At 38.9% G+C, this 56,683-nt stretch overlaps 2 protein-coding genes across 3 annotated transcripts; one reads left to right on the top strand and one right to left on the bottom strand.

The window, feature by feature from the left end:
* Positions 1–4,728: 4,728 nt before the first annotated feature.
* On the top strand, positions 4,729–30,092 carry LOC116300368 (epithelial splicing regulatory protein 1). The gene is made up of 12 exons (XM_031709228.2): positions 4,729–5,062; positions 5,255–5,362; positions 11,555–11,774; positions 13,189–13,278; positions 15,013–15,067; positions 15,957–16,061; positions 20,643–20,775; positions 24,043–24,085; positions 24,303–24,406; positions 24,697–25,176; positions 25,859–26,350; positions 26,682–30,092. Exons 1-12 carry the CDS (start codon positions 4,934–4,936, stop codon positions 26,712–26,714), a joined length of 1,992 nt encoding a protein of 663 aa, XP_031565088.1. The 5' UTR covers positions 4,729–4,933; the 3' UTR covers positions 26,715–30,092.
* LOC116300369 (NAD-dependent protein deacylase sirtuin-5, mitochondrial) lies at positions 10,213–33,815 on the bottom strand. 2 transcript variants are annotated; one of them, XM_031709229.2, is made up of 7 exons: positions 33,278–33,815; positions 32,559–32,646; positions 31,706–31,759; positions 31,335–31,458; positions 30,759–30,874; positions 30,098–30,188; positions 10,213–11,807 (listed from the first exon to the last, which is right to left on the bottom strand). In XM_031709229.2, exons 1-6 carry the CDS (start codon positions 33,744–33,746, stop codon positions 30,119–30,121), a joined length of 921 nt encoding a protein of 306 aa, XP_031565089.1. In that variant the 5' UTR covers positions 33,747–33,815; the 3' UTR covers positions 10,213–11,807; positions 30,098–30,118. The 2 variants fall into 2 exon arrangements, with proteins under 2 accessions (XP_031565089.1, XP_031565090.1); XM_031709230.1 differs by lacking the exon at positions 10,213–11,807 and adding an exon at positions 27,603–27,731.
* Positions 33,816–56,683: the final 22,868 nt, after the last annotated feature.

The following is a 56,683-nucleotide window of genomic DNA, read 5'->3' as shown; positions in this document are numbered from 1 at the left end:
AATTTTGGTAGTAAAGCGATTTAAAGTTAAAATAACGTCAATATCTAGAGGCAAAGAGGAACCAAAAGCAAAGATTCTTCCGTTACAGAGTATAAAAAAGAAAATTGCCAAAGGGACTGAAAAGTCAGGTTCAGTTGTTTTCCACTGAATAACAATTGAACTGCCAAGAAACAATCTCTAGATTACTAGCTTTGTGTTGGTAAAGAACACTGTTGTGCGAGTAATAAGAACGAACACCATTTTAAAATGAAAACATTACCCATAATTAGTACCGTTTTGGTGTTTATCAACTAAAAGCACTTTGAGTTCAAAAAGATAAAAATAGGAAATCCTTCGGCAATGGTTTCAAATTGGTTGTGCAAAAGTTTTCTTAATACAACGAAGGCAGAGAAGTTTGACATTCCAAGAGAAGAAGAAGAAGAAGAAGAAGAAAAATTATTGAAAACAAGAAAAAAAGTGACAAGAAGAAACATAAACAACGAACAATTTAAAAAAAATTGAAATTAATTCTCAGCCACGTAGCAACTTAGTTTTACTTATATGAACAAGTTGTTAATGTTTACATAAACAATCAATAGAATGTAAATGTTATAAGAAAAGTACTGTATTTGCATTTAGATGGAAAATATAAGCCAATTTTTTTTGAGGAAACTCAGAACTTACAGTCTTTGAAAAGTTGCTGAGGGAAGCCATTCAAAGACAGGGAATCCTTTTAGAGCCACAAGAAAACCATTTAGATGTCACACGAAACAATTTAAGCTTTAATTGTCCCGGAAAAACTGCGAAAAAAGTCAAGTCTGCTTGCGGGATTTTGTTAAACGTGTTTCTTTTTTTCATTCTCCGCCAACATTAAAAAGCTCGTACTTTAACCAAGAACTAATTTAGAGCTTTAACTTACGTGGCTTCTTGGTTTTTATGTCATTAGATAAAATAAATCCATACACATTTGATTTAAAAACCATTTGAGTGAGAGTAACATCGCACTTGCACTTGGCTATATAAGTGCATGCATTATTCAGTGTTCTGTATATTACTATTACTTAAAGTTTCGACAGCCATTCTAGTCCCAATTAAAGCTACCTTCAGTGATAATTGAAAAATATATCACTAGACTAGTTATACGTAACCATCCAAAACTTATCAAAAACACCTGAATAATTCATATTTTTGAGCTAGATATCTTGAAGGTAGTAAAATTAAACCCTAATTTCCAGCATTGATCGTTACAGTCATGACCGATATTGAGTCGAATAGTATAGGAAAAGATCTCCTAAACTTGAAAATGCAATTAAAAAAGTAATTTAGAAAGATTACACGAGGATATAGACAATTTATTATCTCGTAAATAACGACTGACTTTTTAAATTCATTTTTTATGACGTACATTAAAAAGGTTTTTGTTAAAATTTTGAATTGGGTACAAACTTAATTGACGAAGTACACAACGAGGTTTCAATACAATGGTTTTGAAACAATCAGTTGTATGTGGGGTTATTTCGTACGGAGCAAAATAAGATTGAATTAATCTAACGAGACGTCTGTTTTGTCCGGTAAAAAATGAATAATTTGTAGGGTTAAATATTGATTACCAGATCTTGCAACGAAAGATGATGGTATTATATTTTCATGGAGACCCTTTGGCCTTGGAAACGATTTCCTTTGAAAGAAGACATCATAATGCAGTCGTTAACTTGGATATGATTTGTTATTGTAGACGAAAACAATGAATGCAGAAACACCTCCGCATTAGAAGCTAATTTCAAACGCGCTAAGACGAAAGTAATTTCCCATTTTTCTCTCTCTCAAAAGTCTTTTCGCGCTTTAATTGAAAAAACAGGGACAAAACAGTTCATTAAATCTCAAAGTTTGGGGCCTAGCTTGGCCTTACCATTCAGAATATCCTAAACTGTCAAACTGTAAGTCAAATTCTAAGCTCCTAACAAAAGCGAAGTCAAATTGTCCAAGAAAATCTATAAAAAAATCAAAAGCTATAAACCGCATTTAAATGCACTAGCATTTATTAATTTACTTTGCCATTGTCAAATCTGTTTTCCGATTTCTGTTTTTGTCTTCACACCAACAACATTTTCTAACAAGAACGTCACAATTGTTTTGTTTACTACGGAGAATTTATCCAGAATTGATGTATAATTCCCAGTTAAGAGAGGGCACTAGCATTTCATTTGAATTACTTTTTTAGATGGTTTAAACAAGCTTAATTGACGCGTCGTGACGAGATTCCACCAAGATTGCTCTCAACTGAATTGTTTCCTGAAAAAGTGACATCAAACTGGCCAAGTCGAACCTAGAAACATCGCATAATATTGATTTAGCTTGGCTTTGAGAAATCTTTTTTGTAAACAGTTACTCGAGGTTACGGAACTGCCTGAGAAATATCTAACATTAGGCACTGGGACTTTGCTTCTATTATAATGTTTTTCTATGAATGAACGCTTTTGTTCTCATAAGGTAAACACTATCAAAACCTGTACCTCGCCTAATTCAAATCTCGTTAAATCAAACCTTACCGAAAAAGAGAAAATACTCTCCATAGGTCTGCGTGATGGGTATAAAGCTGACATCTCTAAGATATCACAAAATTTTTCTAGCATTTTTCGAATGGAAATGAGAGAATGTAGTCGTTAAAAAAAGCTTATCTTTCTTGCCTACGAAAATCAGCATTTACCTTCCCCAATATCAGACCAACTGAATTCCAACGATATTTATATACAATAACAAACTCGCCAAGATAAAAAAACAATATGCCTTGCTAGATTAATAGGACTAAGAACTATATTTCCGTTTTCAAAATGCCAGCAAGTGAAGCCATATATTTTCCTGATCAAAAATATCATTAACCAGTTCATTATTGATCATTGTTCAGGATTCTCTTGAAGACAATGCGAAAGAGAATTTTTTTGTTTTTTTTCTTGTGTTCCGAAAAGTGGAAAACTCAAGAGATTTTAAATGTTCATTTTCCTCCCACTTCGTCAATGGGCTTTTGGGTTTTTGAACGCGTTTTGGGGGGTTGAGAAAAGCCAAGTAATTTCTCTTATAGCTTCAAAATAACATTTTGGTCAATTGGCCTGTGAATTTTCATTACTAGCTGATTAATTCCTAAATCTGTTGTGTTCGGAACTTCGTTGCTTCCTTTTTAGTTATTCGGCCTTTATTTTCCAGAATGGATGTAATTGAAATCAAGGAATGAAAGAAAATTATTTTGGTTGGAAATGAAAATTGAATCAAATTTGAAAGAATGTATATGTTTAAAGAGTGGGCGTCTGAAAGACATTCGAGGGAAAAGTAAATAACAAAACTTCTAGCTCTATATTGTAAGCAAGGAATATCAAAATAAAAGGACAAAAAAGAAGAGTTCTTAAGCAATTGACAAGCTAGAAGATTTATGTTTTTTTCCCTCAAAAGACTTCAATATTTTTATCGCTTATCAACTTAGAACTGACCTACTGTATGCAGTAAAAACAATTTTACGTCTGCGAGTTGAAATTGATGGGAATTTTATCCAATGAGAATGCAAATATATACACACCACTGACTTGCTGAACGTGAGATAGATAAACTTCACTTCAGTGCCTACTAAAAAAATGTACAAATTCAAAACGACTTCTTTTTTTTTTCCCCCACGCATATTTACTTCAGTCAGCAAAGAATTCCGAGTTGTGTAAAATCCGCACAATGTGTAAGGGAATTTCCCGTTTACAATCGAGTTTTCCTTTTCCGTGATTTTGAAAGCTGTAAATAAAGATGTTTATGTCGAAGCTGTCGGTTAAAGAGATCTCCCACATGACTATTGAAGTCAAATTTTGAAAATCCTTACTCCGTTTTATTTTTAAGGTCAACAACGAGGCCTTGACCCAGCAAGTACTAGTGTTGGTGGTTGGAAGTCTTGTACTCCTCGTGACGGTCGCATTTTTGTTCTGCGAGAAATTCAAGATTCAACGGAAAGGAGGTCAAGCCGTTTTTATATTACTCGTACATTATACTAGATTTTCGCTCTCCTCCTACACTTAGTTTTTCTTTATTATTATTCAAAAGAAAAGTGCTTTTGGGGAATTATATTATATTCAAGCGGCGACTCTGCGGTTCATTTTCCGTTTAACTGGTGGATTTCTATTCCAAGTCACCGTACCATTCACCATGGGAGTTTATTTGAAATTCAGAATCTGTCAAGTCAAGTCACTGTATAACACGGTATACACAATTCGGGGCGGAAGTTTGTGTTCAATCACAGTAAAGAAAAGCCAAAAATACAAACCTAATGTAATGTTTTGATGGCTGTTCTCTGTAATGACTGGCAGTTTCTGAATTCTCGACGCTCGAGTTTTCAAAGTGATTCGCGGCTGCTTTAAGAGGTCTGAGAAACCTTAAAAATAACTGCTAGATCGAGAGCGGAAGTAGCCTTAAGTCCCTCACAACACAACCAGTTCTATAACGAATTCTAATTTGGCAAGAAACCAGTTAAATAGCCAGGACTTGCCCTCTGGATGTCGGTGATGTGATCCCAAATGGACAGCATTCTCATATGAACTGTCAACATTTGCTAAGATCATTGCTAAAGAAACGAAAATTAAATTTTAAACGCGTCGTCGAAGGGCACAACACTCCTCGATCCTGTCTTTGCCGTGTCGTGTACTCGCTAGAGCGTGTACCAAAATATTGAATTGCACAACAAGCTATACCGTTGCCTTGGCAGAGTCATTCCTTGGAAAGTTGTACAGGGAAACCGAAGTGCCAGTGATCCGTGGTAATTGGTTTTGATCCACGTGGCGTAGGGTACAACCCCCGCTATTGTCTCCAGCCAATCAGAGGCAAGATTCTACCGGTTTCTCATGTGACATGTAAGAAGTCCGGCTGGTTTTCTGCTCCCACACATCAGAACAACATCTCATTGATTCGCCTCTCTCCGAGCCAAAATATGGGTTCGCTGGATAATTTTGTATGTCTTCAATGCATCACGGAACCGTCTCAAGAGCGTGAACCAGATAGCGAGGACGAAAATGTCACAGCTCTCTCTTGGTTGCTTGTGAACGCTAAATCGAACGAGGTTTGTTGATATTGCTAGAAAAATTGGTCCTAGAATTTATATTTAGCCATTAGAAAGTTTTGTTATGTATCGCGGTGTAGATAACAAATTTTCGTCCTCTTGTTGACATTTTTATGGGGTTAGGTGGTTTGAACCATTTTATTCTAGTTATGCTCATCATCGTCTATTTTCCTCAATCTATGCCGAGTTTAGCTTGGAAGTGTCCAGCACAGTGTTGTGAAATCTTCAGAAGATATTTCGGATAGTACGACCACCAGTGAACTCAGTGAAGCCGAACAACTGGAACTAGCGTTGCGGCAGGTAATAACTCTGATCTATATTTCCTTCCAATACATATTCCAATCCGTTCATTCACGATACGACACATACATACATACACACGCTCTGCGCTCGACTAAATTTCGCGCTTTTCCCCAGTAACAAACGTGTTGAAAACCTCCGGATAAAATATATTATGATTCAAGGCTGTCTAAATTAAAGGGGATCCCGAAGCGAGGAAATATTTTTAGAGTAAAACTCGATCCGATGTATTATTCTTCTCGCTCTTCGGAATTTTAAAACCCTTGGATTAAGACTCATTGTCAAGGAAAGTATTATCGCTTGTCGTGTACGATGTAGAAGGAGGAATGAACGGACGCTAGAGAAGTGCGTTACTTAAAATCATTCAGTATTATTGATGTTGATCTTTTGAAAGGAGAAAAATACAAGACAATATGGATAGAACATAAAATATTTAGTCCAGCCATTAAGTTTTCTTAAAGCACTACTATTATACAAAAATAGAAGAGCTATAATGTATTCCAGCGCGCTTCGGCATTAAATATATACACTGAAACTGTGGGGAAATTTTTTTGAAGTAAATTATCTCATAAAGGACTATGTAAACTTTTATTTTCTATAGTAAAGGAAATTGTAGCTCGGTAGATCCGTTGGGACGTAGATTATTTCGCTATTATTATAATCAGTCTCTAATTTTATTAAGAAAGCTTTGGTTTGACTAGGAAAATATCGAGATTTTTAAAGCCTACCAAGTTCTCTAATAAAACCCCCCGTAGAAAAACATAATTTTTGAATTTACGTCGATATGCAATATTAATGTCACTCTTTTAAGTGTTAATCACAGTCGAGTTGGACCAATAGAATAAAGAAGTCGAATACTAACGACTGTACCGGTTTCTAAGGAAATGGAGAAGGCAAAGAGAATATTCACTTTGAAATTTATTCTTCAAAAATCTTCATAAACGTGACTCAATATTGCTGAGATCAAATCAACAGGGGTCTGGGGGTAATCCTGTACGGCCTAAAATAAATTTCCCGTTTTGGCACGTCTTTAGGGCTAGCGAGATACCCCCTGCACAATATTTTTTGATCTTAACGAATTTATTTATGCTCGTCGTTTCAGTAATATGAAGGCTCGTATTTAAATAAGGCTGTAATTAACAGGAAATCTGTGTCAAATACACAATTTTTTTTTCTTTGAAATTACTATGGAATACGTTCGACCCCAATTTGAAGAAATTTAAATCTCGTTTCATTTGGAATTAAGAAAAATGCATTTTTGAACGTCGCCGGAATTTTTTTGACGGTCAGTCATCTAGTTAAGCGAATATTACATGTCATTTCAGTAAGATTTAGTACTTCTTGGTTTAATACGTTTTACAAAGGCACAAAAGTATCATACGCTTTTATATTAGTTGAGTTTGACTTGGAATTGGTATTCGGTTTATAGATTTATCTCTCTCGATACACGGTCCTGAAAACGATGTATTTAGGATTTTTTGTGTACGTTTCGGAAAACCCCTCGAGTGTTGACCCGTCAAACGCTGATTGATTGACAGATAGCAGAAAGAAAATATAGAATGATTTTCATCTGCGAGTTTAGTTGATTGTTTGGACGTCATTTTTTACTGTAATGACAATATTCTGCGTGTCTGATTAAGATTGACAGCGAGTGATTTTATCGCGATCATTTTCCTGGATGTGGACTTGAAGTTCCTCGTGAACAACATGATGTTCTCCTGACCCCAATCGAAAGGAAATCCATCCTTCAGTCACGGTAATCTCCTGGCTTCTTGTTTTGAAATTGGCTTTTGACTTTATACATAATTCATGCTTTAAATACTACATTGTTGTCAAAGGAGAGCGAAAATTTGAACCAGAATCGATACAACAAGCAAAACTAACAGATTTTACGTTTCAAAACTTTATAATTTTTTTAACGCGTTTGCTGACACATCGTTGTCGCGCGCGCTCCTTTACACATATATACCCCAACAAAATCTCGTTTTTCTCCTCGCGATTTGATGAGTAAATATCTCATTCAAATCTATGTAAAATAGGTTCCTATATTTCCATATTGTTCAGACCCTTTTATGTATTTTATGGTAGAAAGGGTCAACCGCAGAAAGATTTCCCAACCAATATGTACACTCTTCACACTTAGGCACGTGTGAAAAAGCTTCCAAAACCGCCATTTTGTTTTTTCTTTCTCATCTTTACACTTGACTGCTCTAATATTTCCAAAAGCGTTTGTCATTCCTGTTAAAACTTACAGGGATTCAAATTAGAATCGTGATTTCCTCTAACGGCGCCGATGTCTGCTCTGAAAATATCCCACAATCAATACATAGACAGCTTATATTAATAACATTGTACGATTTTTTAAAAATACGAAATTGAGGTCACAGAATCAAATTATCTATTCAAGAATCTGAAATCATGCTCTCGTTAGGAATTATTGATATCTTTTAAATCCCGGCCTATTTATTATCAACAGAGGCTCGGTGTTTATTCATCGCAGACACAGATCTTAAACATGTTTTGCCTATTGTGAGATCGCGGTGTCAACGCTCTTTTCAAATTACGCTTGCTGTATTCAAAACAGAGCGTATTGGAATCTAGAACTGTCTGTAAAATCAAAAAACAATTAGGAAGGAGCAAAAGCTCTATAGGCGAGATAATTAGCCAGGGAATGTAACCCGGTTAGATAAAAACATCTGAAAAAAAACCACCAAAAATACGCACCAATTTGAAAGATTGCTATACACACAATAAGATAGGTGTCCCCTTTCTTTCATTGGAAAATTAAAATTTTAAAAGCATATTGGTCAAATTTCAGTGATTGTGTCCAAGAATACCCCAACACTTTATTAAATGATGAACAGGAATTGCTTAACAAAACTTTCAATCTATGATCGTTTGACGAAAAAGAAATTTTTTGAAAAAACGATAGAAAAATGTTTGAGGTTGCCTAGGGGAGATCGTCCTGATCAAAAATAAATGGAAAAATCTATTCTAAATTTCTTGTAACAAGAACTTTCTAAATTCATAAACTATTTATAGTTTTTTAAGAGCCTTGTCTGCCCTTCCTCTCGTAATCCTCTTTCTGTGGTTGTGTTATTTATGATACCGATTGCTGAAAATATTCAATGATGGTTCTAAAAATTTTGTGTTTCGATCCGCAGTGGAGATCTCCTTTTCCTCTTTTGTATTGACAGCTGCGAGCCATATGTACAAGGTGCAAGGCATGTTTTCATAAATCGAATGTAATCGAACTTCATCTGAATACACAGTGGGAAAACAGCGGAAAAACAATGTATCAATTAAATACAATAGAAAAAGAGAAAGACGAAAAAACAAATAATCCATGCCTATGAGTATAACATCTTAGAGAGGGACCATGCTTTGGCCAAAATCTATATGAAATAACAACAAAAACTCTTTTTCTTCCGAACTTTTTGTAAACAAAAAAACAGTCTCTTGGTGTGTTATTTTTTCCCCTCCTTCGTAAAAAGTTTTTAAAATTTAATAATGGAATTATCTTTTGGCACGGCATGAAAAATTATTTACTTATTATTTCCTATGCTGTTGCGTCTTGTGTCCACAAGACTCTAACGCGCTCAATTAATAGCACGGCTTGGAAATTTTTACTGTGAATGACTTTTTATACTAACGAAGAATTCCAAGAAAAAAATCTTTAAACCTAAAGATCTTGGTTTCAAGCGAGAAGATTTTCAAGAAAAAGTTTCTAAGAAAAAAAAGAGTCTGCTGGCAATATTATGTAATTTCAATTTTATGTTAAAGCGTGACGCGCGCTTTATACAAACTTTAAGAAAAAGCATCCGCGCGTTAAAGCTTTTTTAGGAGAACGTTTTGATGTTTAATCTTGGTCTTATTTGCTGTATTTTTTGTGTTGATCTTATTTATCGCCAGAGTACAAGGTGCTAATGAAATCTAAATCTAAAATGCCCATCAATTTGAGCACTAAATAAATAAATGCCTCGTTTCGAGCTCAAGCTTTACAAACAACATCGACCAGAAACGTATGTTTCATCAAGACGAAACTGAATCCACTAGAAAGCTTAAATTTAACTCCTTATGGTCCAACATCGCTTTTTTCTCAAGTTTCCACACTGTAATTTGTAGCTATCGAACCACTTAATCAAGAGAGAGCTGTTTTTGAATTACGTTGTCACTCACTCAACTCTTATCAGAGGGAATATATTGATCAACTCTTCTTGTGTAAAGTCTTCAAACGGTGTTCCATAAAGTTGATTACATTTTAGTTGCTGGAAATATTTTAGGAGTGACAGGTTCGTTCGCTAGTCTAGTAGAAGCGGTAAGTGGATAATTGCGAGGAATGATTTACAGGAGATAGAATTTATCTTTTTTGACAAGGTATAACCGTTTGAAACGCCGTGGAAAATCGATAGCGATTTGTAATGAAGATGAATCAGCTGAAAATAAAAAGTATAACTTCGAAAGAGACGCTCACTTTTACCATTTCCTCAAAGGACTTTCATTTTCTTTTTCAAAAAGATTATATCTTTATTGAAGTCGTACATCAATCCAATTAATGATTTATTGCATCTTTATCTATATTGCACACAAAAAAAAAATTGAAAAAAACCTTTTTTCGTATACAACTTTATTTTCATTGGTGTTGATGGTAACCTAGCAACCACAGGCTGATAAGAAAGTTGATGTTAGTGATAATGATGATGAGCCTATTATGCTTCATCTATTCTACATTACTTAGAATATTGTCGCTACAAATTCCTCCATTATCAGATGTGATAAAATCTCAGTCTATTTTTGTACGATGTTTAGTGATATTCTGTAAAGTCTAGCCTTCAAATTTGAAAGAAGCCTTGAATTTAGTATTTATTCTTATTCACTTAAGTTCTTGTACCCAGAGCGTTGTCTAAAAAATACATTCATTACGTACATTTTTAGTGATATTCTGTGTAGCCTGACCTTCGCATTTGAAGAGAAGTCTTGAGATCTATAGCTCATTCTCTTATAGAGCCCTTTCTCAAAGAAAATACATTTAACCAAGCTAATAATAGTATTATACAATGCAATTGCCTTTGTGTAACATGGTGATATAGGATTCACAAGTGAGACAAATTCACCTGGCACACCTCGGAAGCTATCAAGATTTTCTCTTATGTGAATAATATAACATGATATGATCCATAATTCATCGTATAAAACTTATTCATTAGGAATACACTCATTTTTCGTTTTAAGAAAGACACGTATTTACTTTTCTGCACTACTAAGAGACTTTTATATGAAAAGACCTCTACAGATTATGCGTAATGTTTTCTCATTCTAGATCAAATCTGATTCCCTTGAGTGTTATTTCTTTCCTTTTTCAGTAACGCTTGAGAAGAAAGTAATTTAGTTGTTACCTCAATGATGATATTTATCTTATTAATTATGATTATTATATTATTAATGATTATTATCTGGCAAGGTCTCACTGATGTTGTTGTTGTTGATGATGATGTTGTCATGGTTATTTTGTTGTTTGTGGTGGCGTTGGTGTTGATTGTGTTGTGTTTTATGGAATTTTTCTAACATCATTACATATAATACGAACAAGGCTTCGCTTGTCGCAATAAATCATTATCTAACTTTTTCCTTATTTAACTCGGACCTCGTCCCTTGCGCACTCATGCACTGCATTTGTTCCCAAGCTAACCCTATATTAAACTAATAAACCTCTTTGGTTTGGATGTAATGTTATCCCGTTTCAAACCACGTCTCATTCCCTAGAGTATCATTTCTTTGTCTAACGGTTGTGCATGAGAAGGCACAAGAATATGGATACAACTCAAACAACATCTTATTCTCAAGAGAATGACACGTAGTTTGAAATGAAAAATACATCAAGCCCAAGCTGAAGAAGGCGGATTTATGTAAGGAATACAAAACGTGCGCGCGTATCCCTGTACTGTGATATAACACGCTGTAAAAGTAACAAAAGAGAAGCAAGCTTAGGAATACGAGTCGGGTGCTCTACAGCTCTCAGAGTGTTAGTTATATTACAGTACAGAGACATAAGCAGCTGTTTTATATTGCTTTTATAAAATATGTTTGCACGAGTTCGCGCAAGCGTGTCTCTGTCCTCAGTATAAACACTGTAAGCAGCCAATCAGAGGGCGCGTTATATCTCAGATATATTATAACTAATTCTACTTACAGTTTGAGGATTTCTTGGAGGAGAACTTAGCGAATCAAGGTGAAAAATGGTGTGTGGTAACAGACGGAGACCTAACACTAAGACATTATTTACACTGCGAAGCCATTAAGAAGAAACTCAAGCTTTCACACAACTTCTACACGTATTATGACCTCAGGAGAGAGTTTCGGAAAATCGCCAAGAATGGGACAGAATTTAACAGTCTTGAAGATATTATCTCCTGTATCCTTTTGTTGTCTTTGGGTTTTGATGAACCTGTTAAATATAAGACGAAAACCTAATAAATTATTTAGTTCCTTTGACGAAACGTTATGGAAAATGAGACAGCATTTAAATGAATTGCAATAAACCTCTTTAGGTTGGGCGTAATGTTTCCCCACTTCAAACAACGTGTCATTACCTAGATTATTATTTCTTTGTTTAATGGTTGCGCATGAGAAGACACATGGATATGGATACAACTCAAACAAAGAATCGCATTCTCATGGGAATGACACGTGGTCTAAAATGGGAAAAATACATCAAGCTAGAAAAATATATTGCAGTTGTTGCAATTCCTAAAGACGTTATTCATAAATTTTTGGTCAAAAATTATTTAGAATAAAGAAACGCTGAAACAGAAATGGCATATCCGTTATAGACCATTAATTTGGTAAATATTCTATGAAGAACAAAGACTAAAAACAGTGGCAATTTTTAGTTCACTTTCTTCCAACATGGCGGATATTACGTCACATTACGTCATATATAGCTTTCAGTTCCCCAAATGCTGTCTCATTTGCTATACTTTGCTATTAAAATCTTTTTTCTAAATGTTTTCATTAAATTAATATCAATGGACCCTTCAAAAGACATCACATTTTTTCTCTATGGAATTGTTGGCATTTCTTCTGTATTTTCATGTTAGCCTCGCGCTAGAATCAATCTTAAGAAGAGTCCATTTGTCTTGGTATCCAAGATAAATGACTATGATTTCTAAAATGGGGCAACATGGCGTCAAAAGTAGCGAGTCTTTAAATGATTGTATTTTTGTTTGCTACTGTAAATGTATTACGCTCTAGTTTAAATATTACATACATATATATATATATATACACTCGATTGCAGAAACGTTGTAGTGTACATTTATACAAATATATAATTTATTCAGTATATTTAATGATATGCAAAACAGAAAAATCGCTTTATTTATTGTTTGTTTCATTCAATGACTGTCAAAATATTTTTTTCTTGTCCATTAGATCGTAAAGAATATGAATCAGTTGGTTTTAAGAGTTGAAAATGGTTATTTTTTATTATGCATCTCATAAGATATTTGTACAAATGTATAAATGTACACTACAAGTTGTCACGTGACGTCACCGCGGCCATGTTGGTGTACCAAAACAATACATTTTCTATCCTAGGGGAATTGAGCTCTATTTTATGCAAAAACTGTGCATAAAGTTTCTATTGTTTGATACACCAATATAGCTGCCTTTGTCACGTGAGTGAAAACGCTCTATACCCAAAGTAAAAGAATCTCTTAATCGAACCCAACGCCAGAGCCCAAAGTCTAGCAGCTCTTGAATATAGGCAGACGTTTGTCACACGACCTGTTGTTTTATGTTTACATTATTCTTTAACATGTATTCAGATTGTAATATCGATACAAATAACAATAATCCAGCTGGTCTGGACTATTGCAGGCTCATGGGAAATGCTATGCAGTACTTAATTAGTAAAGGTAAGAAAAGTCGTGTGGGAACCCTATGGTATTAACAAGTAAGAAAAGTCGTGTGGAATCCCTGTGGCATTAACAGGAGTGTTTGATCCTCTCTGCTGAAGCCCTACCTTAGGGAATTGCTTTAAACTATTCTAAAAATGCATGTAATTACCAAACATCTTTTAAATAATATTGACTCTTACTGGGCTTGTCGATCGTGAATTTGGGTCGCGCCCATGGGTGGGGAACATAGAGAATCAATAACTTAATCTTTGGGACGATAGTGAATTCCTAAGAAAAATGTTTTTTAAAGAGATGTACAGGAAATGCTATTTTTTCCTTTGTTTTTGATGAATGCTTTTGCTGTTTTCCTAGCTGAATCTTTGGGAGGCCTAGTGAACTCCTAAGAAAAAATATATATTGAGAGAAATACGGGAAATTGCGTTTTTTTCATATGTTTTTGCTGGCACGTTAGTATGTCTCCCTTTTTCTTGTTTCCTTTTATCACGGTTTTTCTTTTCCTCTTTCGGAGACTCAGTGTCACAAAAGATCCATCTTAGATTTTCAAGCTCCATTAAAATAATGCATCCTGCTCGAGGGCACACCATTACCAACCATCACTGTCATTCTAGTCTATAGTCAAGCCCTAGATCGTGACAAAATACCAAACTAAAATGAGTCCTAAAATGAATTTACAGCGAGGACCAAGTCGTATGAAAAGAATCGATTATCAAGTCAATCTTTCTTCGCTGTTTAAACATCAAGGCGTTTATCCACAACATAGAGTGGATAAAAAGGAGTTCAAGATAAGAAGTGTTAATTCAAATTTCTGTCATTCTCTTATTAAGAGAGACGAAGTGTACAAGGTTAAGTAGGAAGTTTTTGTCTAGACAAGGAGTGACATGGGTCAGCAATATGACTGTGCGAGTTAGATGTGTTGTTGACTCGTATATATATAACACGCTGTTAAAAACAAATATAGATGTCAAGGTCAGAATTCAATCAATATCAATCGCAATTTATTGGTGCTAAAACTAACATTATTAACTTATAATCCTAAAAAAATGTCGGAAGGTGTTTATTCACCGGGAATGCGAGAACTAATTGCTTTATGATGTTGTGCAATCTCGTACCCAGAGCCTTCATTTCTTATTCTATTATTTCCTCGAGCATGCGCAACGCGTTCTTCGTAAACCGGTAAACAGACGCATGCGCACTGAGATAGCAATTGTATTTCGGAATTTATAGGCAGTGACATTGATGCTAAAATAACTTTTTTCAAATACTCAAAAGCATACCGAGTTGTGTTTGTTTATAAACGAGAGTGAAAAAACGCATCTAGTGAGCTTTGAGGTGCTGCTGTAAACGGATGAAGTGCGCATGCGCCATGACTTAAAGTCGAGTAGTAGAGTTGAATTCTTTTGTCATCGACATGGTTTCCTTAATTCCACTCAAGGGCGTGTTAATGTACTGTAATTTTGATTCCAATTGCACACTACGGTAGATTATTTAAAAACACCAAAACCTGTACGCCAAACCATCAAATGCACAAAAAAACCTTATCAAAACCACAACACTATTATTACAATATAAATAACACCTATAACTATCACCACCTTCACCACTAAACCACAACAACCACATGCACAACCACAAAGAACCTCCACAAAGATAACAGACAGCACAAACAAAACTAGGAATTTCCATCTAGAAATTTCGCTTGATAATTAATCTGATAACTGTTTTCTCTCGTAGGTCATGTATTTAAGGAACCCGAGAAGATTAGCGCGAAATATGAGCCTGGACCGTGGTACGTAAACCTTTCCCTGTTAAGACATATAAAAGAGTTCAATGCCCCGTACGGAAAGCGCTGTATGTACATTATATTGTTATATTTATACCTTAGCAAGGTCATGTCCTTGCGCATTGCTTAAAAGCCGCACGACATATGGAAACTGTTATGTAAACATTAGATCAACTTGACTTTTCCAGGCCAAAACGTCAGCGAAGGCTTCTTGAATCTAAATATGTCAGGCAAACGGCACGCGCGCGCTCTGTCGCTGAAGCATATACACTAAGATGTATGAGATGGCTTTATAAAATTTAGAAATAAAGTGACACCGTTATTGCGCATGATTTCACAAGTATGCCAGCTATAATTAATGGAAGAAAATTTAAGTGAAACTTGACCAAGAATTCTTTCTTAGCGCAAGTACTTTAGAGCGAAGGTTCAGCACATAATCCCAACAGCCATTGACAGCAATAGCGTGATAATCTTTTAAATAAAGGGCACACGACTTAAGGCGGCACTGAGTAAAAATGATCTGCATCCAATCATCATGTTACACGCAAGCGTCGTTGTACTCAAACCCTACTTGCTCTTAGTGGATAATTTAACCAAGGACAATTATCTAATGGTTGCATTAATGAATACGATTTGTCTGCCAAGTTCACCGAGAAAACCTGAGCCACCTTTCTCGTGCGCTGTAATCGGATTTCCTTAATTAAAACAGTGGTCTCTTTTGTTAGGCGAACCCTTGTAATCCCAGATAAATTGCTTTAACACGAGACTCCAGCAGCGTCAGCCCTTGCTTCCTTTTTACCAAATCTTTCCGCGGTCATTCTGGGTTTTTAACCGTTTTAGGACCATTCCGACCTCTTAGTTTACATTATTTATGATCGTCTGGGTTTATTTTTAGCATCGGTCCAGTTTTAGACGAGACGGTGTTACGAGCGAGAGGACTCCCCTGGCAAGCATCGGATCAAGATGTGGCGAATTTTTTTCGTGGGCTCAATATTATGAGGTGAGTTAGAAAAAATATATGCCATTGAAATTCTGAAAAGCGAACATATTCCATACTTTGGGTCATATACTATTAAAGGTGCGCTAGAAATAGAGAAGAAATTATGTTGTGAAAAAGAAATTGAGAGCTTTGAAAACCTTTTTAGTTGGTCGTGTTTTAGTTTTCTCTCTCTCGAGTGCGCTCCCTTTTCTTCCAAACGTTTCTTTCAGAAAAGTCCCTAAGTCTTGCCATTCTTTCCTTTATCCTTTCTTCTGGTTTTGCCCAGTTCTTCAAACCACATTCTGACCTACTTTTAACTCCTACCACCTCAGTCTTTCTTTTTTACTTCGACGAAGGACTAGTGCCCGAAACGACGTCAGTAAGTTTTTTCATCTTTTCACGGTGTATAATTTACCTTTTTATCATTACTGTTGTTTCATTAGAAACACCGACGCAGCTCACACTAGTTTTTAGCTAGTTATCTCTTCTAGTTTTAACTCAGTTTGGAATAAATAAATACATAAATATATATACAGATAAAAATACACTCGATTGCAGAAACGTTGTAGTATACATTTATACAAATATCTAATTTATTCAGTATATTTAATGATATGCAAAACAGAAAAAACGCCTTATTTATTGTGCGTTTCATTCAATGACTGTCAAAAAATATTTTTCTTGTCTATTAGATCGTACAGATTATAAATCAGTTGGTTTTAAGCGTTGAAAATGGTTATTTTGTATTATGCATCTCATTAGATATTTGTATAAATGTATAAATGTACCCTACAACGTTTCTGCAATCGAGTGTATATAAATATATACAGATATAAGCATATATTGCTCCCTCCCCCCCCCCCCCTAGTCGTTAGACTCGTCATTTCCTAGAAGTTTAAGAGACAGATTGATGAATGAAATATTTTCCCACACATGCCTTGTCAACAAGTGAGCAGTGAGCGACTGAAGTGTTTTGAAGTTGGGTTAAGTTAAGCAGCCAATCGATGACCATATACTTTGATAAGATTAAACGATAAGCTGTCTAAATCCCAAGTACAATCTCTTACACACTAAACAGGAAAAACATTTTAACGAAAAATCTCGACCAAAATTCGGAAAAATTGGGTGAGAAATTTAGATTGAGTGAAAATCAATTCAGTGTTTGATGGTTTCAATAGTTTTGTTTTTGACATGAATTCAATAGGATGACGATCATTAGGTAAGCACCACTTGACCCAAAGCACCCCGCTCTCGAGTTGATTCCGCATTCAATTACAAAAGGAAGCCTCGTGTTGGGCTTTTGTATTTTAAGAAAACTACAGGCAGCCCATAACAATAACTTTGCCAAAACATCTTTCTTTGCTTAAAAAATGCTATTCTTGAGATCCGTTACCTAAAGTATCTAAAACGAGATTCCAGCTTTTTATCAATAATAAATATTTTCAAATTGAGCTTGCCAACAATTTACCGTAACGTTTAGTGACCACCTCTGGTCGATTCGACTTTTTAACGATCGTATACGAGAGGTTCAATTATTAACACTTTTTGAACTCGTTTTTCGGAAGCGACAGTCTATGACCGACTATCTAAATGTATTTTAACTGAGAAGCAGTTTCTGCGGTCGATTATATATAACTATACTATGTCTCTGAGTTTCAACGACCGGTCGACAACGAAAGGTTCATTTCATACATTTATTTACAATGTGTCTAAATTACAATCGGCTTCAAACAGGTCAACTATACTATGTCTCTGAGCAACGACCATTCATTTCAACAGACGACCGGTCGACAACGAAAGGTTCATTCCCTATATTTATTTCCAACGCTACGTCTCTGACTTACTATCAGCTTCAAAGAGGGTTTGAAATCTAATTGACAGTATTCGTTACTAGTTGAATATCTGATACCTACTGGAGTTCCGATTCCTCTTCCGCATCCCACTCCATTCTAATATAAACACCCCTAAGGAAAGTTTTGCCAAAAACAGGAATTATCATGATCATTAGGACTGAAAAACAAGACTATTTATCTTGCTCTCTTATCACAAAGTCCTTGATTTATTTTTGAAACAGGAAAAACCGCATCTTCGGAAACCTTCGCTTGTTTCTCGCTCCCAGAAAATTCTTTTTTTCTGGGAGCGAGAAAGGAGCGACAGAATTTTACTCGTGGGTTCCCGAGGATAGAGAAACCGTCATCAAGACAACAAGGGAGCTGAGTGTAAGAGAAATATGACGAATAATTGAACTGTATAAACTAGTATAAAACTGCTTTGAAATTAATCAAGAACATGATATCAAAACCGTATATATCAATAGAATAATACTCAATGAGATTTAGGATAAACTCAACTAGAAATTATTTTTCCTAGTCTAAACAACTAAGATAAGAAAATAAGATTATGAAAAAACGTCTTATAGATGTTTTCGTATACTTTTCTTATGACTATTAATAATATATGACATATTTTTATCGTTTTTGTCATTCAAGTCAAAATTATTGTTTTATAATATTTGATAGAAGAATTTTTAAGGTTCTTTGAGGGTGACAGATTGAGATCTCACAAGTATTTATAATAGACAGATTTTCTCCAGGCAATATTTTGAGAAAACAAGAAGCAGTAATTTTTCAGACAAAGAGAGGAAGCGTTTGTTTTGAAGGCATACTGGGAGGCTCTTTCAGATACAACATCGGCGTGGGTATTGGACATTTGTCAGAGCTGAGCATGAGGTCTTATTTTGCTATCGACAGAACACAATATACATAAAACTTTACTCTTTGGATTTTGTAAACAATAGGTTTTGCAGCTCGAAAACAATGATTGTGAAGGATGTCACGAACGTGCCTCTTCTGGAAAAGATGGGGCATTAGTTTAATATGAATTCACGCGCCGTATATAGCCGAAGGATTCCTTATTCCCGTGCTAATCTATTGAGACTCTTCACATCAATGACTTCCATGTCGTACGACATCGCATGCATGCATAGCGCGTTTTCATAAAGGCGTGGGAGATCTAGTCTCAAAGCAGGTTTCTTCATAAATAAAGAAAAGATTTGATTACTCTATTCATCAGTATTTGCCCTCCTAGTAGGTAGACTATACGTCAAAATGAACTAAGCCTTTCTTGACTAGCGTTAAAATAATCAGCTTCTTGTCCAAAAAAAATAACGCCTCCGCATTTTCGACCCACTCACAACTGAAATGATTGGCTTACAAATACACTTAGTAAAGAAATCGTCTGCCCATGGAATATTCGTTTTTTAAAAGAGTTGGAGAATCTCTCTGCTTTATTTAGTAGCTAGTTTTTTTCTGCGTATGTCGGGCTAGAAGAGTTTGATTTAATTAATATTGACCTAACCACTCTCGGGTTCAAAGATTTCTATTGTATGATGGGAAGCCGAGAATAGCAGACTGTTTGACACGTAAGGTTTGCAAAGCACTCACTTGAGAACGAATTGAAAACACTACCAACAGACGCTCTAGGTCCGCGAAAAACAGGTATAATCATTGAAATAGCTTATGCCAGAACTTAGAAGTAATGTTAACAGGTTATCTTGAAATTCAAGTGGTCGTAATTGATAATAGCATTACGGTGGGCTTTGAAGGCATTCTCAACAACCACCTTTTACAACCCACTTTACTATATCCTCGTTTGGATACTTCTTTAGGATTTCATTTAAACTTATAAATTACTTAGTCTGATATTTCTATAGTTCTCTGATAGCCCTAAGAAGGTAGGGTAAATAGATTTTCTACTACACATTAAGCAAATCCATATTCCTTATAGATCTTATATATATATATATATATATATATGTATAAATGTATATATATTATACGTTCGTCTGTGCATAATTTGATGGACCGTGACTCGAATCACTTAGACACATAAGTTTTTAATCCTAAACAAATACTACATAAGGTTTTTCTAAACATTTGCATGCCAAAGATTATATTTTTCTAATAGAGTAAGAAATATCATATTATTTTTATTATTTATTATCATTATAATTTTGAAAGTTAAAAGAGCATAATTAAGGGAACTCGTTGAGATAAAACAATAGTTGTAGAATGGATTGTAGTGATGCATTATGCGGTTCTTGATAAGTTTTCCTGTTTGCGTCGTAATTACATTAATTTTATATTTTTAATGGAATTAATCCCCAGAAAAGGAAAAAGTAAAAATAAGTATCAGAGCAGAATGTTTCTCCCACTGATTTCGAGTCACAATCCCCCACCCCTCCCCTCCCCTCCCAAAACTGGATACGACCAAGATGTATCTTAAGGAATCTAGGTGCTCCTTCTCTATACATCTTAAACTGTATTTATCGAACCACGCTCGATAATTAAATGTAGATTCAAGTTTTATTATTCACGAATGGGCGGTACTATGGGCTGCTAGAGTATCAATGACAATAGATCGACTCATAACACCCTAGACCATGTCGAGTACCCAAAACACATAAGAATCGCTACTAATATATATACATGTGAACATGCAAGATGTAAAAGTGATAATAATTATACTTCGTTGAACGAATTGATCGTTACGCTGTTGTGATAAAGTTGTTTTGAACATTTTCTTTATTCATCGTTTCGCCAGAGGAGGGATAGCCTTCTGTTTGAATATGCAAGGGAGAAGAAACGGTGAAGCCTTCATACGGTTTGAGAGCGGAGAACACAAAGATTTGGCCCTTAAAAGACACAAGATGCATCTAGGAACGAGATATATTGAGGTGAGTTTGAAATGAGTCTAAGAGAGAGAGAACTGAGAGAGAAGGTGGGCAACGACGGTATTGAAACCTAAGAATTGACCCGTGAAAATTATTCAAAGTGTTGTATATGGGAGACGCACTGACGTTAATGCGCGGGAAAACGCGCATATGCAACATGGAGCCGGTTTGAAAGGAGTCTAGAGAAAATCGAGAGCGAAGGTGGGCAACAAGGCTATTGAAACCTAAGAATTGATCCGTGAAAATTATTTAATGTGTTGTCTATGGGGACACATTATGAAGTCTAACGTATATACAGGACGCACTTACGTAAATGCATGCAAAAACGCGCAAATAGAACACAAGAAAACGCGCAAATGATTCGAGTTGCTAGTGATTGCCACAAAGCTCACAGCAAGACACGATTACACCTACACTTGGGGAAACATCAAAACAACTTCCTCAAAACAAGAAAAATGTTTAAAAAAATACAAGAATATGGATACTACGTTATGAAATGAGAGGAAGGTCTTAGGAGAATTGAAAAGCAAGGTTTTTGTTGCAATCAAATATATGTTTTTTCCCCAAGTTTTTTTTTTTTACCAAGTTTTTTTTTTCCTTTTCTGGATTGTCGCGCGCTGAGTTCCTCATTTTCTTTGAAAGATAACGAAAAAATCTAGACATTTTTATCGCCAAAAACTATAGTCACTGACGATCTAATCCTTACTGTAAAAAATGCATTTTTAAAAAACTAGGTGTATCAGTATCAGAGAAACGAAAAAAAGTAAGACGAAAAATATGGCAAATTTTCAAAGCGACAGATTCTTAAATATACTGCAGCAGTGTTCAAAATAACACTGAGAACAATACAGTTTTAAATAATAAATGCCTTGTATCTAAGATAGAAATCTAGAAGAATTCCATTATTAATAGCAAGCCATGGAGGTTTCCGTTTACTCGGTTTTGATCCGTGAGAATTCTGACTCGCGGCTTGTCGCGGTAGAAACTAAAACTCCTTGATAAGGTAAGCGTTTGATTTCCTAAGATATCCCTCGTGCAAACTTCATCATTTCCATACTGTCTGATCATATCTAAGCTGCCTGTGTAGTACAATTAGTTTTGTCAATTTAAAAATAGAAGATCACAGCTCTCCTTGGGAAATACTAAAAATCATTAAGGAAGTGTTATGAGATCTTTCGCGGTGGTCTAAGTATCTGAGGATTTTTTCCAACTACGTTTATCGCAGGAACTCTTTTGAAAAAGTGGTGTAAATCTGTGAACAAGTCTCAAGTGTCAGTCAAGACACCTCAGAGATAGTAATGTCGGAATTTCTTGATGTTGAACTAAGTATAAGTTTTCCTTAGGACTTATGGGGGATAAGAGAAAAAAAGTGACCCGTTTATCATTTTTTAGTTGAAATTTTATGAAATCGTGAGCAATGAAGAAGAATTATCTATGTTGCATCATCATTTCCCCCACGAGGCAAAATTTAGCCCCCAATCTCTAAAGCAAATGACGAACTCCAAGCAAGATGAGATAGATCTTCAAAAGTAATAAGAGTCGAAAGGAAGAGGAAAAATCAATACATAACTAGAGGCAGTTTTTAAGATTTTATCAAGGAAAACTTCCAATTTTCAGTGGAGATCAATTTATATGAACAAATTAAGAGCATATCCGTTGAATATTTAGTTTCTTAGTGAAAACGGAGACAGAAGAACTCGGGTTTCTTCATTATATGTCATTAAGTAAAACAACTGACAAGACTACTAAAATTCTCATTTTTCTGTTCATATTTTCACTATTTAAATTCGTTACAAAACAGCTTAATTTCTCGTTTCAATTTTCGTCGATTTTTTCCCTCATAAATTCCTGAAATTATTTGTTCTCTTATGACTTAAAATACTCTTATCCAGAATGTGGGACAAATTCTCGTTTTGAAATAATGGAAAAAGAATAAGAAATTTCAATTTTCGATTTTCAATTTTCTTCTATTGTTTTTTTCGTAAAAAACTTTTAAAATTTTTTGTTCGCTGATTAAACTCCTTTTTCTCCAGAAACTGGGATAAATTTTTAAATGGAAAAAGCGGGAAAAGAATAATTGAGAATTTTATATTGAATTTAGTTTTATACGAGCGTGACTGTGAAGGAAATTTGTGAGCCTTATTTTGCTCAAAACAAGTTAAATAGATTTAATAATGGAATCAGCTGGATAGCAAATTTTAGATGTCTCAAAAGATAGAGTAAAATTTAAAACAAAATAAAATATATTCATGATCATAATGAATATATCAGTTAATTTTACTGAAGGTGACTCAAAGATATCATTGAAATGGCTTCCATATTCAAGCACTATGATTGGATAGTGTCTTTTTCCTCTCTATTTGATTGGTTGAAATAAAAACCGTATGGGCGTCAAAGTAGGACAACAGATTCCAGTGTGAAATTTTCAGTACTATGACTCTCGAATGGCTTCAAGCACTTTGATTGGACAGTGTCTTTCCCCTCTCTATTTGATTGGTTGAAATAAAAACCGTATAGGCGTCAAAGTAGGACAACTGATTCCAGTCTGAAACTTTCAGTACTATGACTCTCGAATGGCTTTCATATTCAAGCACTATGATTGGACGGTGTACGTAGATTCTAGTGTGAAACTTTCACTACTATGACTCTCGAATGGCTTTCATATTAAAGCACTATGATTGGACGGTGTATGTAGATTCTAGTGTGAAACTTTCAGTGCTATGACTCTCGAATGGCTTTCATATTCAAACACTATGATTGGATAGTGTATATCTCCTTGCTATTTGATTGGTTCAAATGAAAACCGTGCCTTCCATATTCAAGTACCATGATGGTGTATATTCCCTCAGTATGTTTTAGTTCGAATGGAAGCCATTTAAGTGTCAGGCCAATTTCCAATGGTTTCCTAATTCAAGCACTTCGATTTAATTTTGTTGGTTGAAATGGAAGCCATTTGAGTGTCACAGTAAAACGAAAGATTCCAATGAACTCTCTGGCAGTACCATGACTCTCGAATAGCTTTTAAATTTAAGCGGTATGATAAGATGGTGTGTGTTCCCTCGCTATTTCATTGGGTCGAATGGAATAGATGGAAGCCATTTGAGTGTAAGGGAAAAATAAGACTTGAAATTCCTATGATCTACAAATTCAAGCACAACGATTGGAAAGCACGTGTCCCTTTGCTATTTCATTGGTTGAGGAGGAAAGCCATTTGAGCGCAACGTTTTCGACTCCTGAAATATCCGCGCTAATGTTTCTGTCGTTCTACAGGTGTACAAAGCAACAGCCCAAGATTTTTTACGAATTGTCAGAGGTAAGCCTTCATATCGATATGTATCCTATATATATCCCATCTCGGATGCGTTATTTTATCCAATTAGCTTCTGATCCATTAGGTCCGTTTTTTTTTAATCTCAAGCAAGCGTGGTCACAAAGACAAATTCTAGCCGCGCCTCTTTCAAAAAGAGTGGCAGATAACTATGAAAATTTGCATTTGCAGTTAAACCAAAACGATTTCTGTTTTCTTGCAGGACCTATAGACGTAACACAGATCGCAGCAAACTTTGTATCGACAAAAGCTGAAGTCATAGTGCGCATGCGTGGTCTTCCGTTCAGCACAAAGCCAACAGAAGTCGTGAGTTATACCATTTGCATCGCAGGGTAGATCTCTTTGATTTTACCCTTCTTTATCAACACCAACCAACATGGACCTTAAAAAATGAACCAATGAGGACGTAAAGTCCCCTTGCACTGAGTCCCGAGAGTAATTGTCCTGGGGGACAAAACAATGGATTTTTTTTGCATGAGAAAAGACGGCCTGTTGTTTTGTCTCACACAACAATTCCTCTAGGAAAGCAATGCAAGGAGTCTATAGGAACTCTGGCATTGATCATCCTCATCCTAAACTATCATCTTTCTCTACAGGTAAAATTCTTCGGAGAAGACGCTCCAGTATATCGGGGGGAGACAGGGATTTTAATGGTTAGAGGTCGCAACGGTAAAGCCACAGGAGACGCGTTTGTACTTTTCGAAACAGAAGAACACGGCCGCGCCGCCTTAAAAAAACACCGGGAAGTCCTCGGCTCCCGATACGTGGAACTTTTCCGCAGCTCACAGAGTGAAGTTCAACAGGTTCTTAGCACGTCTAGTAATCTTATGGCGGGAATGCCTCACTTAGCTATGCTTCCATCACCGCTACATCAACACCCGCCGTTCCATCCACCGGTGTTTTTACCTCCTCCTCCCCCTACACCGTACACGGCTAATGCCGGGGGGAATGCCAAGGACTGTTTAAGGTTACGAGGACTTCCGTTCTCGGCTTCTGTGCAGGATGTGCTGGATTTCATGAAGGAGCATGCGGCGTACGTCGCGCCTGGTGGAGTACATATGGTTTATAATACACAGGTTAGTAGGTCAGTTGATAACCATTTGATTCCATGTATGTATCAACCCATTAACGAGGGTCATGACAACAGATGAGATAATGTAACAAATTAATAGGAAGTTTTGTCTGCGCACCATGTTACATTTGATATAACCCTGGTATTCGACATAATGACGTCTCAGTCACGCAATGTGTTCAACAAAACGTCCTCCTAAAAATTGAGTCAACAAGAGAATTAGAGCTGTTTCGAGAGGTATTTAAACAGCAGACATCAGAAACTAAGCGTCATGACTGACACACCGACATTTGTCGGCTAAACTCTGGGTAATTTGCCTGCCTTTGATAGGCAAAACACTGATCATTGTGCGGTTAGCTGACCGGCAGCAACTGTCAGTATAAGTATTCTAATCGTCATCGTCATCATCGTCATCACCCTCACCATCCAGAATCGTATAATCATGATCATTATCATCATCATCAAGCATTGAAGCATTGCCATCTTCATTATCATCATCATCTTCATACCGTGCAACATGCCCTTTCTTTGTTTATTGTATGTATAACCCATTTTCCTATTAAACACAGCAGGATGTCGAAAATAATCGAAACACTTATGAGAAAGTAATCTCTTAGTACAGCCTGCGAGCTATTAGTAATCGAACTCTTTGACCTAACGACCGTGCCTCTTTCTACTTTAAACAGGGCCGACCATCTGGCGACGCTTACGTCCAGCTTATCTCCCAAGAGGTCGCCCAGGCTGCGGCCAGCGACTTACACAAGAACCACATGGGCGAACGATACATCGAAGTATTTCCATGCTCGAATTCTGAAATCGCTGCTGTTATCGCCAGCAGCACATTGAACCAAACAAAAATCCCACCAATGGGAAACATGTCTTACACCCCTACATGTACGTATCCCGTCACCTCAGGGATCATGGGCTATGCTAACTCAAGTCACATGAATGGCCACACGGTGGATTCGCCAATGGTACCCTCACCCTCTCGAAGCCCACCTACTATGTTTGTACATCAACAGACACCTTATTACAACTGCGTGTTGCCTTCCAATGGACTGGGGTGTAGCCCACTCAATTATTACCCTAATAACTCGACAGGAGCCATGAGGGTTAGAATGGCCCCGTACGTTACACCTGCCTATGAGATGGTACCAGTCTTTCACCATGGATATCAGGTCAGTAGTTGACTCTTTGTTGTAAAGTATTATAAGTGGCGTCACGCAATACGTGACCACGTTTTTTAAGCAGGTCACACAGGATAACTTGTACCTGACTAAACAAATTTAATAATAGCAATCGCGCAAGTATCCGCGCATTTCAGCCATGTGTTCGGACCAGTCACGCAATAGTTCGCTCGAACTTTGAGTCACGCAATCGTTAAAGCCTTTAAGAGTCACACAATACGTCCAGAAAGTGATTTCCATCATTGCGATATAGGGCGTAAAACAAGCATGAAGGGGAGAGAAATTGATACTTGAAATTGAAAATATTTCTATTCTATTACAGGTGGGAGAATACGGTGTAGGTCACTGCAGATAATTTATTCAACACTTCTTCAACTACAATCTTCAAAGACATCCAGTATCCATGACAACAAAGACGATTCTCTTCAAAAAACAACAATACAACCTTCAGCAGTAGGTGACTTAATTCGAGACATGTCTTCAAAAAATATTATTTAATATAGGACGGAAAAATGAATTCAAAAGTTGAGACTTAAAGACTGACCAAGATTAACTGGTGTCAGTGAATTATTCTGATCAAATCAAAGGTTCAAAAACCTATTAAGTTAAAAGAAATGATAATGTGAACAAAACACAAAGAAAACAAAAAACGCATGCAATATTGCACATGTGAAAATTTTAGACTGATTTTACCAGGAAAAGGAATAGTTTCCTTCATACAAGGTGATGATGGTACAATTAATTCTTATAAAGACGCAAAGATAAGATGATTGCAATCAAAAGTTAGAAGTACATTGCTGGCAAGCACATATTGACTGGTTTCAATCAGCTGAATGAAACCATTTAAACTTTATTATGACAGGAAACTCTTCTCAAATACAGCCAAGTAGTTTGATATTGAAAAAGTTGTCCTACAACTTATAAAAAATATACTCAACTCCTGCAAAAATGATATCTATAAACACCAATATTTTAGGAGTATAAGAAATCCCTGGATTTTTTGAAGAATTTTTTTGACTGCTGTAATTCTACATCTATCGTCAAATTATGTGTTCAGACTTTTTATGTTTGCATCAGTTTAAGATTCACTATGCAAATGTTAAAAGATTCAAAATTCTAAAAGCATGCATATATATTTGCACGTCGACTGACTCTTTCTCTCTGATTATAGACTGAAAAATACAATATAAAAAACATAGAATATACTTTTAATTAGGAGATATAATTATCTTAAATTCATATCAATACACTCAGACAGGTGCACAAAACAGGTGCAATGATGAAGTGGAATATTATTTTGAGTCAAGAGAAAAACAATTCAGAGATATTATTTCAAACCAAGAAGATCCATACAAAAATTGATCATTTTTTTCTGAAAAAAAGGAAGGAAAAAAAATGTAAAAGGAAAAGTTTCCAAATCAAGAGAATCTAATTCAAATAAGCTAGTACGAGTCAAAAACATTTTTCATTTAGATAATCACTGACTAAATATTTGATTTTTCTCATCAATTCTATCAGCTGCCATCTCAATATCAATAAGCACTAATGATGAAGAAGATTAAAAAATCAAAATATCAACTTGAATTCACAAATATGGCACTTGACGTGCTGTCACGTAATCACTGAGAAGATTTTTTTAGAACATTCAAAATACTGTATTATATTATACCTACTTTAACGAAACTATGAAAACCATTCTTATCAAAAATATTTTAAATTATGTTGGTAAATATTTCTGTTAAATCATTCATCTAAAATCAAAAAAGAAATTGATAAACTAATGATAAAAATTAAATTGAAAAGTTACCTTACATTTATTATTTTGTGCAAAAAATGGTCTAAGATATGAGGATGTTTATTGGCTATTATCAAAATCATATCCCAGTATAGTTTTGTGCTAATTTATGTATTTATTTCATCAAGAAATAGTTTTATAATTTGAAAGCATGTTTCCATCAAGTTCATTAATCAAACTCAGTTTCTTGAAAATTAAAAACCATTTTGGGGAACATCCACATCAGTTGCAATTAACAGTAGAAAGATGAGTCTTTCTTAAATGTTGCCATTGAAACATGTATGCATTATACCCCAAAAGGTATTGAATTCCTTGTACGATAATTATTCTGCCTAGTATTCCTTCAGCTAGTATACCCTTGTATGAATATTAGACTAGTATTTTTCTACCATCAATCATTTGTCATTCACAATATAATTTAGCAATAACACTTTGAATATTACCTTGCATCACTTCTTAGAGTACATATGCAAGTACCAATAAAAAAATTGGCACTATTTTTAATGAGAGATAAAAGATTATGTACCTGTGTATCATTGATCAGATTTTATTTGAGTGTGGAAAATGATAGCAGTAGGTAGCTGTGTTGACACAAGCACAGCTGGTATAGAATTTGTTAAAATAACAGCAGCAAACCTAGATGTCTGCAATGTGGTCTCTCATATTAGAAAATGTTCATTCCAAAAGGTTCAACAACGAGGGCAATTTTAAAATATCAAACTCAAAAAGGGGTCCCAAAACCCTTTGAAATCTTTCTAGGGTACAACCCTTAAGTTGCAACATGCTGTATGACACAGATCTAGAACAGCATAGCATGAAGGCATGTATATTTTTCACCGTCAATTATGAAAACTGCTCTATTGTTACGTAATAGCCAACTCAATTGCATGGATGAAAAATGGACATTTTAAAATTTGTCTCAAGACCTTCTGTGGTAACATGTGCATAACACAGTTGGTATAGATCCATTGCAGACTGTCAGAATGCAGCTCAATTTGAAGGGCAAAACAATAGGTTTTCAATTCTCAGGAGATTGAAATTCTTTGGTTTTGTCCTCCAACTTGAGCTGCTTTGACTTCACATGCAGAGGCTTTATTAGATGTAAGAACCTTTGCGTCAGACTCATATATATACATAATGTAATTACCATTCATTCATTTAATTACGACCAAACACTGTTAAGTTTATAGTTCTCAAAACATAAAAGTTGGTCAGAAAATTAATGCCATAGATGGCCAACTTTCCAGACAAGAAAGATCAACTAATATAATTGTTATGTCGTGCAGGGACTGAATACTTAATGCTTTAGATTTCATGTTGCCGAATGGAAAGCATGACCCAATAGATTCCCGATAATTATTATAGTATTACAACAACTTAGTGTTCATCATTGTGCTTTAAATACATGAAAAAATAAAATATCTATAAAATGACTTAAATTAGGCACCAAAATTTGCATGCAGTTTTAAAATTAAAAAATAATTCTGTAACTTAGTTAGAAATACTTCATGTTCTAAATTAACAGACCTTATTCCTTTGGGTGTGTAAATGTCCTCCCACTTTTCAGACCATTACACATTCTCTTGAGAATATAAGATTCTTTGCTTGAGTTTTATTCATATTCATGGTTCTTCTCATGCACAGCCACTAAACAAAGAAATAATACTCTAGGGAATCGACCTGTGGTCTGAAATGGGCAGAACATTACACCAAGATCAAAGAATAAGGTCCATCAATCCTGCAAGACATGACAGTTGAGAATCTTTCTTCATACAACCTAAGCCATGTAAAAAGAATACCAAATACTAAAGAAACCATGTAACATAGTAAATACCAGTCATAAAATAATATTATACAAATTACTAGGCCTGCCTCTAATGGGCCGTCAAGATGAAAATATGATTAAACGTACAGAAAAAATGATCATTTTCAGACAAACTCACCTTGTTTTTAATATGTGGTAACTAGGAATCTTGGGTTTCAAGTTTCAGAAGGGGTGGTAAGGTTTCACCAGCTTTGCCTTGAAAATGGAAGCTAGGGTGTGATAGAAAAGAATTTGTTTTGGTATTTTATCAGGTTAAAACTCATTACCCTCCATCCTCCCCCTGGACCAACTTGTTCACTCTTTTTGGATCCATTGGTACTGATCTATCTTAGCCTACTCTTCCTCTGGATTTGAACACCAACTCTTGCCTGAATGCCAAATCTACTTAGATTTAGACTACCTGGATCCATTAGGTATTGATCCATCTATGCCTACCCTCCCTCTTTATTCACCTATGCAGGGGCTGCTTTCCCATTTTCCCATACTAGTCTCTAATAATTTCCAATATTAGTCCTCCCCCATTTTTTCCCATACTAGTTTCAATCATAGCCGCCTCCCCCCCCCCCCCCCTCCCAAGTTTTTAGGGTGCTCCATGACCCTGCTATGCCTACTCTTGCCTGAATGCCAACTCTACAGGGGGAGGGGTGGGTTACGTATACTGTACCCCCATTTATTCTGGAAGTGAAAAGGAGGTCTGGAGTGGATGTTTATTTATCAATGCCTGTAACATAAATCAATAACATTTATTGTAATTGCACCACTGTTTTGACCAAACTTACCTGAAAACCCCAGTACATGGAGTAGATTCCATGTTGAATTCTGCCACAGGGACCCCACGTCCTGCTAATTGGGGTGCAAATCCTGCAGCTGGATAAACCACAGATGAGGTGCCAACCTAAGGAGATGTTTATATTATTATAAACATAAAATTCAAAATCTTCCCCATTTCTTATTGGCCAATAACCTCTGGTAATTTTTCATAACGAGCATTAAATTATGACTGATCAAATTGGAAAGAAACCTCATTGGTGCAATAATTGAAAAAATATATATTCCAAGATAAATGACACCATTTGATATCCAATAACTAAAAAACTATTGGATGATTGAGGTCATCATAGCCACCACTCAAAATGGTTTCCCAAAAAGCCCTTTATTTGGTATCTGCAATTCAGTGGAATTTCAAAGTGTTTGTATTGTTGAAGTTGTGCATTCTCTGATCCCACTCCCTTCTAGAATTTCCAATTTCCTCCGTGGGTGGGGTATGGATATTTTCTGGAACTACGCAATTACACGCTTAAAAAAATCAGACTACTATTAAGGAATAATCAGACTTAATGGCATGAATCACTTACGATAATACAGAAATCACAAGCATCCGTGACCTCACTGGTTTTCTTTAGTATGTCATCAAACAGTGCTTCACCAAACCATACGACATGTGGACGGACTAAAGAGTCACAACCTGGCTGATTGCATCTGAGAAAAACAGAAATCAAGGAACATGAGTAAAGAAATATGAACAAATGATCAATGCATGAGTTAATGGATGGATGGATGCATGCATGGATGGATGGGTGGGTGGGTGGATGGAAGGATGGATGGATGGAAGCCTTTATGAATAATTGAAAAAAAGAATAAATGAATGCATGCATCCATGCTTTGGATTAGAGCTATATATAATGCACGCATCCATGCTTTGGATTAGAGCTATATATAATGATACCTTGGCAGTTCTGATAATGGTATTGCTGCATCTTTAGCATCATGATCAGGTGCTCTAAAGATCAATAATAATATGAAGATAATGATAATAATTATGCATTATTTAATGAGTGAGAATAAGTAATGCTTAGACAGGAATTCCAGATTCTGACAACATTATTGCAAGATTCAACAAAACCTTGGTCATGTGATTTAATATTTATAAACAGCTAACTAAATATGAATATAATTCTAATTGTTAATGGCATAATTATTGTGTGGAGTTCGGATTGTTTCATGTGGGATTCAGAAAGCATTTCAATAAAATACAGTTTATTGTGAAGTGGTGCTGAATATATAAAAGAAAACAACTTTAAACTAGTATATTTAACTAGTATTGACTTAGTATTAATTAGTATTAAAAAATATTAAAGTGAGGCTAGAGAAACATGGAGAATGTAGCGGAGTGAAATATACTTATTTTTCAAACAAAGCTGTTCGATGGAATAATTAATTCAGATAGTGAATGGCAAACAGCAAAAGGAACTAAGATTATGCTTATTAGATTTTAATTTAAAAAAGTGACTGAAAACATGGATTTGCCAAGAATGAAAATTCATTTGTGGCACTGAAGATGTATTTGTAAGAAATAAAAGACCCTAGCTCCTTTTTGCCATGCAATTCCCATTTGACATTCAATGTTTTCCTTTCTCTGTGACAACCTTTTTTTGAATCAAGTGTAGACATGGAAATAATCAAAGGTATATTATAGTGCTAAAAATGTCCCAGAAAGTTATACCAATAAATAATCCTTTGGGGAAAAAGAGAGAGATTAAATGGTCATTCTTAAAGGGGTTTTAACTGACAGTACTGACCCTTTATTAAACAGTGCAGGGACTATAGGGCTATTCCTGTTTTCTTCTACATGCCCACATTTCAAACATCTAGTCTTGAACAATGCACCTGAATGTAAAGTGACAAATACTAATGAAAGGAATGTTTAATAAACAAATGAATGCACAAATTATTGGGCAGCCACTAGGAGGCAGGAGCCCCCCACGTTTTTAGCTAAAAATGATTTCTGTAGTGTCTATCAAAACCATGGCACTGGAATTTTGTTTTTCAACTTCAAGAATGTTAAAAAAGGAGAGCTGGGGTATTCCCCTGGACCTCCCAGATTAACCCCCTCTCCCCCTTCCCCCCCCTCCCCCCATCAAAAAAAAAAAAAAAGCTATGCTCCATGGTCCCTGATGGAAGAATGAATGAGTGATTATGAATTAGTGAAAGAATAGGTGAAGTGGATGAATGAAGCAATGAATGAAAGAAAAAATAGAATGACTCTTTGAATAAAGGAAGGAAAAAAGGAATGAATGATTTGTAAGCGTATGACATTCTTTTAAGTTCAATCTCTTCAGTAGGACCTTAAGTAGTGATAAATAAATAAAGTTTCTGGTATCATTAAAGATCAAATGACTGAATTCGATAAGAATGATTGAGGACATGCTTGAGGCAAAGAACAGACAGCAAAGTGAACAGCAAAAGCTCAACGTATCATTTATAACTAAATTAAATAAACTTTTTCATTCTTTATTACCATGAAGCTCAATGACATCTTCTGCCCCAGCTGCTTGATGTAAGCCATCAATATTCTGTGTTATCACCCAGGCTTGTTTACCTAAGTCCCTGTATCTCTTTTGAAACTCTGCAATTGCAATATGAGCAGGGTTAGGCTTCTTGGAGAGCACAACCTTGCGTCTGTAGCTGTAAAACTCCCAAACAAGCGATGGATTCTGGTAAAAAGCTTCCAAAGTGGCCAGGTCTGTCGCTTGGTAAGTCCTCCAGTATCCTCCAGCGCCTCGGAAAGTAGGAATTCCGCTCTCAGCACTGACTCCAGCACCTGTCAAAAACAACACATTTGATGCTTTGGAGAGATGAGCTTGAAAATTCTTCTTGTTGGAGCTTGGTCCGCTAGTGTGCAACTGTGATTCTGCCATTCTCGGTTTGAAGGAAGCTTTAGAAAGTAATCTACCAAGTCGAACCTGGAACAATCGTCTACATATCATTATAAAATGTGAATATTTTTGGTCATGGCATAATGGAAGACGAGAGGAATCCCATCCCTCCTTGACATGTGTAGGCGGGTTACCTGTGGTAGTTAGAGCCTGCGTTTGTTTTGGTCTCCGTTTTTCTTGGAATCCGGAAGTACCTGTCAGCAATGACTAATTTGCATACTTCAAATGAAAAAGCAACGAAATAAATAATAATAATAATGAACAATAGATCAATTAATCGATGGATCAATAATCAATGTATAAATCAATCTGTAAAAACAAGGAGAAACAAATAAACAATTTAAATTAAGTCAATTAAACAATTCAAAAAACAAAAAACACAACAATCCAACAAATGACTAGAAAAATATTTGAAAATGTATATGATTTAATTCTCCAGCTGATTTAGGTTGCATGCAGAGTCAGACTAGTGCTAGTTATAATCGCCATTAAAAATATTTTTTTGGGAAATAGTAGCTTGTGCATTCTCTCGGAAAATGTAAAAATGTAAAAAACATTCTTTTCTAGCAATTTTTGGGTACCCTGATACCCATAATCAATTGCAACTTGGTTAAAATTTTGAGTGTTGGTGCTAGGGTCTTAACCCCAACTTGGTCAAAATTGGTGCTAGGGTCTTAACCCCAACTTGGTCAAAATTGGTGCTAGTTTCTTAACCCCAACTTGGTCGTCAAAATTGGAGCTAGGGTTTTAGCCCCCATTTGGCCAAAATTGGTGCTAGGGTCTTAACTCCAACTTGGTCGTCAAAATTGGTGCTAGGGTTTTAACCCCAACTTGGCTAGGGTTTATGTTAAGATTAGGGTTAGGGTTGGTAATAACATTTCAACTCCAACTTGTTATTAGTGCTAGGATTTCTTGTCATTATATTTGTTGTCTAATGATGCGGATAATTCATCAGAATTCAATCACTTATACGAAAGATTCCTTACACATACCGGTGTGCGATTGTGCGTTATTAGTTTTTTTGTGTGTTGAATTCAACGTGACCAGTGTCTATAGATAAAGACACAGATAACGCAATAAGGCAGGATTTATTCATTGGGTGTCTGCACTGTTATAAGACGTTAATGCGCAAATAAGATTATGAATCATTAAAACATCGGGGGATGGGTAGGGAATAGTGGGTAATCTTTCCCTACCCCACCTACCTGCGTTTCTGCTTCACTGTCTCTTGTGTTAATTGGGTATTTGTATTTGCTTTTGAATTGTATTTGTGTTTTATTAAAGGTTAAGTTATTAATCTATTAGTCATCAATAACTTTACCATCAAAGCCTTACAAACACCGTCATTTATTTGTGCGTCGTGGTGCTTATGTGTGTGTTGGTTCTGATGACCTTCCCTTCAGGTTTTTGGGTGTGATTGCGTCCGCACGTTTTGTGAATGTACGGATGTGTCTTTCGTGTGTTTGTACATATTTTGTTTTTGCTGCGAGAATTGGTGTGTGCATCAACTGTAATGATATTTCGTACTTGGAAGGGAAAAGAAAAACTGAAGGGGATAAACTTAGCCTGCGTGCACGGAGCCGACCTCTAACTAACTGTTAAGTCTATACGAGGGAAAAGACGAGAAAAGATGCACGACGCAGGCTAGGATAAACTAAGATAAAATAAGTATGCTGCTTTGTGAAATAAAATTAGCAATGCTTTAAAAAGTAGATTTAGAGAAGAACATGAAAGCCCAAAAGTCTTTAATTGATTCATATGCAAATTCTTCGATTGCTTAACAGACGAAAAAGCGCGAAAACACAAAGATTGCTTTCTATTGGATGAGCTCTTTATTGGCAGCTGATTCCACCTGCAAATAATATTAACCAATCAAAATAGAGGGCGTTTCAGATGTAAAACCAGCAGCAGTTAGGTGGACTCGCGAAGCGCCGACAATGCCAAAAATCGCATATCGAAAAACGCCAGGGGGGGGTGGGGTTTTGGAGGTCGGTTAACCGCCCTACAGGGGGTCTTGCGCGATCGGCTGACAGCGCGAAAGGTTCCTAACTGCTGCTCTCTTGGGGTCGCAAATGGAGGGAAAGATATTCTTTAGATATACGATGCATGAGTGTAAGAAGTTCGTTAACGACTTCTGTGTGATTTGTTTAACGCCTAAAGTTGTCATACCGAAGCCAGAATCTTTTTGGTGTTGTGGTAAAAAAATACAGATAGAGGAGGACACGTCAGCACAGTGTTATGAGTGTGGTAAGAATATTCGTAATGCGGTGCCAAATGTTACCAAAGAACAGTATTACGCCAATGGAGGTCGCACGAAAACGCCATATAAGAGGTTGAAATACTTCAGGGACTGGATGAATTATATCCAGGGGTTGCATCCGGTGTATTTAGACACGCGGGAGATCGTGGACAATTTGGAAGAGCCCTCGCCGCAAAGTCTACGAAAGACATTGAAAAAATTAAAGCTAGGGAAATATTACAAAGCTATTCCCTATCTTTTGTCTGAAATTACCGGTAGGCGTATTCCTGATGTCCCAGATATGCAAAGGGCCGAGTGGATGTTTTGTCAGCTGGATAAGGATATTCCTTATTACCCCGACGTAATTTACGAAATATTCCAGCAAATAGACCCCAACCACCCCCTATTAGAATGGATTCCGAGAAGATGAAATGTGCAGTCGCAATCCACCTACGTTCTTTTCTAAGCAGATGTCTACTGAGCGAGTTTTCTTTGGAGCTCCTCTTTTGCCTTCTGATAGATCTGTTTGCGAGATTCCTCGGAAAGATCTTTCACGATGGTTTTTTTATTGCCCGACTTTAATTCGCCGTATTTCTTTTCCTCCGCGAGGATCAAAGAAAACTCCGTGTCGTCTATGCGGCGGTCCCGCAGAGCTTGGGAGACTAAGTCGGCGATGGTGTTAGCCTTTGCTCTTGCTAGGGCTATGTGTGTGTCGTGCTTGGATATCTTACCGGACAATTGCTTCATAATGCCTGTCGTAACAGCGGAAACGATGCCGCAGACGGCTCCAACGCTGGCCAAAGGAACGCCAACGACTATTCCAGGTCCGGTAAGCGAAGTAGCAACGCCAGTGCCTGTTAACGCCACGGACATGGAGCCGGAAGTTATCGCGATTTTATGTAGTATGCTTCGGGCTCTGGCGTACTTTTTCCTGACCTCTTCGTAGTGTTTCGCTTGCCCTTCCAAGTAAGCCAGTATTAAGTTCGCCTTGTTTAAACGAAAGTTCTCGGCGTTCAATTCTGTAGGACCTATGGTGGGAACATCTGGGTACAACTGAGGTGCTGAAGGTATAACATCCATTATATATACTAATGTACGACGCTTTTGGGAATAACATAGAGGAGCAGCCACATCACGACAACCGGGATTATGCCAACTGGAGAGCATTTAGGAAGATGTTTCCGCATGCAGACCCTAGTAAGTTCGAAAGAAGACCCGATGGGATTTACTATAACGGCTCCAGAATGTACAGCAATGCGGACTTGGAGCCAAAGAACCCAAAACCCGAGCATAAAGAAAGGCAGCCTAATTTTCCAGAGAATTTATTACCGGCAACGGAGGATTACCCGTTTTACGACAACAAAGGCGGTGCAAATGACTTTGCTAAGATGGTTACCTCCTTAGAAATCCCCGTGGGTTCTACGACTTTCAAAATAAAAGTCAGAGACATCTTTAGAGAAACTGCCATGAAACATACCTCAGGGAAAGAATCCAGAGAATGGTTATCAGGTCCCAACATGCGGTATTGGCCGCAGCAGTTAAACTTTGCTGTCTGGGCTGCTACTAAAGGATGCGGTATAGCCGCGGACATGTTCCATATTCCTTTCCTGCGATTTCATGTTGCTTTTACTATTCGTAGGATATTGTTTGAGTTAGGAGCACCGCTTCCTAGTGACACTATCTTTAAGCCGAAGGATAACAAATATGACAAAGTCGCATGGGAGCGATTAAGGAATGAGTTTAAGCTTACCAACCCTGATTTTCGCAACAAAGAGGGTGCCGCCCATGGTTTAGGAGAGACGTACACCTATGCTTCGCACGTTGGCGCCAGCATAGAAACTCCGGGTATGGGGTATCCTAGCAGATGGGAATTCTCCGACTTAGGGGGTAAAGCGTCAAAAGGTGACTTGATTTACTTCATAGAAAGCAAAGAGAAATATCCTTGGGCGCCTTTCTTTGCCGCAAAGGGCATTGGTCTAAAGAATCTCGCAAGGATTAATCGAAGCATCGAAGCCTTTGTTTACTGCATTCTAGGGGCCCAGGTTAGCACTCGCAGCCCCATCGTAGATGCCTCCGGTGCGTCGCAGGAAACGCAACAAGTATTCCTTGTCCTCTTCGAAAGCGCTGTTATCGAGAATGAGATCTCTAAGTCGGTGCAGAGATATCAACTTGCGGTGCAGCAATCAAAGGTTAGACTGGATTACGCTTTGTCACCTGGTTGTTGGTTAATGCCAAGTAATTTGGTCATCAACGCCGATTCCGTCGTGGGTTATAACAACAAACTTCAGCGAGCAACCAAGGATATGAAGTTTGGGGTGAATGACGTGAACTCTGACACTCTTAGGAACATCCCCCATTTCGTGGAGAAGCCAAAGAAGGAGCACGTAGAAAAACCATCAAAGAAGGCGTATGTAGAAAAGCCACCAAAGAAACCAGTAAAGAAGGTTACCGAGGAATATGACCATAACTTACTAAAAGCCGGCTTAGCAGCCGCAGGCGTTGGTCTGAGTTATTATATATGGCGATGAACAACCCCTACGTAGCTGGAGTAGATTGTGTTTATACGACTTAATTACACAGGCGAGAAAAAATACACCCAGAGCTCTTGGGTTGATGTCACGGGTATGTCCGTGGATTTGAACTACTCAGGAAAGAAATTGATCCTTTGTAGTATTTGCATTGGCGCGAGCAGCCATGCCAACGTGGGCTTTAGGTTCCTGGATGAGAATGGCATACTGCAGCCTATGCGCGCGAAGACAAACAACAGGGAGCCAGTTCATTTTTCCACAGAGCCGCCAACGAATAGCGCTGAGAATCTTACGACTTGGACTTTTCACATGGTTGCTGATTGCCATGGGAAGGTAAAGCTGCAAATACGCGTAGACGACACCGGGAGCGTTTGCGTAAATAGCATAGAAAATCAAAGGGATACGACCTATAACCACAAGACCATAAGCACTCTTACGGTGCTTAGCCTTTAATATATGAATCCACATTGGAAGGAAGCCCATTACGCTTATTACTTAAGGGATGAGCGGTATACTGATCACACCTGGCTCGATATTGGGATGTGGGTTGAAGTTGGAGGTCTTGCGTTGATCGTTTGTAGTATTATCGTTACCTCGGGGCGGGCGGGAATCATAGGGTTTAGGTTGGTTGACGAGAACGATGAGCCTTTAGCCCCTTATAGGGCATCGACCAACTATCGAAGTCCTACTCATTTCTCAGCGCAGCCATATCCATTTAGTAATGAGGCGTTTTACGTGGCTACGTTTCAAATGGTAGTCAATTGTAAGTATGCTAAGTTACAGATTTACCCTGACGGTAGTAGCAATCTTGGTTATTATGCTTTCATAAATAGCACGGACGGATACGCTAACACCCCCGACAGGACCTGGCATCATAAGACCATTAGTACTATGAGCGTGCTGCCGCTAGTTCCGCATTATCAAGGCGGCGCGAATACTATCTTTACTTATCCTCAGTCGAGGACGCCTCGGACGCCCGACAACGATAAGCCCGACATAATACATAAGGATAAGATTAACCCTTCATCTTCTTCAGGAGTACCACTCCAATAGCGACGACCAAGATCCAAATGTTATTCCCCACGAACTTCAACAGTTCTCCGCCGGTCCTAAGTACCAGGCTAAGGACGCTACCCAGCAGCCCAGGAAGACCGGCTGCCATCTTTTTTCCCAAGTCCGTTAGTCCCTTACCTAATTTCTTTACGCCCGCGCCCGTAGCCTTAAGCGTGCTAAGGATGACTCCTACTACGCTTGAAATAGCAACTGCAAATGCCAGCGGAATACCATACTTCACCAGAGCTCTTTTTACCTTTTCCTTGGTGGTAAGCCCCAGCTCTTTTTCCAACTTCTCCTTTTGCGCCCGTAATTCCGCAAGGCGTATTTCAAGCGTATCTACTTCCTTCCTAGCAGCCTCCCTTTCCTCTTCGGAGCGAGTTTGGTCCACAGCTACTTCCTGCTGCCGCTCTATTCGACCCTGCAGGTCTTCGATGGTCTCCTGAAGTTGTCTTATTTCCAGATCCTTTTCAGCCATTTGTGCTATAATACGCCTTTCCCTGTCGTGACTCTCCACTAATTCATTTCCTATGCGTACTAGCTGCTCATCCTTACCAGCCAAGCGGCTAAAGGCATTCTGAAAGTCCTTCACGGCAGTGGTCTTTTCATCTAACAACTTAGATATCCGCTGCCGAAAGTCGGCAACTTCGGCGGCATGACTTTCAACAGTAGCTTGGTTTCCCCTCATGAATTCGTCTTCCATTTCCTTAAATCTTTCTTCGAGGACGTCGTTTTCCAGCTTTAGATTCTGGAAAGACACCTTAAGAGCCGCCAAATCCTCACTTGCCCTTAAGAGGTCCTCGCGCTCCCTGGTGATTCGTTCTAAGTCGTTATTAACTGCCTCCGTTCGGCTAGTAATCTCGGCCAATTCTCGTTGCGCTTCCGCTAAATCATATGCAGAAGAGGCTTGCTCGGCAAGGCGTGCTGGTAAGGTCCGTATTTTATTTATCTTGGCCTCCAATTCCCGTTTTTGAGAGTTCAGCGTAGCAACTTCCTCTGTCTTGGTTTGGAGTGACTCACTTAGCGTTCCTACTTGCGCCCTTAATTCTTCGTATGTTCCATGGCCGCCTGCAAAGGCCGGTAATCTAGCTGCCGCCTTAAAGATCTTATTGAAATCCAGTCGCATTTCCTCCCTAGTCGAGCCTCGCTGCATGGTCAAGTTGGGCGTTCCCAGCGCATTTGTGACTCCTTTTGGAAGTTGGTTGTTAAGCAGGTGGGAATTCTTCCTTTGATACAGGTTGTGCCATTTTTCCCTACCCGATTCTCTAACTTGAACTTGCCCTTTGTCTCCTATTTGGAAGTCCAAAAGAGCCAGGTTTAGGCTTGGGTATCGCTCCCTTAGGTCCTCGATGAGGTCCGCCATTAAGTCCGACCGCACGCCAAGGGATTCCATTTGTAAGTATTCTGGAATGGGCGTGTGGGGGTTCTTAGACTTGAATTTATCTCTCAAGGAACGCATAGCATCGCGGGCCCTCCTACCATACTTACTACTTAATTTCTCAAAGAGACTTCGTCCGTCTACGTTGTCATTAGGAAGTAAAGACTCGTATTCTTCATCGTTAATATCAACTTGGCCTTCTTCGGTAAGGGGGTCAAAATCCGTTCCTTCTACTTCCATTATATATGATAAGCTCAAAGTTAAATCCCAACGTATTACCTAAGCAGGTTGGCGGGCTGAAAGCAGAACGCACCTTTCACCGGGTCACCTTTACCCCCAGCAGCGCAAAGCCAGGGGAAACCCTGTACGTAGGCGTGCCCCGCCTAACGGATAACCTAGTATTGGTTCCTGGTACCTTGGCTTTAAGGTTTGACCTAGCAATACAACCAAGCACCAAGGACAAGCGCTATACCGTCAATAATGTGGGTAGGAACCTCGTCTCTAAGATGAGAATCAAGTTCGCCGGGGAATCCCTCTTAGACTTAAATAGGTACGATTTGTACACCACGTACAAAGATTTATGGTTGACGGCCTTTGACCGTGCACAAAAGATAGAGCAGGGAATCGGAAGCGTTATTCTTCGTAAGCTTCGCAGCGACACTAACCCGGCGCCTACTGACTCCAGCGGAGCAACCGCAGTAGCAGACGCAACAAGGGTAGTAACTGCGTACGGTACCAAATACGTTATCCCTTTGGACTTTGAAGTAATTACGAACCATGGCGTGTATTACCCCAGACAATTGGCAGAGTTGCAGTTTGAAGTAACCCTGGCGGACACTACGAACATTCTAGGAGGCATGGACAGCGCAATCAGTGGAGCCGTGGATCCTTATTCTATCACTAATCTAGAATTACAGTACGAAACGGTGTACAGCGAAGATTTAGCACGTAGCGCCGGTATGGAATACAGCTCCGGGAAGGCATTCTTGTACGACCACGTAGTGATGTATAAGACGTTCAGCTTCCTGGATAAGACGGATGAGGTTATCAACCAAAGCATTAACCTCCCGCGAAGAAGTCTCACGGGGTTAATGCTGGTGTTTGCCAAACCCTACGTGGCTGGCAAGCGCGACTCCGAGGCCTTTCACAACCCCAACATTACTAACGTCGGCGTGAATATCAACGGCGTTCCAAACAAGGTCTACTCCCAGGGAATAAAGCCCGCAGACGTCTACAGGGAGGCAATGCGTAAGTTTGGCGACCAAATTAGCCACGAGGAATTCTTTAAGGACAAATATGCGTTATGGATTGACATGCGCACCATTAACGACGAAGACCTACATGGCCAGAGTTTACGTCTAGTAAATACGCAGGATGGTATAACATTGGAGATCAAGCGCACCAAGAACTCCTCCGCGGGCGACAGCGACAAGATAAACTGCTACGTCTTCGTCGTCTCAGACGCGCAACTGAGCGTGGAAATGAACCAACTTAAAAGTGTTGCATATTAGGGTTAAATATTCCTTAGATATACAATGCTTCGCGTATTCGAGAACAACGGTACGAAACTGCAATGCATAGTGCAAGGCGAAACTTTGTACTTTAAGGGAAAAGAGGTGGCAGCTGCATTAGGATATGAAAAAACGAGAAACGCAATCAGGGAGCACGTTTCTGAGAAATACCAGAAAAGGTCGAGTGAGTTAGGAAGGGCCCTAAAACAGGGCGCTTCTATGCACCCACATTCTGTGTTCATATCTGAGCCAGGTTTGTATGAACTGATATTTAGCTCTAAGTTACCCCAAGCCGTTAAGTTTCGCGATTGGGTCTTCGAAGAAGTCCTACCCGCGCTAAGGAAAACAGGTAAGTACGAAAGGCGCTTCGACGGTCCAAACAAGTTGGTATTCAAAATAGAAAATGAATTCGACCTACATAAGAAAGTCGTTGATTACATCCGCAAGTTTTACTCCCAAATGCTCATAGCACCCGGTCTGGGTGAACTGCAGGATTCAGACGGCAAACGTATAAAGTGCTGGCAGAAAGGATATCAACGCGGTCAACCCGACTTAATGATCTTGAATGCGCACACACATTACTGTGGATTCTGCATAGAGCTAAAGACCCCAAAAGGCAACGGCAGGTTATCTGAGGATCAGCAACTGCTCTTACAGAGGTATGAAGAAAACGGCTATAAGGTGCTCATAAGCAGCGACTACGATGTCATTTGCAGGGAGATCACTGCGTATGCTGAACACCTACGAATTCCCTGCAGGTGGTGTTGTAAGGTCTTTAAAACCTCGGAGACTTTGGCAACACACTTAAAGATATTTCATAGAATATATGGACAAGGATAAATTTAACGAGTTAAAGTTCATACAAACGCACTGGAGGGATTTGCAGGTGGGGGAGATTTACGAGATAAAGAATTATGTGGTCTTTGAAGACTTGGACCGCCTGCGCTTGGTCTTAAAGAATAAAAAAAGAACATACACCCTTTGGGCGCCCGATAGGATAAGGTACGCCATCGAAGGGCAGGATGTTACCCATGTTATGAGTCATGGTAAAAAGGATGGCAGGTGGGTATTTGACGTGGTTAATTGGGAGCCTGAGAGTCCTCTGCATTCATAAGGACGTCTGCTAAAGTCCGCTGCTCCGCGGAGCACCAATGCCCCACAAAGGATCCTTCCAGGAATACCTTGCCGCAATGAAGGCAAGTGTATTTTTTACGCGGTGGAGGAGTGGGCGTAATGCAGTCGGCTGGTAGTTCGCACGTAATACAGTCCATATATTGAAAGGGTGATTAGGAATCCTCCTAAGAAGGCTGCTGCGTAGGCTAGCATATATTGCAAGGCCTTTGAAGGGGGTCCTTATTTTTTCTTGTTGTTTTGTTGATGATACTTAACAAACACAAGAAAAATAAGAATGGGATTTGAGACTCTTTGCGCAAGTCGTACTTTACTACCTAGGAATATGAATCGACGTCTTTTGGGACACGAAAAGAGGCATAGACCTCTTTTGTTCTTAGTGCGCAACCTCCTTTAAAAGGGGTTCCTATTATTCTTGTTGTTTTGTTAAACGTTGATGATACTTAACAAACAACATAAAAAATAAAGTCGTATTTTGAGACTCTTTGCACAAGTCGTACTTTACTACATCTCTTGACGAAAAAAAAAAAAGTAGTGACGATCCGCTCTTCTTTTAAAAGGGTTCTTATTCATTATCCTGCAACCTCCTTTAAAAGGGGTTCCTATTATTCTTGTTGATTTGTTGAGGTATTGTTGATCCCTAACAAAACAACATAAAAAATAAGATCAGGATTTGAGACTCTTTGCACAAACCCTATCTTACTATTTTAGGTCCCTTTCTAACTTCTACGGGCTTTCCTTGCCACCTCGTTACTGGCATGCCAAGCATCAAAGCGATCTAAGTACTCTTTAAAGCCGCCTTGACCGTCGTAGAGGCACTGCCAAATATGTTGGTCACTTCTTTGACAGCCGCAGCGCTCACAGTTGGCCTCCCAATATTCCCTATCCTCCCACCTTACGCCTTCTACGCGGTCAAACTCCATAAACGTTTCGTCTATTTCTTTCTTCCTTTGCGTTAACTTCCTTTGGGTTTCCTGCGGACAACATCGGGCGGCAACGTCACCGTGCTCCTCACATGCTACGCCCAGCAGATCGTAATTACCGTAGCATCTATGTCGGTGCCAGGCGTCGGTAACGTTCTCGTCGCAGCGCACGCATACATTCTTTAAACAAACCCTTTTATTACGATGGTACTCCAAAGCCTGCGCGCTGCTAAACTGCTTATCACAGTCTTCGCAAACGGTAACGTTGTTTACCTTCTTACTGCATACCCGTCTTTCGACGTGATATTGCAATCTTTGCTTGCTGCTGAACTCCCTTTCACATTGCTTACACTTCATTATAACTAAGTGTTATTTAAGCCTTATATGGGATACCGCATAAATAATAATAATAATAATAATAATATTTATTTATAAAGCGCAAATACAAATCTGTTCTAAGCGCTAGTAAACAAACGACAAAGACAACGACAAAATAAAATTATTTACAAAGAATATGCTAATTTGAAGAGATAAGTTTTAAGTTCAGTTTTGAATGAGGCTAGACTTGATGCATTTCGGAGAGATATTGGAAGTGAGTTCCAGAGTTCAGGAGCAGCCACAGAGAAGGAGCGATGACCATAAGATTTAAGATTATAAGAATGTGCTGATAGAAGAACCTGTGATGCAGAACGAAGATTACGGTTCGGTTTATACACTGAAATGAGTTCCCGGATATAGATAGGAGATTGGCCATGAAGAGCTTTAAAAGTAAGTAATAGGATTTTATATTTGATTCTAGATTCAATTGGTAGCCAATGCAGATTAACGAGGATAGGTGTAATGTGGTCATGTTTATGGGAAAGAGTGATTATTCTGGCAGCAGCATTCTGTACAGATTGTAGTTTATCTAAGAGTTTGTTTGGTAAGCCAAAGAGCAGAGAGTTACAGTTGTCGAGTTTGGAGGATATGAACGCGTGGACGAGAGTTTCAGTTGTTTTCAAAGAGATGTATTTTCTTATTTTAGCAATGTTTCTGAGATGATAAAAAGAAGACTTGCAAATATTATTCACATGACGAACCAAAGTAAGATGCGTATCAAATATGACACCAATGTTCCGAGCATGCATTGAGGGCATTATCACATCAGAACCAAATTGAAGAGAAGGAAGAGTTAACTGTGGGCTGTGCTTTGAAGAAAATAACAGGAATTCAGTTTTGCCTTTATTTAGTTTCAATTTATTTGTAGTCATCCAAGCATCAATATCAGATAGACAGTTTTCAATCAGATTCATGGAATCATTAAGGGACAAATCATCATTACAGGAGAAAGGAATATATAATTGAGTGTCATCAGCATAAAGGTGGAAAGACATTCTGTGTATTCGGAGGATATCAGCTACTGGAGAAGTATAAAGGAGATACAACAAAGGACCAAGTACAGAACCTTGAGGTACGCCACAATCAAGTTGAAGGGCTTCAGAAGAAAAATCATCAATGGAAACAAATTGAAAGCGATCAGTGAGGTAGGACTTAAACCATTGAAGAGCTATGCCAGAAATGCCAAATTTTGTATGGAGACGATCTAGAAGAATTTGATGATCAACTGTGTCAAATGCAGCAGATAGGTCCAAGAGTAGCATGGCAACACAAGAACGATTGTCAATGGAGTGGAGGATATCATTTTGTACTCGAAGAAGAGCAGTTTCACAGCTATGAAATGTTTTGTATGCAGACTGCAATGGTTCATGGAGATTGTTCAGAGACAGATAATCATTTAGCTGAAGAGAAACGACTTTTCCAATAATCTTGGAGATATTCTTTAAATTAGAGATAGGGCGATAATTTCCAAAAATTTCATGATCAAGAGATGGTTTTTTCAGTAACGGTTTTAAAACAGCAACTTTAAGAGAAGATGGAACAACACCAGTTTGAAGTGACAGGTTAACGATTTCACATATAGTAGGCAGTAATGCGCCAAAATGTCCAAGTAGGAGACTTGCAGGAAGAGGATCAAGACTACAGGATTTAGATGACATCTTTTTCGCAATGGCTGATAATTCATCAATAGAGATAGGCGAAAATGAATCAATTTTACAATCCAGTTTAGGTGAATCCAGATAAGAGAAATCATTTGAAAGATGTGACGTAGGAACGAAGCCATTTCTGATGTTAACGATTTTGTTTTTAAAGAAGTAAACAAAATTGTTAGCTAGATCTGTGGATGAAGTTGAGGTTGGTAGTTTTTCCTCAGGTATACGGTGTAGCAATCGATCAATAGAACGGAATAGATCATTACTGTTAGAACCAGCATCAGTAATCAAATTAGAATAAAAATTCATTTTTGCATCAAAAATCAGTTTTTTAACAACATTACATTGATCAACATATAATTCACGGTCAACCTCTAATTTGGAACGTCGCCAACGTCTTTCTAGATTACGACGCTTTGTTTTATTAATTTGAATTTCGTCAGTATACCATGGAGCTCTTGGGCGAAGGGAGATGGATCGAGAACGTAAAGGAGCATGTTTATTTAAAATAGACGATAAAACAGAGTCATATTGAGTACACAAATCAGATAGTTGAGTAGCAGGACATTGATATAGTGCAGAGTTCATAATATCTTGTTGGAGACAATCAGCATTTATTGCACGAAGCCTGCGATAAGAAATGCTTTTTGATTGAAGTAGAGGCTTGTTTACAGATAACATACAATGAACAGCATAATGATCAGATAAAACAGGATCGTGTACAGTAAGGTTGGTCACAGATTTTTCATCAGATCTTGTAATGATTAGATCCAAAACGTGATTACTTTTATGTGTAGGTGAAACAGGATCAAGGACAGTCAGATTAAAACAATCGAGTAAATCCATAAAGCGATTAGCATTATTATCTTTAGTGTCATTGATGTGAAAGTTAAAATCTCCAGAAATTACCAGTTTGCCAGAAGATGTAACCAGTCGTTCCAAGAGAGTAGTGAAATCATCATTAAATAGCAAGCTATTTGAAGAGGGTGGACGATAAACAATAACAATACGATAAGTAGACGATTGATGATGAAGTAGCATTTCCATAAATTCAAAAGACGTGTGAGACATTGTTACATGATGATTGATTTTCAGGCTATTTTTATACATTATGCCAACACCTCCACCAGTACGATTTTGACGAGGAACATGACAAAACGAATAACCAGTAGGACAAATATCACGCACAATAAAATCAGAATTAGTATTTTTTAGCCAGGTTTCAGTTATAGCGAGAATATCGATGTCTCTTTCAACAACATAATCCTTAATTAAAAGAGATTTATTGTTTATTGAACGAGCATTTAAGAGACAAAATTTCATGTAGTTTGCAGTTGAGGTAGAAATTGAAGCAGGTTCAAGTGATGCAGGAATTTTGATGTTTGTTGTTGAAGCAGGTGATGATGAAATTGTAGAACGATCTGTACGATGACCACCTCGCTTGCCACGAAATCGAAAAAGCTTTAAGTCCTTAAGAGCAGAGGAGCAGCAAGATGAAGGAGCTTTTGTATTACGGCGAAGTTCGAAAAGATTTGCTCTTGAGTATGTTATTAACGGCAGTTGACGGTTAAGATTTGAATTTCCAGCTGTGGAATCCAGGATTTCTTTATTGTAATTAAGGACCGATGTTCTGTTATGGCCATAAAAGACATGGGATAACACAGGTGTAGATGTTAAATGTTGTAAAGAAAGACGAGGCGTATCCAATGAACGATGATAATTATTAGTGTGATGAACCATATGAAGTCGTTGAACCGTAGTCTTGAGGTCAGAGTTAAACGAAGAAGGGCCAGGATTACGATGAATATCCATAGAAATAGTAATATCAGTTGGAGGATCATGACCAGGAATAGATAATGAAGTATAACCATGCTTAGATATTTTTCCAACGGCAATACGAGACTTGTAGAAACCAGATTTGAGACGAAACGAAGTTAACTGACAAACATTCCAGGGAGATGAACTTGAAACCACTGAATTAATCACTAAACCAAAGTGCAGAGATTTACTTCTTTCAAGATCCAAATGACGATTAATGTTATAATTATCAATATAAGAAAAAGGGACTATATAACAGCGACAAACCATAAAAAACAATAACGTATATACAGACAAAGAATATGTGGCTGCCATGTTAGGCGCCGGAAGTAACCGATCGATCTCCTCCCTTTGCATTTCTATGGTGTCTCTTTTATCTTTTGCGTCGGCGGCAATCCTTCTTACTGCTTCCACTGGGTCCATCGTATATATAATGGATCCGAACCATATTCCCTGCAATGCTCTGATAGTAGGACCCACCGGCTGCGGAAAGACCCAATTCGTCGTGGAGCAGCTATTAGGACCCTTTAGATACCGCTTCGACTACATAGTGCTACTTTGTCCCACCTATGTGAATAACCGCACCTGGACGGGCATAGGAGTGAACGATGACGACTTCTTTGTGGATATCTTAGACCCTAACGAGTTATCCAGCCATTTGAAGTTCTGGCACAAGCAATTCCCTAAAGATACGCAGACACTCCTCATATTGGATGACATTGCCTGCGGGGACGACGTAAAAAGACGCACTTCCGAATTAGTGAAGCTTGCCTTCAGCGGTAGGCATGACAATATCAGCGTTTGGTTGCTCTCGCAGCAGCTTACCAGCGTCTCTAAGCCCTTCAGGGAAAACATAGGTTCACTTGTCGTATTTTATACTCCGAGCCGGAGTGACCTGGAAACCATCTTAAGCGACTATGGGGGTGAGATATCCAAGGAACAGTTGCATGAATACATGCGGCATTTAAAAACGCACCAACATTCCAAGATGATCTTCTCTTTGAGGTTTCCGTATGCCATTAACATATATGGACATTGAGCAGTTGATAGATGAAGTCCCCACGCAGCTAGATGAAAGTAACCTCAAGGAACAACTTAACATCCTTGTGTCTTCTGGGAAGTGCAAAGAAATGATAGGCAAGGAACTTACCCATGAGCAGGTTAATAAGTTGTCAGAAGATGAAGTCAAGAAGTTCCATAAGAGGTACGAGGCTGCCCTTGCAAGTAAGACCACGGACGCCGTAGCAGACTCCGCTATCCGACTTGCGACTAAATTGCTTGGACTTGCGCTGCCTATAGACGACGTGGAGCAACTGCGGAAGGACATAAGAGATGACTATGTTATCGCCCAAGAACTTAAGATAACCTGCGGGTGGTTGTCTTTGAAGTGCGGTAAGTTAATGGCAGTCGCCTCTGCGGCTTTGCACGTAGCTCAGCATGTCGACTTGTAGGAACTTGCGGGCACCTTTGGTGCCTCTTGGAAGGACTTCAAGAAGGACAGAGAAGTCGAAAAGGTCTTCCAGGCAGCACTTACTGAGGTACCTGATCAAGTCGCCTCAAGTACTTAGTCAAGTCGTTGTCAAGTACTTAGTCAAGTCGTCCTTAAGTCATTGTCAAGTACTTAGTCAAGTCGTCCTTAAGTCATTCTCAAGTCGTCGTCAAGTTACTTATCAAGTCCTTCAAGTCCTTAGATATAAATGAGTGAACCAGAGTCGAAGGCAGAGCAGCCCGAGCAAAAGATTACCAAGGCTAAATCTCCAGGCAGAGTTGCCGCGGGGAAGAAGCTCGCGGAGATGAACAAGAAGAACAAAGCCAAAAAAGAAGAAAAGGTGGAAGAGAAAGAAGAGGAATCCTTTTGGAATCCCGGCTACGTCATTGGCGCGTTAGGAGTTGCTATAGCAGCAGGCAGCCTCTACTTACAATGGCGGGCTACGAAAAAGGTAGAACCACCAACATATCACGCGCCCGTGGAGGTTAGAAAAAGTAAGATCCCTGAAATGGAATAACCTTCTCGCTTTGTAATATAATGTCGACCGCGTTGTTGAAAACTGTTGAAGAAGCAGCTATCATTACTTCCATCGTTGCGGGTATTGGTTGGGTGGGTAAGAAAGTGCTCAAAGAAGACTTTACTGAAGACCCAAGCAAGAGCTTCGCTAATTTTGCTAAAATGACCGCTGCCGTAGGCGGGGCTATCATGCTAAAGGATTACCTACGGAAGGAAAAGTACCTCCCTACGGCGTAATATATAAATGGCCAGTTTGCTTGCAGGTGGAGTTATTGCAGCCTTAGCATTCACTGGAGCTAATTATGGTGGTCAATATTTGGATAGATTAGTTAGAGGTGATCGCAGCGGAGATTTAGCCGCCGAAAGGAAGAGGCACGACTTAGCGCTGGAGAAATATCAGCGAGACGTTGCGGCTTGGAATGAAAAAAGACAAGCTTACAGGGATTGGTTGGACAAGAACTACCAAGACAAGATGCAGGCGGATAAGAACTTCGAAAATACAGACTACGCCTTTAGACTTTATGCGCAGGCGCACCCCGACTTTAGAATGAGAAAGCCTCAGTTCAAGAATTACTACCAGCCTTCTAAGAAACAAAAAGACAATGAATTGGTCTTTGTAGGAGTCGCAGGGCTGGCGGGAGGCGTGGCTTTGGCGTATCTAATATAATGATCGTCTTTTTGGAAAGCGATAAAAATAACTTTACCACTTATTTAAATCCCCCCATTAAAGCCCATAAGGTTCGGCTCATAAGTTGCTCTTTGTACAATTCTTGGTATAACCTGATTAGGGGCATAGTCACTGAGCATACAGGAGGATCTAACTATCAAGCCGTATTGCTGCCCGATGGACATTATACACCAATCACACTGGCCAAGGAATTAGCAAAACACGGTTATACTCTCACCACAGGATTGCCGCACGAAATGACCCTCAAACATAATATGTCAAATTATTCAATGACTTTTGGAAAGTCTGACCCATTGGGATCTTTATTATGTGCCTCAGGCAAGACGATTACCAACACAGCCATACCTGTGAAATGGAAAGTCGCATCCTCTTACGAAGTCTATTGCGACTTGGTCCATAGTTACAACAATGGAGAAAAGTCTTCTCTTATGTCCAAGTTTCTGCCCAAAGGTAATCCATTTGACCTGGTAGAATACACTCCCATTTCTTTAAGCTATGATTTGTCTAATTTGGTAGAAAGCATAAACATCACCATTAAGGTGGACGGAAAGACGGTGGATTTTAACGGACGCAAGATCAATCTTGTTTTGGAATTCATATAATGGGCCGCCTGGAGGACAAACTTAAAAGGATTTACTATGGACCTGAAGGTTATTGGAAAGGAGCGTCGGCCATCAAGAAACTCGCGACCGCGGCCAGGGTATCAGATGAAACGGCTAAGAACTGGCTAAGAAAACAAACCCTCTGGCAGGTTTATCTTCCCGTGCCCAAGTACATTCCCAGGCCCAGCTTTACCGTAAATACCCCTAATGAAGTTCATCAGGCGGATTTGCTTTTCTTACCACACGACAAGGTGAGAAAGAAGACCTATAGATACGCTTTGACCGTAGTCGATATCGCAAGCAGATACAAGGACGCCGAACCCATAACCAGCAAGGATTCTGGGGAAGTCGCAGAAGCCCTAGGTAGGATTTATAAGCGCGTTTTGAAATGGCCTAAGCTGCTGCAAGTGGATGCGGGGACAGAGTTCATGGGCGTGGTTACTAAGACCCTGAAAGACCACAGCACCAAAATTAGGAGAGCCGAAGCAGAGTACCACAGGGGTCAGAGCATTGTCGAAAGATTCAATAAGACCCTGGCCGAGCGTCTCTTTGGGTACCAGTATTGGAAAGAGCTGGAAGATCCCTCCAAACGCAACAGGGAATGGACTCAGAGGCTCCCCCAGGTTGTCGCGGCTTTGAACAACGAGGCGGCCAGGGCTACGGGAATAAAACCCAAGGATGCCATAAAAAAGAAACACGTGGAACACAAGTCCTACGTCAGAAGTTCGAGGGCGGTCGGACTGAAGGAAAAAAAGCTCCCCCGCGACATAGTGGTCAGATACCTCTATCAGCCGGGGGAACTCGAAGGTGGCAGTAAGAGAGCCACGGATCCTAACTGGTCTTTGGAAACGTATGAGATTTCAAAGTCCGTCACCAAGGAAGGGCAACCCGTGTTGTATTACCTAAATGGCCTAAGTCGTGGATTTGTTAAGGAAGAGCTGCTCATAGTCCCCAAAGACTCAGAGTAGCGCAGCACCGCGCGCCCGATTGCACTCTAGGCACGTTAACCTTACGTTGCCTCTGCAATGGCCGCGTTTGTTGTTGATACGATCCACGGAGAACTGCTGATCGTCATTTGGGTCAAACCTCCATAGTAGAGGTATGTTACACTTGGCACACCGTGCCCCTTCCTTATAGACGTCGTCCACGCATAGGTCGAACGTCATATTTTTTTCTTCGTCGTGTCTCTTGTAGCGAAGGAGTTTCTTAGCAATGTTCTCCTTTGCTATATCTTCTGGCGTTTTATCGTAACGCAATTGCGGACCCCAAGCCCTCCGCAACTGTTTGGCATACTCCACACGGCTCACAGCGGTATATATCAAATTACTCCAACATAACCGCTGGTCTATAATCCATAAGGTTTCTTTTATGGTAAGCCCTTGCGCGCTGTGGACTGTCATGCAATATCCCAAACGCCAATCTGGATGGGAGGTTATTTTTTCAACCTTTCCCATAGGCACCCAGGCTTTATCGTGCGTTACCGCGTTCTGCAGTTGCACGTCGGTACCCGGCACCCACACGTTTCTCTTCTGCATGCGGGTATCGCGAGGCTTATAGCAAACGGGCACCAAATGGCTTGGGAATCTTTCGCGGTGTACTTCTAATAGATCTTTCTGTATTCGCGATTGTGCTGCGCGCTTGCTGCTCAACACCAAATCCTCTGGATGCCACGCGCAAAGGAAGTCCTCGTAAGATTTTGCCCGGATGCGTTTACGCAGCGTCTTGTTTTGCTCGGCATCACTGAGGCCCCGAAGTTCCGCCTTTAAGTTTCTTACTTCGTCCTTACTGCGGTAGTCGGCGTTGATTTCCTCTGCATGGTCTACCATTCCTTTTAACCATTCGTGGGGCATTTCTCCGCAAATGGGAGGCGGCTGGCATGGATCTCCGGCAAATATAACTTGACACTTTCCGCGGAGGAAGTCTACGAATTCCTGCAGGATCTCTAATGGCACGGTGCAAATCTCATCCCATAATATGACCGGAGGTATGTCGCGTATTGCTTCTGGCACCCACTTTTGACCGTTCCAGCGAAAGAAGCTGTGATAAGTCTGTGCGTCGTAACCCATCTCCGTCAATTCTCTTTCCAGACGGTGCGTCGGCGTTAACACCTTCACGCGAGGAAATAATTCCAAAACCCTGGTGGTTTTACCGCTGCCTCCCGGCCCGTACAGGTACGAAAAGCGTTGGTAAGAAATGGGGTCCACAACGGATGGCAATGGTTCCTCAGTGGGAACGACGGCACCTTTTACGTGTTTCCCATGATATTCCACACGTTCTCTCCAGGCTTTTATCTCTTCATCTTTCACGCGCCATTGACCGCTTTCTGCGAGTTCATCTTCGGTGTAGAATTCTTGCATTTTTTCTAACACTTCAGGCTTCACATACAAAGAATCCGTAGCCACGCGCGGTATGTCCTCTTTGTCGAAACGCAACAGCATTGACAATAGATTGATATGCGCATATGCGAGCATGCTGGCGCGCAAATGGTAATATTGCGGGCGATGATCTTGATAATAGCACAACGCATTCCATCGTTGCTCACCTTTACCTTCTATGAAATAATTCCACTTCTCTACGGACACCATCGTTCCTTGCTCATGTGCACGTTTTACGAGGAAACTCAACTCTCCGTTGTCAGTTATCAAACGCCTTTGCATGTGCTTTTCTCCTTCTTTTGCACCCTGGGTGAATTTGCCTATGACAATTCTAGCAGTGGGGTTATGCTCCGGCAACCATTGCGTAAACGCGGAGCGGCACAATATGGCTTCATGCGCTGTGTATGTGAGCAGTTCGCGCTCTTCGAGAAACTTCAGCAGGGGTATGGGAATCCATTCTTTCTCCTTCAGATGTTTCCCATACCACGCGTAAATTATCGGATGTAAGCCCTTTGCTAACTTCCACGTGGTCAACCGCACGAACCCCGTAGACTTGGGGGCGTCGTATTTACCTGGCAAAGACACACGAAAGAACTGCGAATCCGGATGCCCGTAGCGGTCGTAATACTCCTTACAATCCCCAAGGCCTTTAAAACTGGCAGGGTAACAATGTTTCATGTCTAAGGAGACGTATTCGTTCTCGTCATACTCCATGTTCCACAGACCTCCATGGCCGTGCTCTACGCAGGCTTTGGCTATGTCTCCAAATTCCTTAGGCGTGGACTTCCATCCATTCCTTTTCTTCGCAGCTAGGAAGTCCAAACTACGGCTGCTTAAGACCTCGTCTGAAAAGTCTTCCCCTAATGTCGCACACGCACTTTGAATACGTTGATGCTCTACTTCAGGGCGGTAGAGAGTACCATCCTGCGTCATAAACTGACTTCCTTCCGCGTCCATCAACCAAACGGAATTCTCGTGGACCAATTCTGCCAACGGCGACGTCTTATAAACTTTGGTTTCCTTTTTCTTAGGGAACCTAAGTTCTCGCCAAGCGTGTCCATTGTGTTGGTAGATGACAATAGGGGCACCTCTACCTCCATATTTTTTCGTCCCTCCGTAAATGCAACCGCCCGTGATATCCTTCACGTGTATGCGGCGTTCTAAAGCCGTCTCTAACTTCTGGATGTTTTTGATGGTACCTCCAGTCTTGTTGGTATCTCTTTCCCATTTCCTTATGGCCTCTCTCCTCTTGGGCGTAAGCTTACCACCACGAGCAGCGTCTTCGAAGAACTCTTTGACCAATTTCGCGACGCAATTACCCGGATGTCGCATCGGGCGCAACTTCCTAACATCCGGCTCCTTAATCTCGTACGCGCCGTAAATGACGACGGTAACCGGGTAAGCGACCTCATAGAAGAGCATGTCAATTCCCTCCAATGCCCCCGGCCTCGTTTGCTTATTCAAGACGAACAAACTCTGCTTACCAGACGCCCTGATGGGATTACGGCCCTTTTCTATCACCCACTCGCCGTCCAAATACTTCACGAACGTCAACTCCAAACGGTAGTCGCCGTCCGGCATTCTGTCGATTATCTTTTCAGCCATCTCGTGATTCATCGTCTTGTCTGTCTTTCCCTCCATAAACGTCGCGAAGACGAAATCCGCATCTGAGCTATCCATCACCTGATTTCCCAGCCTGCGCACAGTTTCGTTTTGAATGTCGTTGACGGATGCCATGTATATCTAAAGAATATCTTTCCCTCCATTTGCGACCCCAACAGAGCAGCAGTTAGGAACCTTTCGCGCTGTCAGCCGATCGCGCAAGACCCCCTGTAGGGCGGTTAACCGACCTCCAAAACCCCACCCCCCCCCTGGCGTTTTTCGATATGCGATTTTTGGCATTGTCGGCGCTTCGCGAGTCCACCTAACTGCTGCTAAAACCTCATTGTAATAGACAGGTGAATGACAGCTTATCATGAAAAAGCGGGAAAACTTAACTAATCCTATTGGGTAAAAAGGTGCGGATGACCGCATCATCACGTGCATTTGTCAATTAACCAATAAGATTGCAGATACTTTTATGTTTGTCTTATCTTATTGGCTGATATTGTTTGATTGACAGCTGATTCACGTGGGAATGAATTCTCAATTTTCTGGTTTGTGGGGTTTGACTTCATAATCAAGTTGACGTGAAGTAAGTCAGGTATGTACTGCTCTATTCCTTTAGAATTGCCTAAAATTACTATTCTTTTATAAAGTTTCTTTAATTTGACCTCGAAAATTTGTAGTTTTGTACGAGGCATCGCTAATTACAAGTGAAACAAGCTATTTTTCTGTTTTAGAACTATTTTTTTATACCTTCAAACTTTGTTGACTTGATGCAAGTCGTTGTGAAGTGAGAAAATCTAATTCTTTGAAAACTTTCTTCACCTTTACTATCGAGAAAGGAGACTTTGTACAATTCATGTTATTTTTAAAATCTTTTCAGTAAGAATATTATTATTTAAAGCTTTAGGAGAAAATTTCCATTCACGGTGTCGAAGGAGTTGCAAAGCGACCACGAGTCAAAACGCTACAAATTTTCTTTCTTTTGTACAATTTTCTTCGCTGAATTATTCTATTGTACTTTTAATTAGATATTGTAACTATTGTAAGTTTATTTTAACTAGTTTTTTATACTTTTTTTGCTTCGAAAATGTTTCAGTTT

This window comes from Actinia tenebrosa, unplaced genomic scaffold (assembly GCF_029948245.1).
Source record: "Actinia tenebrosa isolate PJP-AT-01 unplaced genomic scaffold, QUT_ActTen_1.0 PGA_scaffold2__45_contigs__length_23673736, whole genome shotgun sequence".
Classification (NCBI taxonomy): domain Eukaryota; kingdom Metazoa; phylum Cnidaria; class Anthozoa; order Actiniaria; family Actiniidae; genus Actinia; species Actinia tenebrosa.
This window is presented reverse-complemented; position numbering and strand designations above follow the sequence as displayed.

Bases quoted from the DNA above. Each gene is read 5' to 3' on its own strand.
- LOC116300368 (XM_031709228.2), top strand. From the start codon at position 4,934: ATGGGTTCGCTGGATAATTTTGTATGTCTTCAATGCATCACGGAACCG. The intron at 11,775-13,188 runs GTATCCTTTTGT...ACATGTATTCAG, and splicing joins TCTTGAAGATATTATCTCCT to ATTGTAATATCGATACAAAT. The intron at 24,086-24,302 runs GTAAGCCTTCAT...GTTTTCTTGCAG, and splicing joins TTTTTTACGAATTGTCAGAG to GACCTATAGACGTAACACAG.
- LOC116300369 (XM_031709229.2), bottom strand. From the start codon at position 33,746: ATGATATGTAGACGATTGTTCCAGGTTCGACTTGGTAGATTACTTTCT. The intron at 31,760-32,558 runs GTCAGTACTGTC...ATTGATCTTTAG, and splicing joins CCTGCACTGTTTAATAAAGG to AGCACCTGATCATGATGCTA. The intron at 30,189-30,758 runs GTAAGTTTGGTC...ATCACACCCTAG, and splicing joins CCATGTACTGGGGTTTTCAG to CTTCCATTTTCAAGGCAAAG.